We start from the raw sequence: 72,089 nt of genomic DNA, 5'->3' as shown, positions 1-72,089 counted from the left end.
TACCCTAGGGTTCACCATCACACAGAAAGATGGTGAGTCCACCAGCGGATATTTCAACCGTGATTTACAGGCGTTGCCAAAACACTCTGGTATCCCCAGCCCCAGGGACGGCATACATCTTAAGGGAGGGATTGTCTCTGTGCTGATACAAGGTCTTAGGGAAAATCTGAGAACCAACACAGAAACCATTCACCCCAACTGCAGACAGATGTCAATACACACTTTAAAGAAATCTGCTGTTGGTCTGGACAAACGATTTATGACAGAAAGACAAAACCAAACGGTATGTTTCAAATGTGGAAACAAAGGACACATAGCCAGACATTGCAGGGTAAGTAACCATAGGAAACATAACACATATGTAAGTAACTGGGAGACACAATGGGAGAAGACAGGTAGGTCTCATTACATAGCCATAGCCCCACCTAGTAGCCAACGCCGCCCTAAGCATGACACATATATGCAAACAGGGAGTAGGACACACATACACCCCACATCCAAGTAACATAAGACAATATCTGAGGGAGGAGCCTCAGATATGGGTAAGTGGAATAGTTTAAAAATAAAGTTTTTTTTTTGTATCAAACCCGTTAACAACATTCCCTCCTGGTCTAGGTTGTGCCAAGCAATTAGTAGCAGCATTTGGGGTAACAGGAAAAGTACAGCATTACCCACTGACGAAACCAGCAGATGTTACAAGCGGGCCTCTGCATACCAAACACTCTTTTCTGTTGGCTGCAGCGGCCCCGACTAACCTCCTGGGTAGAGATTTACCATGTAAAATGGGATGTGTCATCTATTGCACCCCTGATGGGGTATTTCTGGACACTCCTAGAAATCTTACACAAGAGGTGCAAGATATGCTGGACAGTCCTCAGAGGCTAATGTTGTATTCCACTGTTATAGAGTCAAATCCATCTAAGGTAGCTAAAAACTACAGCACAAATACCGAGTTCCCTTTGAACTAAAGATGGGAAGGACACAGGATCAATGGCAACCATAGCTTCAATAGAAACCCTGTTAAAAACAGAAAGCATAGCGCCCCAAAGTACAGCTTCACCATTTGAAATCTGAGGTTGAGCTGGAAAAATACCCAGTGAAATAACAAGGTTCCCATAAGAGAACTTTTAGCTAAATACCCCTAGACACAGCCCATAGTCACAACCACACTGGGAAACAGAAAGAAAGGGAGGGCTTACAAATCAGAACAGGAGTTGAAAAGGGTAAGAACCAAATAGTTGAGAGCCAATTCCCCCATAGTGCTAAATCCTGGTGTCATCAAAATAAAAGAAAAAATTTCGGTTGAAAATAAATGTACACATTATTGTCATTAATATTTTCTACCCTTTTTGAGTTTTTCTCTCTCTCTTTTTCCAATTTTTTCTCCTTCCCCTACTTTTCTGTTCCAGAAACCTCAGAGAGCCACCAAGCCCCTCCCCCGGGTCTTGCAAGATCGCACACTGTCCTTACGGCCCACAAATGGGTAAATACCAATACAATGGGTTAATGATCTATTGTTATGTCCTTTCCTCATCCACAGCACCAGCAGTTGGCGATAGACAACTTCTGGTGTATCCTCCTGAGGCAGGACATAAGGTATCTCAGGACGGATTGCGGTTGCGCCTGAACAAGAGGGGGAGGGGGAGGGAAATCTGGGACACATTAGTAACCATAAACCCACAAATCATAGAAAAATAGTTTGAAAGATCTGTCGCACTCCCAGCAGAGAAATACCCATTGTGAATATGCGGTACCCCATAAAGCGAGTAGTCAAAAAAAAATATCTTTTTGCCATGGGTAATAAAACTGACACAAGGGACCATGTGATTTAGAATATTAGACCTGCTGAGGGGGCGACAGATATAGTGACGTAAGAAACCTGGTGATGCCAGCCTGACCAATGTCGTACTACAGTGTACAATTAAACCCTATTATTTGAGCACTTCCTACTTGTCTACACAGTGTAGTTGCCATAGCACTACCGGTAAACAAAACTGAGAATGTGGTGTTGGGGTGTGTTTTAACTGTTTATGCTCCTCATATAGTCTGGACATTCCTAAAATTCTGCCTAAACATGTGAAAAATATTCATCAGCCAAGTCCACTAAATGGGAACTTGCATTGATGTTACCAGTAAAACGGGTAATATTGTAATCCCAGCAACACTCCTACCAGGTGTGCCCTCCAAGGCACAGGGGGTGGAGTGGTGCTGAGGTTGCTGGAATGGTGGAGTTTAGGGGGGAGCCGAGACGAATATGATTGCATGACACATTTGAATCAGACCTTTGCAGCATGCCCCCAAAGGGTGGTAACAACCCATTGGAAGAGGGAAATCATTTTTCTTTCCACAACACAGAGAGGGGAAAATTGTACACTGGCTATACCGTAATAGATGGAAAAGGCATAGTAGAGGCTGAACCCATTGGACGTCTCACTCAGCAACAGCAGTCTCATTAGTAGTACTACGGGCTGAGAGAAAAAAAAACAGCCAATATTCATGCCGACTCCAAGTACGTTTGTTGGGGTAATACAGAAGATCTTAGGCCCTATGGCGCCTCAGATGTTTTGTTTCAGTAACTGGCACTCCAGTGGCGCAAGCGTTGTAAGTTTAAAAGATTTCTGACAGTCACACAGCTGCCGGACAGAGTGGCTGTTATCAAGTGTAAAGCCCACATCTTCGATGAGGATTCAGTGTCACTTGATAATGAACATGCTGGCAAGGCAGCTGGGTGAGCCATGCGCTCTGCGGATAATGTTTGTGTTCCCCCTGTAAATGTCAGTATATTCACATAGAAATACAAGATTTGTGTCCCCTGCAGGAGAAGCAGTCTGGAAGCCGAAGGGATGTGGACAGGAATAGAAAGATGGACAAGGAAAACCAGTGGCTCTGAGAACATGCCAAACTGTCAGGACAGAGATAGCCCATGGCCTGACTTGTCTTGACAGGGAAGGTATGTGGAAAAATTAGTCCGAAATTACTAGTGTGCCCACAGACAGGTAAGACGACAGGATCATGCCTTACTTGTCTGGGGGAAAGAAACTGCAACGGCTGTTCCCACAGAGCCATCTCCACATCCCTCCTCCAGCAGGATCCTCTGCAGGTAATACAAAATTGGCTTTGTACAGTCCACTCTAGAAGCATTTAAGTTATTTTTATATATATATATATATATATATATATATATGTTGACGTTTGTGTGTATAGATATGGCAGCCCAGAAGCACCCTTGAGTATGCAAATATATATATGAAAGGTTTAAGTCATGTGTGAACCTTTAGGGACTGATGGTACACCCCATAATCTCTTTTTGTAGTAGTAGAAGAATCACTCTCAGAACTCCACCTCATTTGTCCCCATCGAAACATTGCTTGGCGGGCAGCCACAGGTTATGGTAATCCCACAAGGAGATCCTAGACCACAAATGCAAGTGATGTATCCACACCTGGAAAACTGCAGCAAAAGGACTTTGTTGACACCTGTTGTGAAGGTCATAACCATGAACCAGGAGATGTTGTTGTTTCCCCTGCTTTGCCATATACAGGTTGCTTGATAGACCTTTGGAAAGAACCACCCCAAATCTTGTTGACCAGCACTACCTCAATAACAAAGTCGCAGAGAGAGATTCGGGTACGTTCGTCCTACTGCCAAAGGAACAGAAAGCCAGAAGGTCCTTACACTCGAGGGCGAAAGAAAGAAATCGCTAAGAGGCACCATTTCGGGATGACTGGAGAGCAGCTAAGGTCAAGCAACCTGTACAAGCTACAAAAGGGACTGTGACACACCCCACTGGTAACAGGTTGGAAGGATCACTAACAAAATGTTTTCCTTTCTCAGTTTTCTCTATTGTTGTGGGTCCTATTCTTGTCTCCCCCCCCCCCCACTATCCGTCCTTATCTTCAAAATCAAGGATACCGCCACCGCACTGCTGCCAGGCATTGGACGGACGATACAGAGTTCTGAGAGTGTGTTACCCATCCCAGTTTAGGTCAAGGTAGAATCTATAAACTTGACACATTACCCAGGACCGGATGTTTGATAGTGATAATACCATCATACTTAAAAGCATACCAAAAAGAGAGACAACAAAGAGTTCAAGGGTCTGTTGTCACAAACAATACCTACCAAAGGAGGCCATATCTGAAAAACGTGTATATGTTGTAACCACCCCTGTTTTTATTTTTATCCCAAAACTGTACATTATCCTTCGTGACCCTGAGTAGATTGTTCGATAAATGCGGCCCATCGTTTATCCGTGATCCTGGATCGGCCAAGAGCAGATGGTTTACTCCCCTTATATGTTTATTTCATGGATCCCAATTTCTTTGTTAGGATTATGAATTTCTGTATTGTCGTGTAAAATGTTTTGTATTGTAACAGTTTTATATTTACTGTTAAAGGGTGGACTGTGGAAGTCTAGTTACACACACGCCATTTTAGGATAGTATGGCCGCCATTTTGGTTCGCAGAGTTGCGCAAATAAAGTTTCCATACCCGAGTATGTGTGACAAAGTGGACCAGAAGAGTAGCCATACTATCACACATAAATTCATAATAACATACTTACACTAAATGAAATATAGTTAAAGGTTTAGAACGCCACACATAGCTTAGTTAGCCCTGCACGCATCTGTCTGTATCATGTTTAGTACCGTTCCGTTCCGTTCATTATGCGCAGTATTCCGGTCATTGCGAATATTTCGCAATATACACGGCCCGATAGTTATGGACATAATCCATATTCCAGAGACAGTTTCTGTTGAAAGTATGTAACAAAGGAACCTAGATGAAACTGGTTCTTATCACTGCTGACGCCGAAACCATCAAACAAAGGACTCTTAAAATTCACTCCCCTGCACCTAGTCAAACCAGGTGTATCATCTTACCCCCCAATCACAATGGACCTGACATACGATCTCTGACCAATAGGAATGGCCTTTGACCTCCCCCTTCTGACCCTATAAGAAAGGTGACCCAGGGCTGCCTTGGTCACTTCGGCACATCTACCTTTCCCTGACTTTCTACCGGGCTATAGTTCATCCTTGAACGATAGCGAGCTCTGACCGGACTGCGCTTCACATATTTGATGAGACGGGTAACGGTTGCATTCACGGTATTTATTCTTATTGTATTGTTGGCTGATTGTGTCTTGTATCTGTATTCTTTCCCCCTAGCAGAGCCTGTTTAGTATTCATTGTTAGTATATTGTATCACTTGTTATACCTGTTTATTTTTATTTCTGTAAACCCCCTTTTGTCCATTAGGGTCTTAAATACAACCTTTTTACGGAGTTCTTACCTCCTTATTTCTATACAGTGGTCGTGTCTGTTTATTCGCATAATAGTGATAAGGTATAGTACTGACACTGTCCTTTAAGGTATATTCGCAGATTAGAGACAAAGTACTGCGAAGGAATCTGTTATTAAGGTATTGGTTCTTGGTGTACAAAATACAATAAAAGGTACGCTACGACTGCGCTACGTTTTGTTCGCACGTAGTTAGGTATAAAGGGTACGCAGGTTGCGGACTTATTACGTAACCTGCGCTTTTCACTTATTGTCTCTCTGGTCATATTTAATCACCATTAACACCCATATGGATCCAGCCTGGTATCAGATTGAAGGCCCAGCGATTTGGGTTTGACTGAGATCAACCTCGAGCTTCAGTGATGCCGAAGGGGGAACTGGCAGCCGTTGAACTGGGTGGGGGTCGGAATTAGCGGGTCCCATGTTATCCTATAGGGAAAACGTTCCAGCTTTGCCTGGCAGTATCTCCGGTTCCCAGGGGGGTAGAGACACGGGGCTGGGCTCATTGGAAAGCCCAATGCCTCAACTACAAAACGGTGCACCCCTGGACCACCCCCTAGATTCGCCTATGATCCTAACAGCACATGGCTTAGGGGGTGATTCTGGTTGGCTCACTAAACAGCATACATTTGCTGCTTAGTAAACTATCTAATGCTGCCTGCTGAGCAAGCAAATGCCTGCCCCCCGCCACTGCGCATACATTTCTGGTGTATTGCAAATGGATGCTTTGCTTGTGTTCCCATGCAAACACCCCCTGCCCCCTTCATCCCACGGTGACCCTGTGCGGTGGTCATCGGGCTGATTTCAGTGTAAAAAAAAAATAGAATAAAAACGATTGTCTTTTACTGTGGAACTATGAGCCCCAGAAGGCCTCCTCTGCAAGCTGGGACTTGGAGAACCACAAGTCCCAGCATGCGGGGCATTAACGGGCCCGCTGGCACTTGTAGTTCCACAGTAATAAAAATAGTCAAATAAACACACACTGACACACAATAAAAATAAAACTTTAATACATCCAAAGCCCATACATACTGATACTTACCTATCTTGAGCCCGTAGGTAGGTCCCTGGGTCTTGGTCCGGTGTCCTGCTCCATGTCGGCTTCCGGCTCCATGTCCAGGTCCATGTTGGCGGCGTCTGTGTCGGCGTCCAGTCCGGGCCCGAAGAAATCCATGGGGGACCTGTGGAAGGAAATCCAACTCACCCAGTGTCAGGCCTCGGGTCACTGGTGTACCCGGCTGCGGCAGCAGTGAGCCAGTGGAGGATGCTGGGTACTGGAATGCAGGTGGTTTGAGGTATGGAGGGTTCTTATGGCATGGGAACTGCGGACGCAGCCAGGTGGGGAATTGACGTGACTCTGATCAGAGGCGCGGAGTCTAACACCACCGACGGTCTTCACCCGGGACCCCCGCAAGGAGGTTTGGACTCCGCTGCGTTCAGTGGTGAGGTTGCGACCCTCTGCCCGGAGTTCCCACACCTGACTAGCCTAGCACAGGAGATGGACTGTGAGTGTCTCTGGTCCTGGAGAATCGTAACCGATGAATGGCCTGGAAACTGCTGGAAGGTCGGCAGTCAGGGAACTGCTGGAATTGTATGAAGTGTTGACACCTGTGTCGACTTGGGAGTTGAAAGTGGTGATGGCCCTTTAAGGGCAATGTAAATTTGCTGGCAGTTGCTGGAGAGCTCTGGAGAACTGCAGATGGTATAAGCAGCTGGAAGATGACTTGGCAGGTGAAGGGTGTCCAGGGAGCTTTCAGGAATCAACAGCAGCTGTAGCAGATTACTCAGGAACAAGGGAATATGGAGCCTAGACCGCTGACTCCTGGTAGCACACAGGATTAAGACTAGTTGTTCAAGGCAGGGGTAATGGGCCAGAGGCCTTGGTAGTGTCTAGATCCCATGCAGTTTAGGTAATTTTCCCATCATGCCCTGGGTCCACCTATACCTGGAGGGGGAATATAAATCTGTGGCGAGCGAAGCGAGCCACCGTGCCCGAAGCGTGCGAGCGTAGCGAGCCCGCGAGGGTACAATGCTGCAAAAATAAAACAAAATAAACGACACCTACATGAATTACACATAAATTTAAAAACGTTGTGAGGGCATCTAACAACTTCCGCCCTCACTGAACGTCACTTCCTGTAACCTATACTGCATGGGAACTAGTCTCTACCCAGAGGCCTTACCTATATCCCCCCAGCTGGTCTGTGATTGGCTGCAAGCTGCAGCAGCAATTAAGTCCAGGAAGTACCTGTGCACACCTTTGGTCACATGAGTCAGTGCACAGGTCAGAGCAACAAGGTCACAGGCAATCCACTGGAGGACAAAGTCATGTGACTGCAAGTGTCATGGCGGCGCCCATGCAGACTCCAGAGTAATGTCACACAGATCCTGCCATGGAGAATACCCAGGGACAGCGCAGGACAAGGACCTGCGTCGCAGGATGCACCAGCGTGCGGTTAAGGAATGCGGTCGCAGATGCGAACGCACACCGCGGTTTCTGACACCCAGGTCCTCCTGCGAAGATCTTGATCCGCCGTAGTCCTGGTCTTCTGTCACATGCCGGTGATTCCGGCAGCTCCCGCATCGGACTGTGGAGAGGCGCAGAGATCTTTCATCTTCCGCGCCTCTCCACTGAATGATTCTATTGGCCGCTTAGCTAAGTCGGCTCCTGATTGGCCGCTAGGCGGCAAATAGAATCATATACGCCAAAAAACATACGAAAATACGATTTTTTTCACAAATTTTTGTTAGTAAATTTCCCCCTTTATCTGCCTGCAGCAGCAGCTCCTGCCCTGCTGTGGTTGGGAAGGGTAGGTGAATAGTTGGAGACTTGCTCTGGCTGCTGCAGCAGCTTCTACCCTGCTGTGGTTGGGTATTGTGAGTGGAACAAGAATTGCGTAAGCATAAATGGCCTTATTTTGGTTCACTCTTTCTGACAAAATCCTTCTTAGATGGACAAAACCATGTGCACTGCAGGGGGGCAGATGTAAAATGTGCAGAGATAATTAGATTTGGGTGAGTTATTTTGTTTCTGTGAAGGGAAAATACTGGCTGCTTTATTTTTGCACTGCAATATAGATCTCACTTTGAAGTAAAACCCCACCCAAATCTAATTATATCTGCACAAGTTACATCTGCCCCACCTGCAGTGCACATGGTTTTTGTCAGAAAGAGTGAACTAAAATAAGGCCCAAACTTTCACCCGTCCTTCGGATGGGCTTTAAGACTAGTATGTAATATAATCCCTATTTTGTATTTGTTAATGTCTTTGTATATGTCGAATTTCAGGTTACTATGCATTTTTAAATGATTCTCCTGCCTATTTACTATATTGGCTATGATGCTACAATTCTGATCATAATCAAATAGTTGCCTTGCTACACCACAGAATATGATGTTCTTATTCTAATAAGCCATATTGTTGCTTGGTTACCAAAGTGATGTGACATTTAGAGGTCGCATTTGGCTTACTTAACTCCAGTCACAAAAGTGGGAGTTATGTGTTGCCCATAGCATACGGTCTTTAGTGTAATTTCTAAGCAATCTGTCTAGAGCTAAGGCCCATACACACTAGAAGATCAGTGGCATAACTACTGTAAGGCAGCCCCAGCAGCCGCTTGGGGGAGCAAGCAGCAGCAGGGTCTGTGTGGGCGCCGGCACCCGCTCGACGCACTGACATGCTGCGGCCTGTCACTGCCCACTGACTGAGCACTGGCGGCAAGTCATCCACAGCGCGTGTGCGGCCATGGCAGAGACAACAAATCCCCCCACTGATTCAATTGACTGTACATATAGCCGGTTATTTGCTACTGTGTACAGGATGGTCGTGCTGGGGTGGCCTGGGATACATCAGAGCCAAGGGAAGCAGCAGTGTCTGCTGGTCTCTCTTCCTCTCTCCTGCTTCAGCTTCTCCGTTATGCGTGTGACTTCATTACGTCACACGCTGGGGAAACACGCTGGAGAGGAGCCTGGGGGGGTGGGGGCGCCACAAACTTTTGGGCAGGGGGGAGCAAAATTTATAGTTACGCCACTGTAGAAGATGATCTTTCCAATCTGGCTGGTTGGAATGAAAATCTGGAAAATTTCTAGGAACAAAAGCAGTCATCTCCATAAAATAGTATAGCACAACCAATACTGGAAAAAACTTTTGAGCGCTGATTGGTATTTTATTCTACACTGCAGCTGTTTCCCAAAAGGGGAATTACCAAACCCCTTGTATATAGAAACAAGCAACACCAAACAAATTGGAACAGCGCTGTGCAAAATAATGTATTTATTAAAATTATTTAAATATATAGCCAACAACACAGACAAGACAAACCTACATAAAAATTGAGTGAATACTCAAGAAAGTTCAACAGTTCCTATTAGGGAGGCTAGTATGCATGCTTTCTTTGATAAAACATCAGCTTCAACTGGTTAGTATATTATTTGTAAGTCCCCCACTATGCGCACATATTAGTGGTATTTTTAGGCTTGATTAGAGCTCATAAAAACATTGTGGGGTCCGGCTTCCAGTACCTGGTGGGTGCCCCGACTGCTGGTGCAGTCCGTATTTATGCAGTCTTTTCAGAGTGTCGTCACCAATATCTGTCCTGTATGTTAGCCAGCCATGATCCCCATGGCCCTCTACACATTTCTCCGCCTTCAGTATCCTTGGCGGCTTCCTCAGGAGGTAGGAAGGTATAGCAGATACACACCTCCTGAGGAAGCCACCTGAAGACATGTCTGAAGCAAAGCAGTGAGTAGCAGGGAAGACTCCCATCTGCGGACCCCACTACCTGAAAATCAAGACAGTTGTGAGGTTTGCGGTCATTCAGCCAGCCGGGCAAAGGTTCAAAATATTCTAGGCATTTAAACATTGGTGCCATTGCATTTCCCCCTATGTAACTAACTGCTTTTTTGGGGAGAAGTGATTTACATACATTCTAAAGGAGTTCTTTGGTCTCTCCAACATGGGACAAAAACACATTGAAGGGTTTGTCCTGACACTAGAAGAGTTGCAATTCATATACTGGGAGAGTTGACATGTACACCTTTGCTGGATGGAAAGCGGTCATCTATTAGAATGAACTTAGGTCTACAGTCATTAGGTCGACCCCACTAGGTCGACTGGCAGGAAGGTCGACCTGACTTAAGGTCGACATGGGCCAAGGTCGACATGACTTAAGGTCGAATTTGCATAAAGGTCGACATGAGGAAGGTCGACTGGTCATAAGGTCGACATGGGTTTTTCACTGTTTTTTGAGCCGACATGTGCCGACAGGCGGTATTTCATGCCCTACCATCCACTAGGGCGTAGTGGGAGAATAAAATAGTGTGCCCGAAGCATTGCGAGCGTCCGATTCCCATTGCCAACTGTGTCCATGTCGACTGTGTCGACATTCGGATAAAAAAACAGTGAAAAACACATGTCGACCTTATGACCAGTCGACCTTCCTCATGTCGACCTTTATGCAAATTCGACCTTAAGTCATGTCGACCTTGGCCCATGTCGACCTTAAGTCAGGTTCTGCTGGATCCACAGATTTCAGGTTTAGGGGTTAGCCCGTATTCAGGCACTTGAAGACAGGTGCTGTATTTTAGAATGTCCATTTAACAACACTGATGCAAGTTCTCAGTTTATCAGTGAATGACCACTGGCACAGTTCTTCAGGATAAACACTGGTGTAGGTAGTCAGGATCTGGTGTGTAGAATGCAGAGCAAAAAACCCTGAAGTCATGGTACTAGCCTCTGGAAGAGTTGTTGTACTCTCAAAGTACTGCCAGCAATTCCTGATTTGAATAGGGCACTTTGACTGGTAATGGGTCCATCTGATCACATGATTGGGATCTGCTGTACCCTTATTGGTAAGTGTTTGGCATTGTGTTTCAGGTTTGTTGGGACATTGAAGGATAAAAACCCAGGGGGTCGGGGGCTCGACAACCCCCCTTCCCCTCACAGAGTGACTCACCCGGCCGCATATACAGGCAGGGGGCACACTCAGCAGCACACCGTCGCAGACGCAGAGCAGACTGACAGTCTCAGAGAGTCGCAGAGTCGACTCGCAGGCTCCAGCCTCCAGCAGCCGTCGGGTCATCGCCTTGACCTTCCTCCTTCAGTCACGCCAGGGGCTCACCAGCACAGGCAGCAGCAGGTCATTAACGCGGCGCCGGCGCCGCGCTCCCAGTAATGCTGCCTGACCACACCCGCCCTGGCTGGCTGCACAGCTAAATCAGGACAGTCCCGGGCAAACCGGGACGGTTGGTCTCTCTAGGCGATGACTACATTTATACTGCATGTAGTATAAATCTAACCCAGATTGCTCCGTGTGTAGGCCTCACAGCGATAGTGATGTGCAATCCCTCAAGTCGCCAACACCGGGCCTACACATGGATTGATCCATGCTTCATTTCTAAACGATCTAGTCAGATTGCTTAGAAATAGGGCTAAAATCGCCCTGTGTGTACGCTTCCTAAGTTTACAGACTAAACGAGAGCAACCAATGGTTTGATGCTACGTCTTAGGCAGATGCATAAATGAGGAGTCTAGTTCCTACAGACACCTCCTGCTGCAAAAAAAGAGCAAGTAACACTGCAGGTGAGGCAAATATAAAATGTGCAGAGAGAGAGAGAGATTTAAGGGGTTATTAAAAGACCGGATCGCTTTAGAATCCTGCGATCAGAAAGCCGCAGCTCAGCCAGAGTGAGATCTGCCTTGTGTAAGTCTGCGAAAGGCCCGCGAACATATTGCAAATTGTCAAATAGCTGCAAATCCATTTGAAACTCACTCACTGTCGAATGATTTTTCCAGTGTGTGCAGTCTGTGCATAACCCAGAAGCTACTTGGCAGCTGTGATAGAAGCAGGCTGATGGAGGCCAGCGCTGCTGTCACATGCCCTCCCTGAAAATGCCTGGGCACACCTGCACCTAGTGAGTTACAGATGGAGCCACCATGGGGACAAAGGAAGCCACCATGGCGACCGGCGGCAGATAAGGGGGAGGGTTGCAAGGGGGGACACAAGCCAGCGTAGGGACGGGGCTGTGAAGCTAAGCCCCGTCCCCGTTTTGTCACCTCTGAAGGTCTGCTTTCCAGTAGGGCAGCCGGAACTTTTCAGAAGGGGAGGGGGAGGTAAGGAGAGTTAAGAGAGAGCAGGGGGGTGGAGGGAGCACACACTCACCTGGAGAAGTTAGCAGCAGCATCACGGCACCAGCTCTGACCGATCAACCAGCACAAAGCCAGGAGAAGTTAGCATCAGCATTGCAGCAACATCTCCCAGCTGTCACCACCACGGACACTCGGCAGCGGGAGGCCAGTGTCACGGACGGCCGTGGCGGGGCACGGCAGGTCCGGTACTCACCCCTCCGTGCCCGCCGCCGCCTGTCCGTTCTGGGGCTCTGGTGCGGGGGTGCTGCTGTGTCCTGGCCAGCCGGGAGGTACTGTGTGTTGGGGGTGGGTCCCTGAGAGTCTCAGGGGAGTTGTGACTGAGGAGGTGCCGGGAGGCTGGTGCCGCCATCTTGGATGTGGGCAAAATGCAGATTGGACGCCAGGTTCAGGTTTTCTGCCCTCCTGCACCGTCTAAACTAAGCCACCCACTATGTATTTAGGGGATCTGTCCTGGTGAACTGGTGTCAGTGCAAAGGTTTCCTAGCCTTGTGCAGTTGGAGACTCCTGGCTACTCCTGTCCACTGCAGCCTTCACCTTAGTCCACCTTGTTACTGACTCTGGGAATCCTGACCTCTCCGTGCCTTCCTGCTTGTGTGCCGGTGATACCAATGCTACTTGTCCGTGGCCTCCTGCCGGTACCCCGAAGTCCGTCTGCACCCCACAAAGTGACATCGCCTCCTGGGGTATCCTGCAGCCTGGAAAACCACCCACCTACAGTCTTCTCCGTACCTCCTGGATCATCACCCACTTCTTTCCCGTGACCTTGCCTGGACTGTTATTCATTTCCATCATTGCCTGTCTTTGCCATAAACCCTCCATTCCATCATCAAAGCTCTCTTTCCCGTGTATTGGATCTCTCTCAGTCTCACCGGCCACTTCGTGAGTTTTGTAAGCCGTATTGCCTTTTATTATTATTTCCATTGTTTCTAAAGACTTTTGCTCAAAGACGTTATTTGGGACTTTCCTTGTTTGCATTATGTCAAAGCCGTTATTTGAATAAGTGATTTATTTTCATTTATGAAACCATCTATAATAAAACCAGCCCGCTTTAACCCTACTCCATCTGGTCCTAAAGTGATTCCTGAGCACCACACGATCCAACCCAGCCCTCCACCCGTGACAGCCGGTGTCTGGAGGGCGCACACGCCCAGCGCCGGCGAATGTCATCGTGTCACTTGTTACAATGCGGCTTCCGCCCGTCGGGGTGACATGGCTTCCGCCCAGCGGGGGGACGCATCCTGAAGTTCTCGGTGTTCCCCTGCAGCCGCTCCGTGGTTGCTTGGCAACAGGGCCAAGGGACGCGCGCTCGGCCACCTGAAAGTAATTTAGATCAGGGGGCTGGGTCCAGCGGCGGCGGCCGCTGATTCGCCTGTCCATCCTTCTTAAGGGAAGGATGGACGCGAGGCTGGGGAGTGTATGCCTTTTATTCATCAACACAGCAACCCACACCAGCAGCACACCTGGTCTCCAAACCAACCAGAGGGGGTGGGCATGCAAGTGGTGGAGCGAATTGCAGAACTTTTAAAAAGCTGTCTTGGGGGTTACCCACATTACACATCACCACCAAGAAGAGGATATCAGATGGAGCCAACTCCAGGGACCAGCTGCAGGCAATATGTAACACCAACAGCAGCAGGCCAGCAAGCATTTGACAGCCATGAGCAGCAAGGACATCGCCAGCTTTTCTATGCAACACCCAAGAGAGACTCGCGATTTGCAAGGGCTGCAAGCACAGACCATGGTGGGGCGATGCGGGGATCGCCAACAGCGACGCAAAGAGCGCTCACACAACATGAATTTGCATCACCAAATGCAACCAGAGCCGGACTAGCAGCCACTGTCGGCACGCACAGAACAGCAGCACCAACCAAGGAGACACCTGTCGCCATGTCCAGCGCAAGCAGATCTGCAGCACCTGCACTGACAGCCACGTCCAGCGCAGAGTGGGATCTTGGGACTGGTGAGAGCAATAATGTTAATGATGTTAATGAGATGAGTATGCAATTGATTTCTGTTGGTAGTGTGCAGGCGAGGATGATGCAGAGTGCAGAGAGCACCTCAAAGCAGCAAGGGCTAGGCAAAGAGGGAAAAAGGCAAAGGGCCTAGGGGTAAACACACCAAGTAGTCAGATGGGGGTGGTAGCGGAAGCAAGGATATGCGCATTCTTGGCACAAGGGGATGCCATAGATCACGAGTTTGGCGATTTGGCAGAACAGTTGCCGAAAGAAGTTAGAAAAGAGAGAGAAAAAGGGGCGTTAGTGGATATTTGCACGCTCACAGAGGCGGGCCTGAGGGACAAGGAGAAGTGTGCAACGAGAAGAGCGGGGCAGGCAGATGCATATAAGACATTTGACAACTGGCTCAGTGGCATGTTTGCATATGCAGGCTGCTACATAGATGCATATCCAAATATGGCGGTTAACATGTTAAAGTATATAAGGATTGCTGTAGAAGGAAAGGAAGCCAGGCTAGAAAGGATGCTTGGTTGGCTGGCCAAATATCCCAAGTGAAATGAGGCTCAACTGCTGTGCAAGGGGTTTAACAAGGGGTTTACAATCCCGGTAACAAGGGAAGTGCCTCCAGCATTGTGCGAAAGGAACCTGAAATCAATTAGGGCAATGCCAGGAGCAGCAAAGGAAAAAATTGAAAAATAATTGGAGTTGGGTAGAATGGCGGGGCCTTTCGTGGCCCCGCCATAGCCCGATCTGGTCATTTCACCATTGGGGCTGGTACCGAAGAAGGTCGAAGGAAAGTTCAGGCTCATCTAGCACCTGTCCTTTCCCGAAGGGGGATCAGTGAATGACGCCCTGAACAGGGAGCAGTGCACAGTGCAATATCAATCCTTTGACCAGGCATTGAGTATGGTCAGGAAACAGGGGCAAGGTGCTTTGATGGCAAAGCTGGACACGAGTCAGCATTCAGACTGTTGCCCCTGCATCCTGACAGTTTCAAGCTGATGGGTTTTTGTTTTGAGGGCCAATATTTCGTGGACAAATGTTAGCCCAAGGAATGCGCCATCTCTTGCGCGCTATTTTAAACATTCAGTTCTTTCTTGCAATGGTGTCTAGAAGTGCGCACGGGCTCGGGCCATAGCGCACTACTTGGATGATTTCCTGGTAGTGTGACCAGGGCAAGCAGAGCAATGCGTCCGGTTGTTGCGCGGGCTAGAGGGCATGCTGTACGAGTTCGGAGTACCCATAGCTAGAGAGAAAACAGAGGGCCCCAAGGAGATCATCACTTACCTCGGCATCGAGATCTCGAGACTCATGGAAAGGGGAGTGCAGGTTACCTGCTGATAAAGTGGAGAAGCTAAGCAGCGAGGTCAGAAAGTGTGCAAGGGCAAGGCGAGTCCCACTGATAGAGGTGCAGCTCCTGCTGGGCTCCCTTCATTTTGCGTGCAGAGTTTTTCCGATGGGGAGAATCTTCAAGTGGCGCTTGGAGAGGGCCACGGCAGGGGTGAAAAGGAGACACCACTTTATCAGGTTGAGGGCAGAGCTAAGGGAGGATTTGCGCATTTGGGAAAGGTTCTTGCAGGATTTTAATGGTGTCTGGCTGTGGAGAGCCCATGCCGAATCAAGAGCTTCAGCTCTACACGACGCCTCAGGGGCTCAAGGGTTCGGCACGTGCTTACAAGGCAAGTGGTGCGTGGAATTGTGGCCGGAGAGATGGAAAAGCACAGGGCTGACAAAAAACCTAGCCACATTGGAATTGTTCCAGATAGTGGTGGCGATTGATATTTCGGGGATCTGGCAAATAGGCATATACAGTGTTGGTGTGACAACCTAGGCATAGTGCAGGTTAAAAATAATCAGTGCGCAGCGTCAACACCTGTTGTAAGGTTACTGAGGTGGCTGGTTTTAGCATGCCTACGTGCGAATATTACGTTCAGGGCAAAGCACGTGCCGGGCACACTGAATGTCATAGCAGATGCGCTGTCCCGCCAAAAATGGGGAGCGTTTTTGGAGGCCGCACCACTAACCAAAAAAGTAGGCCTGACATGCCCATCTCATCTTTGGAAGATAGTGGAGCCGATCTGAGAGATATGGTGGTGAAGTCGTTGGTACCAAGAACTTGGGCAGTGTATATGGCAGCTTTGAATAAGTGGACACAATTTCAGGCAGGGGAAGCAACGGTGAGCAGAGATTCTATGAGGCAGCTATTGGCATTTTTGGGTAAGATGAGGAAGGAGGGGGCGTTCAGAGCCTCAGCGATGACAACACTGTCAGGCATTTCATTCTTCACGAAGGTGCAGGGCAGGAAAGACAACACCTAGGCTTTTATCGTGCGCACGATTCTCAGGGGCTGGGCTCCAGATCCACAGAAGCCAGTCACCACGGATAGGCTAAAGGAGTTGGTAAACATAGTGCAGCAAGATTGCAGCAGCGAGAGCGAGGTACGGCTGTTTAAGACAGCGTTTACCATGGCCTTTGGGGGAGCTTTTAGAATTGGCGAGCTGGTAGCAGCGTCAAATAGAAGTGCAAACTCAGGCCTGCTTTATAAGAATGTGGTGGTAGACAAGGACTATGCAGGATCCACAGGTCCAAAACAGACCAAATGGGTAAAGGAAGGTGGGTACAGCTGGAAAGGCATAGGGACCCAGCAGTCTGCCCGGTGGCAGCGGTCCAGAGTTTTGCCAGCTTTAGGCATCCAGGGGGCCCAGCGTTTTTGACTCACGACAACACCTCGTCACTAACAAGGTATCAGTTTACAGCTGTTTTACAAAAATGCATTCCAAAGCTGGGCTGGAGTGCGGGCAAATTCAGCACGCATTCATTTAGGATAGGTGCGGCCACATTGGCGGCAGAGGAAGGGGGAACAGTGGGGGACATCAAAAGGTTGGGAGGTTGGAAATCTGACTGCTACAAGAGGTACATCAGACCCAGGGCCTCCAGGGAGAAAGCAGCAAGGGTTGAAAAATACTAACAACCCCAATTCTCCCCCCCCCCCCCCCCTGGTTTACTCTTTTCGCAGGCAGCACAGATAGGGCAAGCATATGGATAATTGGACACTCCTTCATCCACTGGGCATAATTATAATTATGGGCGTAACTTGACCCTGGCACGGGATAGATGGGAGGCGAAATGGTTACTGGTCAGGGGCATGTGTTGGGCCCAATTCAGAAAGGCGGTATTGCGGCAGGAGACAGTGGAGGGCCAAGCACCGGAAGCCCTGATAGTGCATCTAGGAGGTAAAGACCTTGGTAAAGTAAAATCACTGGACATTATCAAGGGGATGAGGGAGGATTTGGAATGGTTGAACGGGCGGTGGAGCAGCACGCACATAATATGGTCCAGCATAATCCCAAGAGTGTTATGGCGAGGAGCAAGGGCAGATGCCAATAGATAGAGCCAGAAAAAGGGTGAACGCAGCGATAAGTAAGTTAGTTACGGCCATGGGGGGGAGAGTTGTGAGACATCGAGACATCACACCGAAGTATGGTGGGCTATACAGGAGTGATGGGGTGCACCTGTCAGAAGTTGGGCAGGATTTATTTAACAATGCTTTACAAGAGGTGCTAGAACAGGTGTGTCAGTAGGTGTCGCAGGGCGGGGGCTTCAGCCCCCGGTAGGCCGTGGGCTTCGTGTGGCTAGGGGAAAGGGGTGAGCAAGACATGGTATGCAATGGTACAGAAGGAGACGTCAGACAGCCAAGCATATTCACCAGGCTGCACGCCTGGCTCCAGCTTACGACAGTTGGGCCGCAAGGGTGGCGCGCCAAGTTAAGGTGTTATACGCAAGGTGCACGGTCCCCAGGTGGTAAGGGAGGGGGCTGGGGTTGCCAATACCCGTCAGGGCAACCCCCTCCACCCATGGGTACAGAGGAGGGGAGGCGGGACGCATTGTGCCCGCATAGTCGGGACGAGCGCGCCTCCACCCATAGGTTGCTCAGGAGGGGCGGGATATGGCGTGCTCGCTTGCTCGGGCCGGACACGCCCCATCCACTGAGATTGAACATTGCTCACCAATCCTTTCCTGGCCCTGCGACATATGGTGTAATGTTATGGTTGAAGTGTTGTTGATTTAATAAAAGCTATGACAGTTTTTGGCAATTGAAAGTGTTGGCTTGTTTATTTGGGTCAAAGCGTGGGTGGAGGGGACCACTGGGGAGTCAGCCTCTCCCCTTTATCTTAGCTCCCACCAGCATTCCATTCGCCACAGCCTGGGGCAAATGAAGAATGAGTCATCTCAGCGCTCTGGCAATACAGATGAGCGTGGCTTCATCTGTACATGCAGAAGCAGCCACTATATACCCTGCATAAAAAAATAGTTGTGAACTTGTCAGTAAAGGTCCTATTCATGATCTGTAATGGAGGCCTGATTCAGACCTGATCACTCATCTATAGAGTTGCAGATGCCTGCGAGTAGGTTGCCACTGCTCAGATAGAAAACCCGCCCCATGCAAATCTGCAAATGTTCTGCGAATGAATTCCACTCTGAAATCCATGTGCAATTCATGAACCATCGAATGACCTTCCCAGTATGTGCAAATACGAGTAAGCCTGACCCTAATGGTCATCTGCAAGAGGGACAGGCTGATCGAGGCGTGTGCTGATGTCACAGACCCTCCCTTAAAACGCTTGGGCATGCCTGGTCCCCGTCAGCAACAATATTGGCAGGAATCGTTTAGTGTGTATTGCTGTGTACACACGGGGGCGATAGGGGCTGAAATCGCTGGGAATATGGTCGCTGAGCGACCATATTCCCAGTGATTGGAGTGTGCACCAGCGATAAATCGCCGGGTGTGCGCTCCCGTTTTCAGCCCCTGAATGGTCGCTGGTCGGAGGAGCATGCTCCTCCAACCAGTGACATCCCCTGCCTCTTCACCCAGCAGTGTTTAAATTTTCATCTGCGACCATCTCTGGTCGCAGATGAAAACGTGACACGGGGCAATATGATTGCTGAGCAATATATTGCCAGCGATAATATTGCCCCGTGTGTACGCACCTTATGGGGCATATGGAAACAATATCAATTAATTGCATACACTTTCCAACTGATTCTTTTGTTTTGTTTTTTATTTCAAATAGCTTATCAGTACATTCCAGATGTCACATTCACAGGAACAGCATACATTCTATTGTACAATCCAAGTCATATGTAGGCAACAAAACAACAAGACGCGAATCAAACATTAAACAAAGATGCAGACAATGCAAATTGACATTGAAATTGCCAGTTCCCTTTTTATCTGTTTGCTTTATTTAATGTACCCTGGTGCTGCTGCCAATAGAGGGATTCAGGCTTAAGGTGAGTACACGGGTGCAATTTCATGTAAAATCGCTGGGAATATGCGCGCTCCCGTGTGCACTGCCTAATGGTCGCTGGTCGCAGGAGCATGCTCCTGCGACCAGCGGCTTTCCCAGGCGATCGCTGTGCCGGGAGGTCAGCACCGGGGAGATCAGCATTGATCTCCCCAGCCCCGTGCCGCTGCTCCCTCCCTCCTCTCATCAAAGTGACAGCAGCAGCGTCTGCTGCTGCTGCGCTCCCCCTCCGCCCCGTAGCAGTGTCTCCTTTTCATCGCTGATGAAAAGGAGACACTGAGCAATATGATTCCTGGCAATATATCGCTAGCAATCATATTGCACCGTGTGTACACAGCATTAGCCTTTTATTGTCCATTGTTATGATGTCACTGTGGCTTTATGGGCTAATGCTAAATTGGATGAAAATCATGCAAATACATACATGATAACTTTTTGTCTGCCTCCTCCAAGGCGAAGCAACCAGGTTGGCACAACTCACAAAGGGCCTTCTGAACTATATATCTTTTACTATATCTTCTAGTTTGTACACTCAATAATTTTATTAATGTGTGCTCCCGCACATCGTTAACGACCCCTGCCATCTTCTGAACATGCAGGTCAATTTGGCTACATAGCCAATGACCTGCATGATCAGCCAGGTTGTTTTCCAATATCGTTCAGTGTGAGCAAACAGAACCCAGAACCGATGATTGTTAACTATATCGGTTTCCAAAACGTTGCCTAGTGTGTATGGGGCTTTGGAGACCACCTCCACACTTTCAATTGAGGGTCTAGTTGGGGGGGGGGAAGGTGCGAGGGCAGTAGGTTGAAGTTTTGCCTAGGGTGCCACAATTCCTTACACTGGCACTGCCCTCTAACAACCCCTGCGCAGAGGGTGACTTAACTTCTTCTCCGGGTGGCCGCAAGTGCAACATGATTTTCAAGAACCGCCCAGTAGGAAAGTATGCGTATGTTGCTCAATTAAGGGGTACATTTACTAAAGATTCCAAAACTAAAAATTGGTGATGTTGCAACCAATCAGATTAAGTCTATCATTTCTTTATTGCATCCCAGAAAATGATAGATAGAATAGAATCTGATTGGTTGCATTGGCAACAATACCACTTTTCAATTTTAAACTTTAATAAATATAGCTCGATAGAGTCCACAGAGAAAATGCATTTATTCACCCACATGCAGAATTGTATGCATCTTGGAGTGTAACTGATAGGGCTGCCTTGTCTGCTAACTGTCATTATCATCAGTGCGCACTTGAACCTAGAGTAGAATTGTAGCTTGCATCAGTTTTGCCCTCACAGAATTGTGCCCAATGAAGATTGTGCTATACTTCTTAGATGATAAATATAGATGAGTTATTATAACTGCATAAAGTGTGCATAGCCTATACTTGTATGCACACGGTTCTGGATCATGCATGGACAAAAACACGCAAGACATGCTAAGCAAACAGGTGAATGTTCAGTTCTACATCAGCTACCCAATGTGACTCGAGTTTTTGGTATAATTTCAGCTGAGGTCCATTGTGAATGTCTTAAAATGATGTGATAAACAATATAGTAGTAAATGAGAAATGTAATAGTAATTACAATTAGTAGAACAAACCAACACCTCCACAAAGTGTTACAATAATGGGTGAAACTCGGTTCTGGCCATAGAGAAGGGTAAGCATAAGAAAAACACATGCACAAATGCCAGTGCACATCATAGACGCACGAATAATAACACACTGATGTTACAGCCACACACTCCGGTCAGCTCAAAGACACATAATCAGTAGACGTAAAAGAACCAAAGGCATCTGCAGTTTGCATTGAAAAGTGACACTGTTAGTAACATTGGGGCAGATGTATTAAGCCTGGCGAAGAGATAAACTGGAGATAAAGTGAAAAAAAAGTGAAAGGAGATAACGCACCAGCCAATCAACTTCCAACTGCCATATTTCAAACACTGCTGATTGGTTGGTGCATTATCTCCTTCCACATTTTCTCCACTTTATCTCCAGTTTATCTCTTAGCCAGGCTTAATACATCTGCCCCATTGACGGATGACACATTTCCATTTATTACATTGTTACATTATTTCAGATCGTGGAATATGAGAGTCCTGTCCTTATGTCCAAGTTGGCATGTTAATTTGAACATAAATTTAGAAATCTTGGTATTCCAGGTAGACAGGCTACCAAGACAGTATTGTATATCAGTCTCACTTCTTAGGAGATATATGCTTGTGTCTTTGTGCCACACCGTATGGAACATGTGCTGCTATTGTTCCCATCTCCTGAGCACCTTCCACATGGAACATCTGATCATCAAAGAATATATGAGGTCGGATTTTTTCCAATAGAGGTCCCTTTGGTGCTCCAGCCAAGAAAAGAGCCTCATCAGTTTCAAGGCCCCAGCTACGCAAGGTCTTTAATGCTCGTGCACCAGAACTGGCTGCACTACGAGCGGTAACCAAATATGTGCGTATTGGACAATTCATTCTCATTCCCTTATTGTAGAATTTCTTCTGCAATCTTCCTAGAGCTTCCAAGAAACATTTCAGAGGTCCCTGAAAGCGAAGCACAAAAATAGTTAAATGCTAGGATGACAATGTGTGTACACTGTATATAAGTGAATCAATTGTGAGCAATATCAGGGGAGGGGTGTGGTTCATACAGGTATATTTAAATTACAGCTTTTGTGATTGTACCATCTGTAAAATTGTATGATGCAAAAGGCATTAGGGGAGGAAAAGCAAGTGTGACTCTAGTCATAATCAGTGGTGCAGGGAGGGAAGGCAGCACCAGGCTTGTTAAGGGTGCCTGGGTCTACACGCCTCCCCTCTCCCCATTGAGTGCAGTAATTTCCTCTGCCTGCAGGGGGAAGGTGGGTTTTTGTGATTGAGAGGAATGGTTAGCTAAAAATGGAGCCTCTTTCTTCTTGGCCTTTAATAGAATTAACGGTACTTGTGTATTATAGCTGCGCCCCCGATGTTGGTCGTACGATGTTTTTATCGCATCGCATGCCATACACCAGATGGCATGCGATGCGATGCGACGCGATTTTTGCCCCCTACACGATGAAAAATTGTATAAGCACCCAAATGGGTGCTTACAATGTTAAATGCACCCCCACTCCACCCCTCCACTATAAACGTGAACCCGAAGCGTGGCGAGCGCAGCGAGCCCGCGCGGGTCGGCGGTACGCGTCCTACGACCTTTTCATCCCCCACTATACACGTCGGCGTGGAATTGAGAATATAAAGTGCAGCGAGCCTCCGAGCCCCGCGAGGGGACGGGGATACCTTCACAGGTATCCCCGTCCCCTTGCGGGCTTCACAGGTATCCGTGTCCCCTCGCGGGGCTCGCTGCGCTCGCAGCATCTCATCTCCAAATACTAAACTAGCTCAAAGGAGAGCCAGTTTACAGCTTCTCTAATGAGCAACCACATTTCCAGATTTGCACCCAGTTTTGCTAACCTCTATATGGGCCGCCTAGAGGAACAACTTATTTGGGGCGGTCCATATAGAGAGAATCTGGTCCTCTATGGTCGTTTCATAGACGACCTCTTCATCATCTGGAATGGGGGACCCACCAAAGCTTTAGAATTTGTTAACTTTTTGAACACCAACACTTTTAATTTAGTTTTTACTCACACTTTCAGTTCTGTCTCAGTTAATTTCTTAGATATCACATTCTCAGTACTTCAGAACAAACTTGTCTCCACTAACTACATGAAACCAGTAGGTACAGGAAATTATCTCCATTTTAATAGTGGCCATCACAAGCCATGGATTACAAATATCCCTAAAAATCAGATCCTTAGGTTGAGAAGAAATTGCGCAACTGATCATGAATTTGTGACCCAATCAGAGATTATGCTCAATCACTTCAGAAGTAGGGGTTATCCAGATGAACTGTTAGATAAAGCCCTTAATGATTCCAAACAAATTCCTAGAACTAACTTTCTAGTCACAAAAAACAAAAATAAAAAACTCCCTCGAACAGTACCTCTAGAACCAGTTAAAGAATCTCCACTTTTCACTTCAAAATACAATCTCAGATCCAATTCCATTAAAAAGGTTATACAAAAAAACTTTGAAATTCTGAAATATGATAAAGTACTATCTAAATGTTTAAAATAACCCAGAATAGTTTTCAAAAGAAACCAAAATCTTAGAGATCTCGTAGCACTCAGTATGCTACGACAAGAATCTACAAGCCTTACAACAACCTATCCTTCGTGGTTACCAGCTAAACCTAACGGGAATTACAAATGAGGCAAAACCATCTGCCTCACATGCAAATTTATGAAAAACAAAAATTATACGATCACCTCTACACAAAATACCAAAGAGTACCCCATTAAACAATTTATAGATTGTGATACAAATTATTGTATATACATGTTGCAATGCCCATGTAATCTTCAATATATTGGCAGAACGACCCGTAGCCTAAAGAACCGCTTCAGAGAACATAGAACCAATATTTTGAAAAAATTTCAATTCCACAGCGTATCACGCCATTTTGCAGAAGCTCATGATGGTAACCCTTCAAATATCATATTCACAGGCATTGAACATATTATATCTACTAAAAGGGGAGGTGATAGATTTAAACGCTTATGTCTGGCTGAATCCTCTTGGATCTTTAAAATGGATACCCTTAGTCCTTTAGGTCTCAACGAAGCTTTGGATTTCTCTTGTCTGGACTAATTCTTTCTGCAGGTAGTGACCGACAGGCCATGTTATAAGTTGGGATCCACCACTATTCATTGGTCCTGCCCTTCACTCCCTCATTTTCTATAAAACTGTTCTTATTATTCATGAATACAACTTGGGGTCCTTTATGTGTAATATAACCTTTAAAATATCCAATAATCTAATAAGATATACTGCCTAATCTTTCCTCTCTCTTTCCTCTATTCATCTTAAATAAAAGACCACTGTGACGACCAGAATGACGGGCGACTACCCTAATTTAGGGTTTGCAGTCCTCCTTCTGATTTTCACAGTGCATTTGCGACTTATGATTCGACTAATCATTATAGACTATCACATAATTAAATGGAGAAACGTATAAAACCATGTATGTGCATATTTATGTAGTATATGGGAGCGCCTTTGTGTTAAGTATATGTATATATACATATACTCTTAATGTAATTTTCAAAACGTCACTAATTGAAGACTATGATAATTATGGATTGTTGTTACGAAACTAAATAAACAATAAAAACAATAACAACTAAAGTAAACTTTAAAGATACTATACATAGGATTAGAATAATATGCGCAGTTTGATGCGCGTCACAATTTTATGTATATTTAAACCGTTTGTATGTTTTTCTATATATATGTATATTTTGTATATACATATATATATATATATATATATATATATATATATTTTTAAATATTTTTTATTATTTATTATTTTTTATTCCTTATCATGTAAATTGAATTAGTAAATTCTACTCTATTCACCGCCCGATATATAGATTAAATAATTGACATTATTACCAGTACTCTCTCTTTCTATTTCATCCCATATTACTTTAAATTATTATATTTAAATTCATTAACCCCTTCCCGACGAGGCCTTTTTTGTTAATTTTTTTTTTTTTTCCTCCTTGCGTTCAAATAAGCGTAACTTTTTTAATTTTCCGGCTATATAGACACATGAGGGCTTTTTTTTTGCGGGACAAGTTGTACTTTTTAATGGTACCATTTACTATACCGTATAATATTCTGGGGAATCAGGAAATAATTCAATGTGGGGTAAAAAAGAAAAAAAACGCAATTCCACAATTTTGCGCTGGTTACGTTTTTTTTGTAGTTCATAGTTCGTTTAAAATGATGGGTTATCTTTATTCTATGGGTCGGTACAATTCCGGTGATACCAAACTTATATAGTTTTCGTTATGTTTTACCACTAAAAAAAAAAATAGAAACTTTTACGGTTTTTCTAATTTGCGTCGCATCGCCATGTTCTGCGGCTTATAACTTTTTTATTTTTCCACCTACGGACCTGGGTGAGGGCTCATTTTTTGCAGGCTGAAGTGTACTTTTTAATTAATACCATTATGGGATATGGGCGACTTTCTGATCTCTTTTAGTTATTTTTTTTTGGGTAGGCGATGCGACCAAAAAACGTAGTTTTGGCGTTGGGAATTATTTTCCGTTTACGCCTTTAACCGTGCGGGATAACTAATGTTATATTTTAATAGATCGGACTTTTAGGAACGCGGCGATACCAAATATGTTTATTTTTTTTATTTTTTATTTTTTTTTATTTGTGAAATGGGGAAAGGGGAGTGATTTGAACTTTTAATATTTTTTTATTTTTTTTTATTTTTAAACTTATTTTTTTTTTTTTTTTTACTTTTACTACAAGGCCCCCTAGTGTACTTGACCACTAGGGGGCGCGATCGCCTGTACTAGGTTCAGCCATAGAGCTCTATGGCTGAACATAGTGATTTTCAGCACTTCCTATTACATCCTGCCTCAGGCAGGATGTAATAGGAATGCTGACACGGCCAGCACAGGGGTCTACATTAGACCCCTGGCTGCCATGGCAACCGATCGGCACCCTCCGATCTCGCCGCGGGGGGCCCCGATCGGCGCCGGAGGGGGGCGCCCCCCCTCCGATCAGCTATTTAAGCACTGCGGGCGCTTTGCCCGCGGTGCTTAAAGTGTTAAACGGCCACGATCGGCGAACTCGCCGCTCGTGGCCGTGAGAGCAGGTACCTGGCTGTAATATACAGCCATTACCTGCTCTCTTTCAAGCCAGCTCACTCCGTGAGCTGGCTTGATTCCCCCGCAACCGACATATGACGTAAATGTACGTCATATGTCGGGAAGGGGTTAAATTTACATCTAACTTAATATATGATAATTCTTATTTGTCTCCGTCAACTTTTTATATATATATTTTTGTAAATATATCCATTTGCTCTCGCCTTAATATATACCAGTAATTATATATACCAATTTTCGTTTGGTTCCTTTCTATATTTATTTACTAATTGTGTATATTATTATATATTTTTATTTCATCATTATTTTCTATTTCTGATATGTGTATATATATCTGCTTAGTTCAGAGGACACGCTGTATGCTATAGATGTATACTTGTATTAGTAATTATTTCCTACATGCTGCTGTTACTATTAAGTGAATAATTGACCACTTACTCAATTAAGGATGGACCTATAAATATGAAGCATTAGCAATGGCTTAATTACAGCTTGAAAAAGTCTCCAGTGGCTTGGGAGACGAAACGCGTTGCCCCACTTCCGCCCCACTTCCGCCAGCTCATTCAGCAGACTTGTGACGGACTTCCGCCCTCATCTCCAGTCCCAGGACCCTCTGCCGTGACGATACCCGGCTGGAGGCGTTTTTGCCGCATCTATTCAAACACGCAGCCCGGTGCACAGCCTTCTACAGGAACCGATCTCTGGCGTGTATCTACCCGACAGGCCACCCGCAAAGCAGCCCGCAGAGGTGCCTTATTCCTCAAGACGCAGTGAGTGTATCTGTACCCGCTATCCAAGCGCAACTTGCAAATCCCTGCTGCATGGGTTTACCACTAACTGTGCCTGCTACGCCTTACTAACCTACAAATACCTGCTTGCTTGTTGTGCCTACTAAGCACCTGCATGAACTTCCGTGCGTGTCAATTTACACGCTAATTCAGGTCTATTTGGCTCTAAACCTTGGCTGCTATAAGTACTTTCATATATCTATCTCAAAACGGCAATCCACTGAAGGGACATTTCTACCCTTATTTCTATACCACCCCCACATCCCCGCTGGGACGCCAGCCCACGGTGGTTTATGAAATTCACTAAGTCTGCTATTTTATTCTCATTATACTGGCCCTATACCAAGAATTTTACTGTGTATCAATATATGCAATTGTGTCTATTATACTCCAATTTCAGTTGAATACCCACCTCAATCTTAGCATATTATTTGTGGTCTATGTTAAGTGTCAGTTACATTCCAGTTTTAGTTTAATTACCCACCTCAATTTTAGTATTATTTGTGGTCCTATATGTATGTGTTTAGTGTTAATTATATTCCAATTTTAGTTTATTACCCTCCTAATCTTTATATTTAATTTTATGTCTACATAAAGAAATTTTACATTCAATTTCAGCGTGTCCTCTACTCATTTTGCTTGGTGTGCTTATACATATATATTTTTATTGTAATATTATTATCATCACAGTTCTGATTGACAGCGCAGTGTGTTCTTTTTTTACATACAATTGTTGTGTGAGGAAAAAAACAGTTTTTTCTTCCACTTTTTGAAGTCTGGCAGACTTCTCACTTTTGCAGCAGCCAATCAGAACACCCCCCTTTTTTCTAAATTCACTCAATAAGAGGTGTTTTCATTAATTATATATTTCCATCAATTAGCGCCGGGGCCCCTAGGAGATTGGGTTGTTCCCTGTCTCTTAGGTACACAAACTTCTACATTTTCAACTGTGCTAACATAATTGCACAAGGGTTTTCTAATCATCCATTACTCTTCTAATGCGTTTAGCAAACACAATGTAACATTAGAACACTGGAGTGATAGTTGCTGGAAATGGGCCTCTATACACCTATGTAGATATTCCTTTAAACGTTTGCAGCTACCGTAGTATACTCATTTACCACATTAACAATGTATAGGGTGACATTCTATGCTTTGCGCTAAATGCGCATGTTTTTTTCGCGCACCACATCGCCGCAAATCGCCTTTTTTCAATTCGCACTTTTCAGTCAAAATGCACATATTTAATGTGATGCGCATTGGAGGCTGAAAAGTGCGAAGAGGGGCGATTTTCGGCGAAGTGGTGCGCTGTCTTTAGTCCTGAAAATGTGCGATTTTCATGTCTGAAAATCGCACATTTGCAGGACAGCGCAAAGTGAAAAAAAAAAAAAACGAGCGCGGGGTCCCCCGCCCGAGCATAACCAGCCCCGGGCTCACTGAGCCGGTGCTGGTGACATAAAATCAGGGTCCCCGACAAATAGGGGACCCCTTGATTTCATGAAACCAGCACCAGGCTCAAGGTCCGGCGCTGGTTCCCAAAATACGGGGGACAAAATGACTAGGGGTCCCCCGTATTTTAAGAACCAGCACCGGACACAACCAGCCAGCAGGGTAATGCCACAGCCGGGGGAAACTTATTATATAAGCTCCCGCGGCCAAAGCATTAACCCCCTGGCTGGTCAGCATGGGCAGGGGTCCTGGGGAAGTGGGGACTCCCCAAATGAAGGGGTCCCCCCCTCCAGGACTTACCAGCCCATGCTGATAGTCCGGGGCTGTCCCCGATGCCCCTGGGCGGTGGGCATCGGGCTGATGGCTTGTGTAAAAAAAAGAATTAAAACTATTGTTTTATACTGGCGAACTATGAGTCCCAGCAAGCCTACCCCGCATGCTGGGACTTGGAGAACCACAAGTCCCAGCATGCGGGGCATTAAAGGGCCCGCTGGCACTTGTAGTTCAGCAGTACAAAAAATAGTTAACAAAAACACACTGACACACTGTAAAATAAAAGTTTAATACACACAAAACACACACACACTGATACTTACCTACCTTGAGCCCGTAGGTCGGTCCCTGGATCCTGGGTCCGTCCTCCGGGGCTCCAGGGCAGAAGAGTCCGGTTCCGGGGCCTTGGTCCTGGTTCCGGGGCTGGTCCTCGGGTTCCGGGGCTCCTGGGCTGCAGAATCCGGGGTCCGGGATCCGAGGTAGTCCCCAGGGGTACCTAAGGAAGCAAATCCAACTCACCTGGTCCCCGGCGACGACCTCTGAATCCTCTCCGGTGACAGCGCTGCTCCCATCTGGTACCCGGCTCGCAGGACTTTGACAGGCGCAGAGATGTTTCCTCCTCGGCGTCTCTGCACAGAATGATTTCTTGGCCAATCAGGAGCCGAGAAAGTCGGCTCCTGATTGGCCAGAAATCATTCTGAATACAGACGCCGAGGAAGTAACATCTCTGCGCATCTAGAGCAGAGATGTTTCCTCCTCGGCGTCTCTAGTTAGAATGATTTCTGACCAATCAGGAGCCGACTTTCTCGGCTCCTGATTGGCCAAGAAATCATTCTGTGCAGAGACGCCGAGGAGGAAACATCTCTGCGCCTGTCAAAGTCCTGCGAGCCGGGTACCAGATGGGAGCAGCGCTGTCACCGGAGAGGATTCCGAGGTCGTCGCCGGGGACCAGGTGAGTTGGATTTGCTTCCTTAGGTACCCCTGGGGACTACCTCGGATCCCGGACCCCGGATTCTGCAGCCCAGGAGCCCCGGAACCCCAGGACCTGCCCCGGAACCAGGACCAAGGCCCCGGAACTGGACTCTTCTGCCCTGGAGCCCCGGAGGACGGACCCAGGATCCAGGGACCGACCTACGGGCTCAAGGTAGGTAAGTATCAGTGTGTGTGTGTTTTGTGTGTATTAAACTTTTATTTTACAGTGTGTCAGTGTGTTTTTGTTAACTATTTTTTGTACTGCTGAACTACAAGTGCCAGCGGGCCCTTTAATGCCCCGCATGCTGGGACTTGTGGTTCTCCAAGTCCCAGCATGCGGGGTAGGCTTGCTGGGACTCATAGTTCCCCAGTATAAAACAATAGTTTTAATTCTTTTTTTTTACACAAGCCATCAGCCCGATGCCCACCGCCCAGGGGCATCGGGGACAGCCCCGGACTATCAGCATGGGCTGGTAAGTCCTGGAGGGGGGGGACCCCTTCATTTGGGGGGTCCCCACTTCCCCAGGACCCCTGCCCATGCTGACCAGCCAGGGGGTTAATGCTTTGGCCGCGGGAGCTTATATTATAAGTTTCCCCCGGCTGTGGCATTACCCTGCTGGCTGGTTGTGTCCGGTGCTGGTTCTTAAAATACGGGGGACCCCTAGTCATTTTGTCCCCCGTATTTTGGGAACCAGCGCCGGACCTTGAGCCTGGTGCTGGTTTCATGAAATCAAGGGGACCCCTATTTGTCGGGGATGCTGATTTTATGTCACCAGCACCGGCTCAGTGAGCCCGGGGCTGGTTATGCTCTGGCGGGGGACCCCGCGCTCGTTGTTTTTTTTTTTTAACCCTTTGTTTTATTTTTTACAGCAGAACCCTGCACAGAACATTGCGATCTGTGCAGGGTTCTGGCTAATTCGCCAAACAGACCCTGGTCTGAAATAAGTGCGATAATTAGGCACCTAAAAAATGCGATGTGCAAATGCGCATTGCATTAAATAAGCGACTTCTATACTTTTGTATTGGAAAACATCTGGATGCGATAAAATTGCGAATTAATCTCGCACTTTTGGTCCGCATACCTTAACGCACATAATATGCGATTTCAGTCCCTTAACGCATCACATTAAATTGGCGATTTTAAGGAAAAATGCGATATCGCCATTTTGTGGTCTAATTAACGCCAAAAAACGGAAATCGCAGTCCATAGAATGTCACCCATAGAGTCTATTTCTGATTAATTAATTGAAAATAAAACAGTGCTTTTCTTTCAAAAACAAGCACGCAGCATCACATACCTGGGCCAATGGCTTGTTCTCATAAGCCTTCTCATGCTCAAAGAACATGTCCAAGCCGTGCTCCTTCACTATTTGCTCAGACTCATCAGAGAAGAGAACAGCATCTCCATCAAAAGCCACTCGCAGCATATCCTCATTAATGGACACGTTATGGCTTGAGTTGAAAATTGTGGCAGCAGCAATTCCTGTGTGAAAAATATATACCTAGCTTATTTTATATTACATTGTTCCAGAAAACATGCATGTTGTCAATTATTTAATAACGTGACCCATAATTACCTTTGTACCATTATTGTATAGGGGAAGGCATGGAAACACCAGTGACTCCTTTATATCAAGTTTTAGATACTGAGTTAGTCATTTGGTGGTGGTGACAGGTAAGCATGTGGGTAATAAATTAATAGTCTAGTATACAGTAATACTCAGATTCTGTTGATAGCCTGGATATAGATTATTTATAATTCTTATAATAGCTAACAAGTATGGAATACATTAGGCCTTCATTTTATTCCTCGCCTGTTACCTGCAAGGTACCCCCCTACCCCCCAATACTGGCATTCTAGGCTGTAGCCTAATCAATCTATTGGTTAATAAGGCACTGATTGTGACCTAACTGAATGGTGAGATCCTTATGTGACTAGAACCATTAAACAGAAATACTGGTTTATGGCATCTTTGATGTACTCATATGCACATAAACACAGGTACAGAGCAAAATACACACTTTTAATAACTTTAATATTAATTAAAATACACAAAATGATACTCTTAATACAGATCTACACACAAATATTATTAAAATAAAATAAACTTCCATGCAACTCCCTGTGGCAATGCATACCTTGCTTCAGCTGCATCACACTGAGTGACTCACTGAAGTCTGGGCATGCTTACTGCAGAGGATTTGCTTCTGGGCTGCACAGACAGCAGCCCATAGAAGCACTGTAGCTCTGGCGATTTGCACAGAATGGCTTCCTGTTGGAATCTATTGCTGTCATCGCTTCATGTACTGGCAGCCCAAGAGGGGGAGGAGTTTCCAGCTCTGTGTATGATGAGCCGTAGAAGCTTCCAATAGGAATCTACTACATGCTGAACTCCTCCCCACAGGGTTGGGCTGTTGCTGTGTCTGCCCTGCTGCGGCTGTCTGTTTGTGTCTCTGGTGTTGTGATATTAACTGGAGGGGCTGCAGTCCTGCAGCCCTATAGCAGGAGCCGCCACTGGCGGAGAGTAATAAACAAACAGCCAAACAGCTCCAAACTGTAATTTTTCTTACACAGCCTGTAACATGATAGTTAGGAGCTGGTTGGCTTCTGATCACTTTTTGAAGCTTGGTGCATCTGTCTCCACAGCAGAACTGTTAATCCACAAGAACTTAAAATGATGGGTCCGATTAAGACCTGATCGCTGGGCTGTGAATCTTCGGAGCCCAGCGATCAGTTAGCTGCCTTCCCGCCAGAGTGGAAACCTGCCCCAGTGCATGGCTGCAAATGTGATATCAGTCATCTAAACAGGGAAATCCATTCGCAATCGCTCACCATCAAATGGATCAACCCCCCCCCCACACACACACACACCCCCTTGTGTGCCACTTAGGTCAATACTTTCACAGCTGCTGCAATGATCCTGGATGCTTAGGGTCCAGCGCTGACATCAGGTCTTGCCCTGCAATGTCCAGGTTTGCCTGCGTTTGCCTGCGTTTTTCTCATTACTCCCAGAAAATGGACATGTGCCGCCCCAAAACCTGTTTGTCAATTATGCAGATCTTGTTGATTTTATTCCATCCATAAGTATGCATCTTCTACTACAATTACATGGTTGACCCTTAGGCAGGGCCTGGAGAGGTGGTGGAACTCCTTTCCCCTAACACCAACCCCCCCCCCCCCCCCTCCATTAGGCAGAGCCTAGACCAGTACCAGGGAATTTGTGCCCTCCCATAAAGGGATAATGGTCCCACAAGTAGGGTTGTGGTCACATAATAGTAACACCATTTAAAATGACAACACCAAGTAGCACAATCATATAGACATTACACCGCATGTAGTGCCCTTGATTCATACTAAGTGCCCCTTATGCACATAATGCCCACAGTTGTGCTGCTTATACACATCTACCTCTGTCACTCTGGCAGCTCACTGTATATGTCCCTCAGCATCCAGCAGCTTTCCCACCCCTGAGTTCCTCCAGCCCCCTCTCACCCTGTTTTTAGCAAACACAGAGCCTACTCCTCTTAGAGTAACTTCTTCACTTTAGTGACTGTGATGTCATGACATCACATACAATGTGCCAGCAGAAGAAGCTGATGGTATAGGCTTTTCTGTTGGAATTACTGTTCATGGTGGTGATAGAGGTGGAACTCGGTTCCCCCTACCATTAGAGGTAGTGGAATGCAGTTCCATTGCGTCCCCCCTCACTTTAAACCCGTGCCCTTAGGTTTACGTATGTCACCTTCAATATAACGCATGTCTGACAGTATATATATATATATATATATATATACGTATATATATATATATATATATATATATATTTAGTTAGGAAAAATGCAAATTTATTTTCTGCCTAAAAAGTAATGTTACTCAATGTCATCTAATAATAGCAGAGACCAGTACCATTAGCAAAGATTATAAGCAGGGCCCTTCTACCTCTATGACGGTTTGTTGCTACCAAGTATGTTTTATCACTGTTTAATATTGTAAAGCAAAACACTATATATGAAACTGTAAACAAATAAATAAATGTACATATGCGCCCTTGTGGCTTGCTGATTTTGGACTTCATTCTTGGCAAGATGTCAACGACAACTGCAAGAGGTCAAAATTCTACTAGATGTAACTCTATACTTAGCATTTACTTTCACGCTAGGATGCTCTTTCATTGTGTTGTAACAGGACCTGCTGTGGATTGAAAGATATGTTCTTATTAATTAATGTTTATGGGAGTAATTAAAGGTTTTTTACAAATGTTTTCATAAATGAACAGTCTAGGCTGTGTTAGTTAAGTGTTATATAAGAAGGCAGGTGGAGGGATTTTCTCAGGAATGATGAAATCCTACCCTTTCCTTCCCTCTTTATACCCTTGCAGCACCCTCACCTCATCTTTGCTTTTCCTTCCTCACCAGCAACACTGTATCTGTTTCATCTGTTTCATGCAAGTCATTGGCATGTATTTAATGCCGGTGCGAGCGGCCGGCGAGGGGGTTAAACTGCGAGGATCACAGAAAACCAGTGATCCTCGCAGTTTAACCCCCGCGCCGGCCGCTCGCACTATGCAACGTTCCGGGGGAATCCTCGCCGTCACAGAACTGCGAGGATTCCCCTAAACTGCGAGATCCGAGGCTATTGCAGCAAACTCGCTGTAATTAGCCTCGATTCTCGCAGCTTTTGGAGGCACATACGCCAATTCTCCCTCGCTCAAAAAACGGAGCGAGGGGGAATTTGCGTATGAGGGGGGTCAGTTGAATACTGACAGGGTGAGCGGTGACTGCGAGCAAAAAGTCCTGCTCGCAGTCACCGCTCGCCCACGGCATTGAATATATGCCATTCAGTGCTATCCCCACAGACAGTGACTGCATGAGAGAGAGAGCTTCCTTTTTTATTTATTTATTTATTAGCAGTTCCTTATATAGCGCATACATATTCTGCAGCGCTTTATAGAGAATATTTGAACATTCACTGCCCCAGTGGAGCTTACACTCTATATTCCCTACCACATGTACACGCACACACAGACATTCTAGGGTTAATTTTGTTAGGAGCCAAAAAACCTACCAGTATATTTTTGGATTGTGGGAGGAAACCGGAGTACCCAGAGGAAACCCACGCAAGCACAGGGAGAATATACAAACTCCCCACAGTTAGGGCCATGGTGGGAATCAAACCCATGACTTCAGCTCTGTGAGGCAGTAATGCTAACCATTACACCGTCCATGCTGCCCGGCCATATACTAGACCAAAGATTTTCGACCTTTTTTACCATGTGGCACACTAAATAAGATTTTAAAACTGCCAAGGCACACCATGAGATCCCCACAGGGAAAAACACATTGGCCCCCACAGGAAAAAAACAAACCTATTGAAAAAGAATCACACAAATACATGGTCCCTTTACATGAACAGATGATCAGGGGGCACACTTGAGAACAGCTCAAGGCACAGGAGTGTGTCACGGCACACTGGTTGAAAAACACTGTACTAGACCAACCTTCATCCAAACATCCAACTAGGAGCAAATGACAATCAGCAATTTGCTCACAAACCCAGGAAAATGGATAATAATATTTAAACAAAGGGGGACATTTACACAGATGGGAGTTCTATTTCACATGGGATGTTGCTATGGGCAACCTATCAGATGCTATCTTTTATCCTCAGTTTCTGTCCATTTTCGGATTTTGTGAGCAAATTAGTGAATTATAAATTACATTTGCTCCTATCCAGTACCAGATTTTTATTCCATCCAACATTCTAGTTGGTTGGTTGGATGAAAGCCTGTTTACTACTGCATATGGCCAGCATAAGTAGACTTATTTGTTTTCCATTGAAGTAGTTATAACTGTTTTAGTTTTTTAAATTGAAAATCAATATGGTTTATAAGCTGCCTGTTTAGAAAACCAAGAATACTAGCCACATACAGCTGTGACTGACAGCTCCTGGTTGCACTGTATGGACTGAGAACCAGTTCATCAGTTTTTCCACATTCAGGGGAAACTTCACAAATGCCTTGGCCACATTCCTCTGCCTGTTCACAGATTTCTCTGTTGATCTGTCAAGTTGTCCCATAGTAGTACTTCAAATGTAGGGGCATGTAAGCTAACTGTATCTGACATTTAATAAAACCCCATTGCCTGCAATATGGAGGTAGTTGCTGTGTCTGTCCATGGGGTTGTAGTGAAGACATTGTCAACCAAACTGGCTGACCACTGCACGGTGTGCATGCCCAAACACAATCTTTCTTGGGCTAGAAAAATACAAATGGATGAAACCTTGGAACTGGTGATTAATTGACACAGAAGTGGAGCGTACAAGTGTGTGTGCAGACCCTCAGATCCACAGACGCAGAGAAAGCGCCAATCAGGATGTTTTGGTTGGCAGTCATTGATGATCAGTAATTTGGCGGAGGATCTGGGAAATGAAGCTTGTTACACATATCTGATTACACGATCTCTGCTAGGATGTTTAATATCCCTGGTCCCCTAACATGACCATCAGGGGATTGTGGATTGCCCCAATACATGGGAACCTTAAGTCATTTTGGGCCAGAGGTATCAAGCTTCAAAAAGTGATAACGTGGAGAGTAATAAACAGCCACTCCTACCTGTCATTTTACAGGCTGGGTTTTAAAAATGACAGTCAGGAGCTGATTGGCTGGTTATTTATCACTCTCAATGTTATCACTTTTTAAAGCTTGATACCTCTGGCCCTTTGTTTGATATCCTTATGATTGGATCTGTGCAATTAGACTGCAAATTTCCCCATGGATCAGGTGAAAGGGCGGCGGTCAGCCATTCTGTCCATTTCCTTTCACCAAGCCAAATATAAAGCATTTTGTTATGTTAAGAATTACTCTCTTAAATGCCATTGTGCTTTATGTTATAAGGAAACATTTGGGGAGTTATACCTGTAAATCATGTATCATATATAAATAAAAGAGATGGGATGCTGACCCTTCTTGTGTTATAAGGGTAAGTCATACATGTATTACATTGTGTAGGTCATATTAATTGTATAAAACAGAGTTTCTTATACTGCATGCACTCACTCACTCACTCACTCACTCACTCACTCACTCACCCTCTTCTATGGCTTCCTGCACTTTCTGGCCATCAGATGAGAGGTAAAGGTTGGTATGATACGCCTTTAAGTAGCCAATGGGGCTGTTGCCTCCAGTCATACAGAAACGCTCAATAAATAGGTCTAAGACAAAAGAGAAAATAAGTTACTGTTATTTACATATTAAAATAGGTTATTAGTGATATTAGTCCCTAACACTAATTAAGACCTGAATGACAACAATTGATATTTAAAAAACAATTAGTATATAGGAAATAACATGTATTGAAAAGTGGTTTCCGGACTGGTACAGTGGACATTCAGTCATAGGTGTCCTGAGAGCAAATCGTAATGACACAGTTGCATACTAGTTGGGCACCATGTTGTTTCTCAGTGCAGAGTGTGAGCTGCAGAGCTGTTCAATTGTTAGATGAGGTAATACTTCTGAGACCAACACGAATTTCATAATTCCTAATAATAATTCCTGCTCACTCTGTTGGGTCCAAGCATAAAGGCTTCTGCAGTGGCTGCATTCATGAAGGCAAGTGCCAATGGAGGCATCTTTGTGAATGGTTATGCCTTCCTGGCTTTGTATCTGACCATATGCCTCTCAGCATCCCGAAGCACCAGTACTGCACATCTGTGGAATCCCTTAGAGTGTATGCTTAGCCATTTCTCTACTTCTAGTGAACTTCGGACTAACTTAAAGTAGGGGCTCTCCTATAGATAAAAGATGGACAGGAAGGAATATTGGGTCCCAATAAAGGATCCTGTTTTAAAGTTTTCCAATTATTCTGGAATATTTTCTCAATATCCCTGAAGCAGGAATTATATAATCTTCTGATTCCCGATGTCACTAAAGGGAAGATATCCCAGCAGGTCAATGTGTTTTTATTGATTTTACACCAGTAGTGATATTTGATGAAAAGAGTTGTAAAGGGAAAGCGCCACTATATTCACACTATCCATTGTTTCGGTATATAATATTGGGAATAGTTAAAATATGGTCTGCAAAATATGACAACAACCCCTAAATGGGTGGTCATAGTATCAGAGTAAATAAAGTAGGGACAAGCTATGTATGTAATCAACATCATCTTAAGAGGAGAATCAACCATATGGGGGTTTGGGGACACAATTTGTATTGTCTCGCAGACACTAGACTGTTCCTTGTATTGTATTGGGGGGGACGGGGGACGTAAGCAGGATGCTCTCTGTATGAAAGCCACAAGAATGAAGAAGCCCATCTGTGCTCTCCAGAATAAGTATAGTTGGCACTGTGAGGATGGAACCCCTTCTTTGAGTTATGCGCACAAGCTATCAGTAAAATACTGTGTGCATGGAGCTAAAGACATTGCTTTTTATTATTTTATATGACAAGGGAGATTGACAGTGGGTAAAAACCCCAGTTTGGATTACCTATCTAATTGGGGTGGATTCCATACAAAAGCAAGGGCTTCTCAGAGCCAACTATCACATTAATGGTAACCCTGGAACTTCCTGCTGCTGGATTAAGTTGAACCTCTTATGAATTGGGATGGGTGCTTCATCCACTGGTGTGCTGATTCTGCCTACCTTAGTTTGCTCCACACACTACAATGTTCTGTCTACTTGTGAGTTATCTCCAGCTAATGCGATATCTACACTGTGCCGTGTCACACTAGTGTGCCCCCAGAAATAAAGATGTCCGCACCAGTATACAGCCACCCCCACCAGTTCAACTGTAACTGGTCTATTGTTTTCATGTGAGGCCCAATAGGGTTTTTCCTGTGGGGATATGATGTTGTAGCTTGGCTATTTTTAAATCTTGGTGTGCTGTGAGTTAATAAAAAGGTTGAAAATCACTATTGCATGTTGCATATAGATTATTTGTCCCAGTGGCGTAAGTTTATAACAGAGGCCCGGAGGCGAAAATGTGATGTTGAGCCCCCCCCCCCCCCCAAGAAAAAAAAACAAAAAATAAACCCTGCCTACTTAAGGCTATTGGTTAGGCTATCCTAATATGCAGACACACCCCCATAGGCTCATACACACATATACACACACATTTATGTACAGCCACATACGCACATGAAGCCACATGTATACACACTGCCACATACATCACATGTATACACATACAGTAGCTACAGTACACATGCAGATACACCCACAATTATACACTGCCACATACACACACAAACACATGTATACACACACACACACAGTTACATATGCACATACATCCACATGTATACACACAGCAACATACACATATGTATACACATAACCACACACACACACACACACACACAGCCACACACACAGCAACATACACACATGTATACACACAGCCACACACACAGCAAAATACACATATGTATATACACAACCACACACACATATATATGTACACACACAGCAACATACACACATGTATACACACAGCCACACACAACTACATATGCACATACTTTAGCATCTACCATGCACATACATCCACATGAATACACACAGCAACATACACATATGTATTTTGTCCCTCCAATATAAAGCCTCTTTCAGAATCACTTTAGATTCCCAGTTTCCGAAAGCAGTGTAGAAATAAGGTTCCCTTTCCAGGCAGAATACTTTGATTCATTTAAGTCATTAATGAAGCTAAAGTGAGAAAAATGGAAAGGCTTATAATTTTGATGGACATTCTCTTACAAAATACTTAAGAATAAAACAAAGACTCCTTGTGGCTGTGCTATATCAACCAAATCAGGCCCAGATTTCTGTGTGTCTCATAAGTCACTTATGCAATTGAACTGTGCTATAGAGTATTGCAGCTGTGAATAGTAAAGAATTACCTCTGATACAGTATCTCTATGATGTCTCTTGTTACTACAGGTGGCGTAACCTACTGCTGACTACTTGAGAGGAGATACACTATGCAACAGTATAATAATATCATAGCAGTAAATGGGCCACTGTTTTTGCCAGTGGAAATAGCGGCACTCGCCTATTCAATGTAGCTGTTCCTGACAGAATTGAAGGCTTTCAGATTTGGCTTTTTTTTTTGGTCAAATCTGAATTGTCGGAAACGGCCTCTAATTGTCAACATTTTGGATGATTCCAACAATTTAGCGGCCGTTTCCGACACAAAACGCAGCCATTCCGACAATCGACAATTGGAACATTGAATACCGGCTGCCGAGTTACAGTCGGAACGGGTTGAAAACGTACGGGAACATCCTGATAGTCAGATTTGGGATTGATTACCCCCCAATGTACAGTACGTTAAGAGCATGAGAGGAATTATATGCATTTACTGAAAGTAAAAATACTTACTGTAATGGTTTATGGTATTTATCAGTCTCACTCCAACTTGTGCATGGTTATTGGTCATGAGGACTATATCAAACAGATCTTCGCTGTCTGGGTACAATTCACGGAGCTGACTGTTCACTGCTTCGAGGGCCTGAGATGGAATAATAACACACACACATATATATATATATATATATATATATATATATACAGTTAATGACTACAAATTAGAGAGGAATTACACAAACCAATTTCGGCATTTTGCCTGCTTGTGTATGTGAGGGACAATGAGTAATATTCATAGTGGGCCAAGTAAACTCCTGAGCCTGGGTGCAAGCCACAGAAGCTGTAGCCTTCAGCCACCATCATATCAGTGCTTGTGTGTCAGGAATCTTGAGTATACATTTCCTGTTATGGGCATGCTACAAAAGTAGATAACAGCCAAGTCCCATGTTCCCATGTTTTAAAATACACAGGCGTGCAAACAGGGCCGGTGCTGGGCACCGGAGCGCCCCAGGCAGGGAGGGGGGCGGGCGCCCCGGCTATCAACCACTTACCCGCTCCAGGGGGGCCACCTGCCGGGTCCAGTGATGCGGTGCCGTGACGTCCAGGGGGGGGGGGGAGGGGGTGGCGCTTGCCGTGCGTAGCGGCGCTGGCCGTCGCGATTCTCCCCAGGGAGGGGAGGGGGGTGTCCGGCGCCGTGATGTTCCAGGGGGGGAGCTGGCCGCCGCGACTCTCCCCAGGGAGGGGAGGGGGGTGTCCGTCACTGTGACGTTCCGGGGGAGGGGGAGCTTGGTGGGTGATGCGGGTCGCCGGGATGTGACGCGATGCTCCCCAGGAAGGGGGGAGTGGGCGACTTCCTAGGTGATGCGGCGCGGGGGGGACCAGCTCCAAACTGCCGCCCTCCAGCTGCCTAGTGGTGGCGCCGACCCTATGTGCAAAGCACTCGTGTCACATTTGTATTAGTCTGGTTTGGTTTTTGTCATTCTAAAGAATTTAGAGAATATTAAACTGTTTTCCTCAAGACAACCCTATGTCGATGCTACTGCTGCAGCTGATTTCTGTTACATGTACATCGATGCTACTGCTGCAGCTGATTTCTGTTATATCTTTGTCGATGCTACTGCTGCAGCTGATTTCTGTTACATCTACATCGATGCTGCAGCTGATTTCCTAGAAACTGAGATGCCCATTTGCAGTTTCCTTAGATGGTGCATTTCCATTTCCGAGCATCATTAGCTGCACCATAACTTGCAAATTCAAAACTTGCATCAGCTCCCATCTGAGTAAGGCTTCCTATGAGCGGCTGTGAATCTTCCAATGACAGGCCCACATCAGCTTTGCCACCCCACTGTTACTATTTGGCATTATCTGTGTGGTATTTGCATGCTACATTGTGTTTGCATTGTCTTCCCCTATTGGTTATTCCCATTATTCCCAGACTCCTAACCCTTGAGTCACGGGGGACCTATTGCATGGATGAAACCTATCTTTTTAGAAAATCTAATATCAAGGCCATTGAAAGAGAGTGTTAAGCTGGGTATACACCTATACAATTGTCTGTCTGGTCTATCGACCTCTGACAAACAGCTGTTGGATTGAATAAGTGTGTACGCTCTCCTGGGTCATGTGGTACGAACGATTATGTTCTGCTTTGTTTGGGCAAATCTTATGTGCAGTTTAATATTTATATGACCGAACGGGCCCATATTGGAACAAAAGTGCAGTGTGTACACACGTTCGATCGATATGATGGCCGTCCTTGAAATAATACTCCATAAGCAATACTTTTCTTGTGATAGTTTGGACTGGAGAAGATCAAACTTTGCAAGAGCTATTTAATCGATCGACCCTACGGAAGTAGGGCCAATCAAACGCTCTAAAAAAAACTAGATTGTATAGGTGTGTACCCTGTTTTAAAGGCTGAACACAAAAGGGCAGATTCGGATTTGTGCACACAGTGGCTGGCGACATGGCCGGACTAGGTCACAGATGCATTGGGGAAACCCCTGTTGGGCACAACTGACTGGGAACCCACCCCCTACTCTAGGGAGCATGTTCCAGACTGAGCACAGGAATTATGCATTACATATGTTGCATTATACTGCACAGGGCTCTAGTGCCTATCTATTGTGCATTACTGTTATTAATCAGGTACATTAGTATGCATGCGCTATCCAGGGCCGGTGCAAGGCACCGGAGCGCCCCAGGCGAGTCGGGGTGGGGGCGCCCCGGTGCCGGGGGGGTTGGGGGGGGGTGGGTGGTACCTGTGAAGAATCTTGCGTCCCCGGCGTTCCTGCTGAGTGCTGGTGCGTGCAGGGGTGTCCGTGCCGCCGGGGGAACCTGCGGCGCTGTTATTGTGTATATAAGCTTGTCGCGGCCGGCGGGGTCCCTACAGTGAATAGGAAATAACTAGCGCTTCCCGCGCCGCCGCGCGCATAGCGCTAGTTATTTTCTATTCACTGTAGGGACCCCGCCGGCCGCGTCAAGCTTATACACAATAACAGCGCCACAGGTTTCCCCGGCGGCACGGACACCCCTGCACGCACCAGCACTCAGCAGGGACGCCGGGGGCGCAAGATTCTTCACAGGTACCAAAGTGCTGGGGGTGAGGGGCGAACTGCCGCCCTCCAGGTGCCGGTGCCCTAGGCAAATGCCTAGAGCTGCCTAGTGGTGGCGCCGGCCCTGGCACTATCAGTATTTGCTATATATTTATCAAGGAGCCCATCCCATGCATTGGCCACACTTATAAGAATGGACCTTTGTGCCTTTGTGTTCCCCCAGTGGGCCCTTTAGTCTTATTTCGGCACTGGCTGTAGTTGTAGGCAGCTGCAAAAGTCTTATTTACTACCTAAGGGTGGTGGATGTGCGCACCGATATCATGCTGGCCGTCACACTGACATAATTAGTACCGCCATTATAACCAGCGCATGAAATACCTTGGGAAAAGGCTTCCCTACTCCCAAATATCTTAGTGGGCGCTCAACTAACATATAAGTACCATAAAATGTTTCATATAATCCCATGTCATTCCAACAAGTCTGGGTGGTTACATACGACCATACCAGTTTAGGCCCCAAAATTACTATTTTACAGAAATAAAGATCCAGCCAAGGACAGACATATGTAAAGATATGTAAGTTGCCGCTCCCCCCCCCCCCCCCCCCCACGGTGGCCCTGTTGCCTGTTTTTGACAATTGCCACTTGTTTGCATTATGTGACTTTCCTTCCCACTAAATACTTTCATCCAGTGTACTGTGAAATTGAACAATTGTTTGTGAGCTGTGGAAACATAACCTGCAGACTGAATGATACATTGTATAAGTGTGATTACATTTGTATCTTTAATGACTCTTCTCAGAGAGATTTCTTACCAGCCCAATATATAACAGTATTGTCACTGCGATACATGAATTGGTTGTTAGCCCTCTGAATTTAACTATCAATATTATTGTCTGTTTATGTGTCGTCTTTTTATGCATAGTATAGGAAAAAGAAGAAAGATTGGAGAATTGTGGGGTGCACTCCAAAAATATACCTGGAAGATGTCCAACTGATAAATCACAATCCTAAAATTTAACTTTTATTTCTGTTTATTCTAAAAAAAAAGGGGTGTGATATTCATGCCCTATTTAGTAAAATGATAGTAGGAATATGTGAAGAAAGAAAAAGAAATGTGATTAAAAACTTGGATGTGGAAACTTGGGAGAAATTCTTAATTTTTCTCTATGATTATTTGTCCCCTGCTTGATAGTTTATTCTTTTTTTTAGTATTTATTTTTATGGTAGCAGGACTCAATAAGAAGTATATATTTAATTGTTTGTAACAGCAGTTGAAATTGAGTTGGATTCAGTTGCAGCACTTTCACCTCTTGGTCTTTTTATACATGTATGAATGTGCGGAAAATTAAACGCTAAGTTTTAGTATTACCACCAACGAAAGGGATTATCCCCTCCACCTCACAAATAACCTGCTATATATTCAAGGACTTGCCTCTTTTGCTGTATGTCCTAGAGACAGCCACACATACTGTACCATACATTTGTGTCTATTGTGAATACAGGACATATTTTCAAACAAGAGTGCCGCAACAAAAAAAGAGAGTGTTTTTCTTTCTTCTACCAACCATACTTCCCATCCTAGCCTACAAGCAATACCTTAATTATACAGGTAATATGCTTCATGGTTAATAATACTGTTCTCTGATATTAACCCCTTTCCGACATTTGACGCATATATACGTCATGGCCGGGATGTACTTCCCGACACATGACGTATATATACGTCATGACTTTAAACTGTCCCCGCGTCTGCTGTCCCTGACAGCAGACATGTCCCTGCATGCCCAGGGGGGGTGGCGATGCCTCCCCCCCGTCGGCGATCGCTGTGATTGGCTGTTCAATGTGAACAGCCAGTCGCAGCGTTTTCCTGTGTTACCGGCGAATCAGACGCTCGGTAACACAGGTGTCAATCACCGCCGGGTGTGAGGGGGCATGAGGGGGTCACCGGTGATGACCACACCTCACCCCACCTCACCCCACCTGCCCCCAAGGCTGTGATTGGTCCGTCGGACCGACGGACCAATCACAGCCAAGGCGCGTCATTTAAACTAACGGTGACTGCGCTGCAGACGCCATTCCGGTCTGGAATTGCGTGCAGAGCGGTCACCGGCCACTCTGTCGTGCTATACATACCTGAACCTTGCCTGATACTTACCTGATCACCGCTGATCACCGCTGGTAGCGTGCTGCCAGCAGCTGGATGCTTCCTGGATCTTGTGACTTCCTGTGTCCTGCTGCTGCAGTGTCATAGAGTCACAGATCGTCAGAGATAGTGACAGATAGTGACAGAGAGTGACAGAGAGTGATAGAGAGTGATAGAGAGTGCTATATTTTGTGTCTGCTGCACCCCTTTTGTGCTGATCAGTATATCTGTGCTGATCAGCAACTTTTTTTTTTTTTTTTTTATATATATACCTGTCAGTTGCACCAAAGGTTGTGCTGCCTGTGCAACTGACTGCTGCCCCCCCTTTTGTGCTGATCAGTTTAAATTAATTAACTGATCAGCAACTTTTTGGGGGTCCAGTTTTTTTTTTATATATACCCTGTCAGGTTGCACCCACAGTTGTCTGCCTGCTGCCCCTCACTAATAATCAGTGTCGCATCACTGCATCACTGATCTGCAGTTTTTTTTTGGGGGGGGGGGATTGCAGTGGGGTTTTGTTTTTACACCCACGTTGCTTTTGTGGGTGCTTTTGTGGGTGTCCTGTGGCCGCTGATCAGTGACGTACATCACTGAACAGCATTTTTGGCACAGGGTTGATATCATTTTTTTTCTGCAGTTTTTTTAAATTGTTTTTTTTTTTTGGAGAGTGCTGTGGTTTATTACACCCACGTTGCTTTTGTGGGTGTCCTGTGGCCGCTGATCAGTGACGTACATCACTGAACAGCATTTTTGGCACAGGGTTGATATAATTTTTTTTCTGCAGTTTTTTTAAATTGTTTTTTTTTTGGAGAGTGCTGTGGTATTTATTTTTTTTAAAATTATTTTTACACCCACGTTGCTTTTGTGGGTGTCCTGTTGCCTTTTAGCGCTGTTCAGTGACGGACGTTACTGACCAACATCTGTGCTCAATTTTTGGCGCAGGACCTTTTTTTTTTTTTTTTAACCCCTTCATTTTTTTTTTTTTTATTGGGATCAAATTCCTGTATAAAGTATTTTTTTTTTCTGCACTACATACACACTACACACTACATACCCCCCCGTGTTGAAATAAAGTTTGTACCCCCCTACACTATACACGTGTTGAAACATTACACTTACAGAAACACAAAAATAAAAATGGCATCCCAAATGTCATCCCAAATGTCATCCCAGTCATCCAGAAGAATGTATTCAGCGGAGGAGGCATATGCCATGCTTGCCTCTGACTCTGACACAGCCAGTGATGCAAGCGGGGAATTTGAAGGATTCGTCTTAAGCTCCTCTTCCTCCTCTAGTGATGAGGGACCCCCTCAAAGACGCCCCCGTAGAGCAGCTGAGACCCCCCCCCCCAAATGATTGATCCCGTATGGACCCCACCACCAGACAATTTTGAGCCCCAGGTTCCTGAGTTTTTGGCCATCCCAGGAATCCAATTTGATTCAACAGGTCTCAAAGAAATTGACTTTTTCAAATTATTTTTCTCTGATGATTTTATAAATTTAATGGTGGACCAAAGTAATTTATATGCCCAGCAGTTTATTGCTCAAAACCCCACGTCATCATTTGCTAGGTGGACCCCTGTAGATGCAGTAGAGATGATGACGTTTTGGGGTCTGGTGTTACATATGGGCATAGTAAAAAAGCCAGAAATTAGGCAATATTGGAGTACAGATGTTCTGTACAGCACCCCACTTTACCGTATGGCCATGACTCGGACTCGTTTTGAGATAATCCTTAAATTTTTACATTACACCGATAATGCACAGTGCCCACCCAGAGATGATCCCACCTTTGACCGGCTATTCAAAGTCAGGCCGGTCATTGATCATTTCAGTGCCAAATTTGCAGAGATGTACATCCCTGAAAAATTTATTTGTATCGACGAGTCCCTTATACATTTTAAAGGAAGGGTTAAATTCCGCCAGTACCTTCCCAGTAAGAGGGCAAGGTATGGCATAAAAATGTATAAACTGTGTGAAAGCACCTCAGGGTACACCCACATGTTTAGGGTATATGAAGGGAAGGATTCAAGAATTGAACCGCCAGAATGCCCCCCCTCCCTCGTAGGTGTTAGTGGAAAAATTGTCTGGGATTTAGTGCACCCCTTCCTGGATAAAGGTTATCACCTCTATGTGGATAACTTTTACACTAGCATCCCCCTGTTTAAGGCCCTTGGTTCAAGAGGTACAGCAGCTTGCGGTACTGTGCGCAAGAACCAAAGAGGCCTCCCAAAAACGCACGTTGCCCAATTACTGAGAAGGGGTGAAAGCAGGGGAATATGCACCGAAAATATGTTGTTGGTCAAATATAAGGACAAGAGGGATGTCCTTATACTGACAACAATTCATGGAGACAGTACCACCTCCATCCCTGTACGAGGTACCAGTACCCACACCTCAAAACCTAATTGTATCCTAGATTACAATAAGTACATGGGCGGAGTGGATCTTTCAGATCAGGTACTGAAGCCGTACAGTCCCCTGCGGAAAACAAAAATCTGGTACAAGAAGCTGGCCGTGTATATCATCCAGATGGCACTGTATAACGCTTACGTGCTATTCCGTTCTACCAGCCAGAGGGGGACATTTATGCACTTTCAAGAGGAAGTCATAAAGGGCCTAATATTTGGGAACCAGCAGGCAGAGGGCCCCAGTACTTCTAGTACTGGCCCCCGTATTGTACCAGGGCAGCATTTTCCTAACGAAATCCCCTCCACTGCAAGAAAGGGCAGGACACAAAAAAGGTGCAAAGTTTGCTATAAAAAGGGAATAAGAAAGGATACTATTTTCCACTGTGAAACTTGCCCCGACAAACCCGGCCTATGTATAAAGGAGTGTTTTAAAATATACCACACATCTATGGATTATTAGGTTCATCATTTCACCGTGCTTCGGGGGTCTTGCTAATGCCACATAGCACCCACCATTCATTCCACCAGAATCTGAGCTGCAAAATCCAAAAATCACTCCTTCCCTTCTGAGTCCTGCCATGCACCCAACTGGTATTTTTTGGTCAGATATGAGGCATTGCCATACTCGGGAGAAATTGGGGCACAGATTTTGGGGTGCTTTGTCTCCTTCATTCCTTGTGAAAATGAAAAATTTGGAGCCAGAACTGCATTTTTGTGTAAAAAATGTAATTTTTCATTTGCACAGCCCAGTTGTATCAAAATTGGTGAAACCCCTGGGGGTTTGAAATGTACATTATACCCCTAGATGAATTCCCTGAGGGTGTAGTTTGCAAAATGGGGTCACTTGTGGGGGGGTTCCACTGTATTGGTGCTTCGGGGGTCTTGCTAATGCGACATAGCACCCACCAACATTCCACCAGAATCTGTGCTGCAAAATCCAAATTTCACTCCTTCCCTTCTGAGTCCTGCCATTTTTTGGTCACACATGAGGCATTGTCGTACTCGGGAGAAATTGGGGCACAGATTTTGGGGTGCTTTGTCTCCTTCATTCCTTGTGAAAATGAAAAATGTTGAGCCAGAACTGCATTTTTGTGTAAAAAATTTAATTTTTCATTTGCACAGCCCAGTTGTATCAAAATTGGTGAAACCCCTGGGGGTTTGAAATGTACACTATACCCCTAGATGAATTCCCTGAGGGGTGTAGTTTGCAAAATGGGGTCACCTGTGGGGGGTTCCACTGTATTGGTGCTTCGGGGGTCTTGCTAATGCGACATAGCACCCACCAACATTCCACCAGAATCTGAGCTGCAAAATCCAAAAATCACTCCTTCCCTTCTGAGTCCTGCCATGCACCCAAATGGTATTTTTTGGTCACATGTGAGGCATTGCCGTACTCGGGAGAAATTGGGGCACAGATTTTGAGGTGCTTTGTCTCCTTCATTCCTTGTGAAAATGAAAAATTTGGAGCCAGAACTGCATTTTTGTGTAAAAAATGTAATTTTTCATTTGCACAGCCCAGTTGTATCAAAATTGGTGAAACCCCTGGGGGTTTGAAATGTACACTATACCCCTAGATGAATTCCCTGAGGGGTGTAGTTTGCAAAATGGGGTCACTTGTGGGGGGGTTCCACTGTATTGGTGCTTCGGGGGTCTTGCTAATGCGACATAGAACCCACCAACATTCCACCAGAATCTGAGCTGCAAAATCCAAAAATCACTCCTTCCCTTCTGAGTCCTGCCATGCACCCAAATGGTATTTTTTGGTCACATGTGAGGCATTGCCGTACTCGGGAGAAATTGGGGCACAGATTTTGGGGTGCTTTGTCTCCTTCATTCCTTGTGAAAATGACAAATTTGGAGCCAGAACTGCATTTTTGGGTAAAAAATGTAATTTTTCATTTGCACAGCCCAGTTGTATCAAAATTGGTGAAACCCCTGGGGGTTTGAAATGTACACTATACCCCTAGATGAATTCCCTGAGGGGTGTAGTTTGCAAAATGGGGTCACTTGTGGGGGGGTTCCACTGTATTGGTGCTTCGGGGGTCTTGCTAATGCGACATAGCACCCACCAACATTCCACCAGAATCTGAGCTGCAAAATCCAAAAATCACTCCTTCCCTTCTGAGTCCTGCCATGCACCCAAATGGTATTTTTTGGTCACATGTGAGGCATTGCCGTACTCGGGAGAAATTGGGGCACAGATTTTGGGGTGCTTTGTCTCCTTCATTCCTTGTGAAAATGACAAATTTGGAGCCAGAACTGCATTTTTGGGTAAAAAATGTAATTTTTCATTTGCACAGCCCAGTTGTATCAAAATTGGTGAAACCCCTGGGGGTTTGAAATGTACACTATACCCCTAGATGAATTCCCTGAGGGGTGTAGTTTGCAAAATGGGGTCACTTGTGGGGGGGTTCCACTGTATTGGTGCTTCGGGGGTCTTGCTAATGCGACATAGCACCCACCAACATTCCACCAGAATCTGAGCTGCAAAATCCAAAAATCACTCCTTCCCTTCTGAGTCCTGCCATGCACCCAAATGGTATTTTTTGGTCACATGTGAGGCATTGCCGTACTCGGGAGAAATTGGGGCACAGATTTTGGGGTGCTTTGTCTCCTTCATTCCTTGTGAAAATGACAAATTTGGAGCCAGAACTGCATTTTTGGGTAAAAAATTTAATTTTTCATTTGCACAGCCCAGTTGTATCAAAATTGGTGAAACCCCTGGGGGTTTGAAATGTACACTATACCCCTAGATGAATTCCCTGAGGGGTGTAGTTTGCAAAATGGGGTCACTTGTGGGGGGGTTCCACTGTATTGGTGCTTCGGGGGTCTTGCTAATGCGACATAGCACCCACCAACATTCCACCAGAATCTGAGCTGCAAAATCCAAAAATCACTCCTTCCCTTCTGAGTCCTGCCATGCACCCAAATGGTATTTTTTGGTCACATGTGAGGCATTGCCGTACTCGGGAGAAATTGGGGCACAGATTTTGGGGTGCTTTGTCTCCTTCATTCCTTGTGAAAATGACAAATTTGGAGCCAGAACTGCATTTTTGGGTAAAAAATTTAATTTTTCATTTGCACAGCCCAGTTGTATCAAAATTGGTGAAACCCCTGGGGGTTTGAAATGTACACTATACCCCTAGATGAATTCCCTGAGGGGTGTAGTTTGCAAAATGGGGTCACTTGTGGGGGGGTTCCACTGTATTGGTGCTTCGGGGGTCTTGCTAATGCGACATAGCACCCACCAACATTCCACCAGAATCTGAGCTGCAAAATCCAAAAATCACTCCTTCCCTTCTGAGTCCTGCCATGCACCCAAATGGTATTTTTTGGTCACATGTGAGGCATTGCCGTACTCGGGAGAAATTGGGGCACAGATTTTGGGGTGCTTTGTCTCCTTCATTCCTTGTGAAAATGAAAAATTTGGAGCCAGAACTGCATTTTTGTGTAGAAAAATTAATTTTTCATTTTCACTGCCCAGTTGTACCACAATTGGTGAAACCCCTGGGGGTTTGAAATGTACACTATACCCCTAGATGAATTCCCTGAGGGGTGTAGTTTGCAAAATGGGGTCACTTGTGGGGTGGTTCCTAACTTTTAGCATCTTATGGTGCCTAGAAACCTACATGGTGCCTAAAAAATAATCTCATAAAAAGGAGGCTCCAAAATCAAGTAGGTGCTCCTTCTATTATGAAGCCTGTGGTTTGGTCAACGTGCACACTAGGGCCACATATAGGATATTTATGAAAACAAAAGAATTGGGGGAATCAATTTTTAGTCACATTTCTCTAGTAAAATCTACTGTGTTCCTTAGAAAAATGTATTAAAATTGCAAATCTGCAAAAAAATGAAATTTTGAAATTTCACCTACACTTTGTTTTAATTCCTGTGAAACACCTAAAGGGTTAACAAACTTCCAAAATGCTGTTTTGAATACTGTGAGGGGTGCAGTTTTTGAAATGGCATCATTTATGGGGGTGTCTCACATACAAGTCCCTCAAAGTCACATCAGAACTGAACTGGTCCCTAAAAAAATCAGTGTTTGAAATTTTCTTGAAAATTTGAGAATTTGCTATTCATATTTTAAGCCTCCTTGTGTCCAAAAAAATTAAAAGGATGTTGAAATAATGATGGAAACATAAAGTAGACATATGGTCTATGTTAGTTATTAACTATTTTGAGTGGTATGATTATTTGTCTCACAAGCAGAAAATTTAACATTTTGAAAATTGCTAAATTTTCCATTTTTTACGACATTTTGGTATTTTTCACAAAAAAACACAGACTGTATCGACCCAAATTTACCACTAACTTGAAGTACAATGTGTCACGAGAAAACAATCTCAAAATCACTGGGATAAGTAAAAGCAAAAAAAAGTTATCCCCACTTAAGTGATACATGTCAGATTTGAAAAAAAGGGCTCTGTCAGGAAGGCAAAAACATGCTGCGTCAGGAAGGGGTTAATATATTCATCACCATTATGCCTCCCGAGTTCCAATAACAACTCTGGGACAAGCTGTGTCTTATTCTGTGTTTTTCTCCCTTACAATGCCAGTATGAACAATGCTGCACAGAGCTCATAAAGAAAAGCTGGAAGTGCTAGCATGGGAGTGCTAACATGAAAGGGCAAAGCTGTATGCCTCAGGGTTTCTCTGCTATGATATTTTAAATATACACATAGGAGATTATTCTGGTTGCTCCGCTCGCATGCAAATTTGCACGCAAGGCAGAATTTAGCTTATTACGCATGCGCAACTGCTGCTGTGTACATGTGCAGGTTTTATAGTGTGTGCACGCTCGCACCCTTGCGCTTGCGAACGAGTCCTAAAATGAACATGACTACTAAATCACTATAATGACTGACAATCATTGTGCAAAACATCTTAAACCTATACATTCTGACAACCCACATATATGTTTCATTTGAAATGCGTCAAATCAGGTCATTAACCAATGGATTGAGAATGGGTTGACTGTGTGCGTATTGTTAGAGTTGCGAATGAAATCACCCACAGAGGATGTTCGCAGGCACGCACAGTGCATGATCTTGCGGACACAGCAATGTGAGTAGGAGCACGCAAGTGTGCAGATACATTGAGTATACTCCCCTTTGGGTACCGTTGTGAATTCTGACGTTCACTAGTGTGATGGGCCTAAATGCGCATGTCTGCGTGCTTGCAACTGCCGTTCGCACGAGTGCATGCGACCGTGCATGCGAACGAATCGACCAGAATAAGGTCCATAGAACAGTTCTTTATCTATAGCACGTACACAGAAAAAGACCTGTGATTTGGTATCTCCAGTAGGCCTTTCAAGCATAGCAATGCACATAGATTGAACAGTGATTATTTGTAACAGAAGTGCCTACGTAACAATATTCCAGCTGCCCTATATGGGAGGGGGCAGTCAAGTTGCTTAAAAAAAGAGGGACATGGCCTCATCATGGATCAGTGGTTTCTCTAGTGAACACGCTATTGCGTCATTATGCCAGATTACTGGCAATAAACAGCGGGTTCGGGACTATGATAACGTGTCTTATGACTCCCTGGACCGCCCACTTTCAAGGACAGGGTGGGTGTACATGTGGCTCTGGAAGCCCTAATCAGAGTGGCCATAGGATTCATACTGGATGACTGGTGGCAGGGATGCTGGCTGTCCGAATACCAACGCCTTCCTCTGCCCCCTCTAACCCTAACCTACCCTTGCAGCCTAACTCTCCGCAAGTGCCTTGCCCTAACCTTTGTACTGCCAAAGCCTAACCCTCCCGTCCACTGCCTAAAACTAAACCTCCTGGCTTAGCTTGCACCTCTAGTTTTATAGAATACACTTGAGTGTAGAAGCTAATTAGCTGCTATGGCAACTTCTTCACTTTTTAAGATGCATCAGAAATCCCTCACTGCTGCAACCCCCCCCCCCAACAAAAAAAGTAAGGTATCAGTGAACATTTCCATAGACATGGTTGGGACTGGTTGAGGTGTTGTAGTTATTATACAGTATACCCTTTAGTATTGTTATGTAATTGCTGCATTAAGAAAAGTTTTAGCCGTTATCTATCTGATAGACCTTATTACCAAGAGTGATATTTAAGTATCTTCCTTTATCATGAGATTAACAAATGAGCTTACAGCTGTGATGGTGCTGTAGACAATTATTTGCATGTTTTATATGCATATAGATTTTTTTAACTCATTCAAATTGTGACCAGATCAATGTATAGTGAAGCCATTATTAATTGAACAGTAGAGAAAATACATAGAACGTGTTGGAAACAATGTATATAAAAATAAAAAACTATTAAGCTTAAGTATATAGCATAATTTTGTAATAAAAATTCACACTCCAGTGGTACACAAAATACAGAATACAAAATGAATAAGATGAAAAAGATAAAATATATAATTACATTACAACAGACAATCCTATAATATTGAAAAAGATACTTTTGGTAAGGGAAATGGCACTACAACAGGTTAATCATAGATTTTATTCAGATACTTATCTTTTAGTTTGATGGTAGTGCTCCTCTTTCTTTACTCTATTGTTTCTGTATTGGTTTCAATCATTCTCTCATTGAATATGTGGAGACAAGGAAGAGGGGGAGAGGACATTTGACGGATATCATCAAACTTCCATCAATTACAGATACCCAGATATGCTTAGCCTCAGTGGCGTAGCTACAGGGGTCGCAGCGGTCGCACCTGCGACCGGGCCCCTGAGCCAGGGGGGCCCAGCCCCCGCCACTGTCCGGCCGTCCTGGATGAGGGTAGTGAACAGTAGCACCCGTTCCCAGTGGTGCTTTGCGGGCCCGGCCAGCGTGCGTCGCGCTGACGTCACGCGGCTCTGGCACATACCCTCCCGTACTCCTCTGTTGGTGTATGGTCTGCTGAGGCGCCATGGATTAGGAGGACCTCCCACACTCCTCCGCGGGCGCATACTCTGCAGAGTATACAAAGCGCCGTGGAGCAGAAGGACTGTGGAGCACCTGCGGCGGCTGGCGGGAGTCTGGACACAGTGAGAGGGGAGCAATGAGCAGAACACAGAGTGAGTGGGCAATTGCATACATATAAATGTTGGAGGCTTCACCTTAAACTATCATTTTATCTTGCCTGCACCTTTGTGAAGGATAACACATTAGTTACAGACAGTGTTATGGGGATCTCACATGGAACTTGGAAGCGACTAGTTAGTGGTAACAATGCATGCACTGGACATTCTAATGGGAGTAATTGCTTGTTGCCACTATCATTGCATGCAGTGCTGCGATGTCACGGCAGACTGTCCTTCCCCACTAGGATTGCATTTTGAAAAGATTGAAAGCCAGGAAACTGCTAACCTGGGCCTCTCCAGTTTTATCATCTTTGTTCTTTTAATATTTTATTTAAATAAACTACTATCCTATGTTTAAATGTTAGTTCTATTATTAACATAATATACTTGATGTATTAAAATATAAACAGACCGAGATTTTAATTTTGTTGTATGTAGGGGGGCCCCATGCTGACCTTTCGCACCAGGGCCCATGAACCCTTAGCTACGCCCCTGCTTAGCCTCATTACATTGGGCCTTATTTTGGTTCATTCTTTCTGACAAAATCCTTCTTAGATGGACAAAACCATGTGCAATGCAGGGGGGCAGATGTTACTTGTGCAGAGAGAATTAGATTTGGGTCAGTAATTTTGTTTCTGTGCAGGGAAAATACTGACTGCTTTATTTTTACACTGCAATATAGATCTCACTTTGAAATAAAACCCCACCCAAATCTAACTCTCTCTGCACATGTTACATCTGCCCCACCTGCAGTGCACATGGTTTTGCCCATCTAAGAAGGATTTTGTCAGAAAGAATGAACCAAAATAAGGCCCATTGTTATGTAAGTGAGGTAGGAATATTGAAATTCTGGTACAAGTGTTTCTTTTTCGGTGATCTCAGCAGATTTCCCCCTCCCTAAATGTCCTCTCCCCCTCTTCCTTGTCTCCACATATTCAACGAGAGAATGATTGAAACCAATACAGAAACAATAGAGTAAAGAAAGAGGAGCACTACCATCAAACTAAAACATAAGTATCCTAATAAAATCTATGATTAACCTGTCGTAGTGCCATTTCCCTTACCAAAAGTATCTTTTTCAATTTAACTGTATAATAATAGTCTGGTAAAGGTAGGCAGCACAACATTAGGGAAAGCGCCCGAGACTCTGCCCAATTATTCATTTTCACTTTGCATCAATCCTATAATGTTAAGCTGGGTACACATATGTACAATTTCCTTTTTCTTGCGACCGTTCGATCGACCGAATACACGTTCGGCCGTCCAAAACATACGACCGTTCTGCGCGTACACATATGTACAATTTTACTTGCGACGTCCGATGTACTCCCGTCCAAACAATCGCAAGAAGAAGTATATGAGAGACCCTGTAACCCTTTGCCTGCTGTTTTAACTAATGTGTCTTTAATGCCTCACTGCTCAACACTTTAGACGCATCACTTTAAGACATTAATCAATGTTGAAGTTTTAATAGTGTGTTATGGTGCCCAGAAAAGAGCTTCCAGCCCACTCTATTAAAACTTCAACATTGATTAATGTCTTAAAGTGATGCCTCTAAAGTGTTGAGCAGTGAGGCATTAAAACACATTAGTTAAAACAGCAGGCAAAGGGTTACAGGGTCTCTCATAATGCAGCATACCACCGTGCTTTGTCAAACTGTCAAGCATATCGATCGAACATGCGTACACACTTCACTTTTGTTCCGATATGGAGCCGTCCTGTCGGATGAAATATTAAGCAGCAAAGAACCTTCGACCGACCGACCGTGGACGGCCAAGAGCGTTTTTGGCCGTTTATCGGTCGCACAGCAGCAATTGGGACAGCGTACACACCTATACAATCGAACGGCCGTTTGCCCCCAGATTGGAAGAACGGCCCGACGATTGTATATATGTGTACCCAGCTTTAGTTGTATAAAATTAGTAGGATTATTTTTAATTGTAGAGGTTGTTAATCTGACTCAGTGAGTTGTTAATTGTTGCCCCAACAGGATTAGTTGTTAGGAGTGAGAACTATATAGTAAATTGTTAATGTCCCAAGAACTCTGCACTCCTGTTGGAGAGTGGCTAATGGATGGTTATGTCCACTTTATGGGTAATAGAGGTATGCCCTCTCTCTTCCCTTGTCTGTCCAGACACAATTAAATAAGAAGTTAAAAAGGGAGAGACCTCCCAATACCTGCTTGTTGTAAATCACATGTATTTTCTTCCTTGTGGCTGTGTTAGCAGCAATCCAATGCTGCGGGCTCCCAGAGCGCAGGTTTCTGATATGAAGTTGAATAAGCAGCAATCTGGCGTAGCAGGGTTTTTAGAGAATGCTTGTAGGTATAAAGGGGATGCCCACATATCCCAGAAGAGGATGGGTTTAGCAACAATATTACTTTTTCCTGTGTTTTACATTAATTGAACAATTTGAAATATTTGCACCACCCATTTTTAAACTCAAATAAACTTAGTGTTAAAACTCGCAGTTTTACCATCAATACCAACAATCAGTAATTGGTTGATGTGATACTCACCCTAACAAAAGGAAATGCAGCTCCTGGTTTGAAAGGCTCATTCTCGTGCTCCAACTGGTAGCAGACATATGCCTCGAGACCCTGCTCTTTGTAAACTTTCTGTTCTTCTTCCATAAGGAACAGTGCCCGAGAAGAGACTGCAATGGTGATAGCATTTTGTGGTTTAGGCTGCACACAAGAAAATAAATACAGCTTTATAAATTTGTTGTAATCTGGAAAGCATTAATGGTTGTCAAGGTGGTTAGATAGCATTTAGCAGCTACTGTAAGTCCACTTTTAACTTCTTCACTCAATGTGGCAGTCTATAAGTAGTCCAATTGATTTAATTTATAAATTTTCAGCATGTTATGGTCTAACATGGCAATCCCTGGCACATGATTTGATTTGTTGAGTAGAGAGGCCTTGGAATACACCTCTGAGCACCATCTGGACTAAAACATCTTGGAGTATAATAAATCAATATTCTGGTGCATGTGTAAAATGTATGTACAAAAATACAAGTTGCACCAAAACATGCACCAGTCCCACACTAGGTGCAGAGTGTATGTCAGAGTACTACTTCTAAGGAATATATTCAATGTGGCTGGCAAGGGGGAGTTTATGGCAAGGATGGCTTGTTTTCCTCATACCTTCCTTGCCATTTAACCCCCTCGTCAGCCACTTGCACTATTCTATGATCCAGGGATCAAATGGCGAGGTTCGCCACTAATGCCGCGAGCCTTGCTGTTTTGATGGCTGCACTCACCGCTTCCACCTTGCTTTGGAAACGGCGAGTGCGGGGGGGTGGGTTGAATACTGAGGGCGGGCTATGACGGCGAGCAATAGGCACTGCTCACCATCATAGCTCACCTGTTTGGCATAGAATATACCCCTAAGTGTTCAAGTGTCCGAGTTTGCAACCAATCAGAATTTACTGCTTATTTATTTAGCACCTTCTAATAATAGATAGAATCCGATTGGTTGCCCATAGCGACATCCCATCTGAAATAGAACTCCCATCTTAGTAAATAAACCCCTACATCCATGTGCACCTGAATTGCTACTGTCCAGGACAGGGCCGCCGAGAGGGGGGGTACTAATTACCTTCCCCCTCTATCCCTCCTGAGTAGCAGCAGCGCACACCTACAGCATGTGCCGTGCTGACAGCATGCTCAGCATGAGCGTCTCACTGACAGCATGACAGCTCATGCTGAGCCGGCTGTCAGCACAGCACATGCTGTAGGTGTGTGCTGCTGCTGCTGAGGTGGGGGGGTGGAGAACTTTAGAGTGTTTTTTCACCCACCTTAAACATTTTAGGGGCGTGGACTAATCACGGGAGGTGGCCACGCCCACTCCATCAACACTTGCACCTGACCTATGGCAAATGTTGTTTCTCGGTAAAAGTATGACCTCTGCGGCAGTAGACATGCGTCTGTGACCCCAGCCACTTTCATTGATATACAACACTCCCAGGAGACAAACTTTTCTGAATTCACTTCAGACCACCTCCCATTCACCACCCAGGAACGCTCATCACTTTGCTGCTTCATTTCAGACATTGTCCTGTCTGTCCCAATATCGACAGCACCTTTGTACATATAATCTGTGTAACGCTTGTGCAGCACTTTTCACAATTGTTTACGCATGCACAGTTGCAAATAACCTCTGAAAAATGGGAACATCAGCATTGCATGTGTCCCCCTTTGAACCCAACGAGACTGACACTACACCTTGAACCCAGCACCATTTACACTGAACCCGGGTCTGCCCTGCATGTCACTCACAGACACTTCTATGACCTCAGCATACAGTACATAACCAATCAGCATTTTTTAAGCATAACGCTAGTAACATAATCTGGTAGCTAATCTGGTAGGTACCAGTGTTGGATTCCCAGGTCAACCAAACCAAATAAACCACTTATGCTAGCATTTTTAAAATATATATATATATAATTGTACCAAATCTTCTACAATAAGGAACAATGCTATGCTTACTAATAATATGTAATGTTGTCACTGTTGCCATCATATAGTCCATAGTGGCCATAGAGTCTACTGGTTCCTTTGTAGTAATATGGTTTTACTTATAGCTAAAGTAATTGTTTTTACACAAATAATAGATGAACCACCTACACAGCTCATTCTCTAAGCTTCAGTGCCAATAGGAGTGAAACACACAACATTGCTTGTGACTTCCCACACATTCTGTCTTTCTGTAGCATATTCAACAATAACAGAAAATGTCTAATTGATTACTAAGAGGTTATGGTCGTTTGTCAGTAAATCGCATGATCATTTATTCCTGAATTCGATCAATGTTGTGTACATTCATCTGCATAATGACAATTAAATGAGTCACTAAGGGGCTGGTGCTGAGCTGAACCTAAGCCGTGTTTTGCACTGCATGTGCTGCTGGGCCTTACACATTAGACAGCATTTACACATTTCCAGTGAGGAAGATCTGAGTTGCAATGCTCGGTATCCTTCTCACCGAGGCAATATTCATTGATTGTGTACATTTAGTATTGTGCACATTTATTGTTGTACTGTAAACAATTTAAGAATCAGCTAGCTCTCATTTTATACAATTATTCTGTATAGAAACCCATCTATCAATAGCTGCTACTGTGCTTGTAGCCAGAATGAGTAACAAGCTGTTGGTAAGCAGATTCCCCAGCAGGTGCCACAGTAAACACATTGAGGGAGCTCACTGACCACTACTGTAACAGGCACTAGGAAACAAATACATGCAAATGATTACATTTGACGGGATACGCTCATTGGGTCACCAGCATGTTGGTCGACATGAATCTAGGTCAACATGCAGGAAGGTCGACATGAATCTAGGTTGACATGGTTTAGGACGACAGTCAAAAGGTCGACATGGGTTTTTTACAATTTTTGGAGCCGACATGTGTGCCCGAAGCATGGCGAGCGCAGCAAGCCTTGCGAGGGGACTCTGTGCTATGTTTAAGTTTCCATGTTGTCTGTGTCAACATTTGGGTAAAAAATGTGAAAACCCCCATGTCGACCTAATGACCCTGTCAACCTAACGACCATGTCAACCTAGACTCATGTCGACCTTCCTGCATGTCGACCTAGAGTCATGTCAACCTAAATGCATGTCGACCTAATGGTGTCAACCTAATGACTGTTGAACAACATGCTGGTGACCTAATGATCCATATCCCATTTGACATAGGGTTAAAAATGCATTTTTACTTGTGATTTTTTAATCCAAATACAATTCCAGCGCATACCTTCAATATATGACACTGATATACTAATATGCCTTTTCCACTAGCAAAAATAACCTGGGGTTATTCACAGGGATGCGCATCGACCCGTGTTTTTTGCTAGTGAAAGCACAAATCAAATCCAACCCAGGTAATTTCATGCTGTAAAAGGTTCCCGGGAACAATTTTCTGGGATTTCAACCCGAGCTAGCAGGGTTGCTTCTGGGCTCTTTCCGGACTACAGGCTTTTGTGAAAGGAACTTACCCGGCATCCCGGCTTTCTGCCGTTGGCCACAGTGATGGAACTGAGCGACATACGCTCTGCTGACGAAGCCACCGGGAGAGTGCTGAGGACTGAGTGTCCCCCCCCCCCCCCCTCCCTTCCGGCAGGAAGCAGAGACAGTGGCGGCAGCAGAGGCTGGAGGCAGTGTCCACACAGCAGGAGGGACGGTCCCGTCACCTGGAGGCAGTCCCCGGTGTCCACACGGATCCTGTCCGTGTGGGGGTGGGAAGAGTCCTGGTCCGAGAGGTTAGGCCTGTGGGGGGCGGGTGCCGGTTCAGTCAATCCCAGGCGCTCGCATACCCCCCCCCCCCTCAACCCACTCACAGCTCCGAGCCAATCCCAGGCCGGCCCCGCCAGCATCATCCAACTCACCCTGCATCCCACCGCTGTCACTGCATTTTCTGGTGTGAAAGGGATATAACTGACTTGGATTTGCATAACAAAATATATAAATCATAGAAACATAGAAAAAAACATAGAATTTGATGGCAGATAAGAACCACTTGGCCCATCTAGTCTGCCCCTTTTGTAAACATGTTATCTCAAACCATATTTGATCCTTATTTTTTTGTATGGATATCAATAAGCCTATCCCAAGCATGTTTAAATTGTACTACTGTATTTGCCTCTACCACCTCTGATGGTAGGCTATTCCACTTATCTACTACTCTTTCTGTGAAGTAATTCTTCCTCAGATTTCCCCTGAATCTTCCACCCTCTAGTTTCAGTGCATGTCCTCGTGTTCTGTTGCTCCTCTTCCTGTGAAGAATGACTCCCACCTGTACCTTGTTAAAGCCCTTGATATATTTGAAAGTTTCTATCATGTCCCCCCTTTCCCTTCTCTGCTCTAAAGTATACATATTAAGATCTTTTAGTCTTTCCTGGTACGTTTTGTGATGTAGGCCATGCACCATTTTAGTTGCTCTTCTTTGTACAGTCTCTAATGTATTTATATCCTTCTGGAGATATGGCCTCCAGAACTGAACACAATACTCTAGGTGAGGTCGTACCAATGACCTATACAGTGGCATTATTACTTCTTTCTTTCTTTCTTTCTTTCTACTGCTGATACCTCTCCCTATGCAACCAAGCATCTGACTTGCCTTCTTCATTGCTTTGTTACATTGCCTACCTGCCTTTAAGTCCCCTGAAATAGTGACACCTAGATCCCTCTCTTCCTCAGTAGTTTCCATTATAGTGCCATTTATACTATATTTAGTCTTTGGATTTTTGAGACCCAAGTGCATAATTTTGCATTTTTTTTAGCATTAAACTGTAGTTGCCATGCTCTTGACCATTCCTCTAATCTACCTAGATCATCAATCATTTGTTTTACCCCTCCTGGTGCGTACCTTTGTGTCATCTGCAAAAAGGCACATTTTACCCTCAATTCCATTTGCAAAATCACCAATAAAGATATTAAAAAGCACCGGTCCAAGTACAGATCCCTGGGGTACCCCACTTGTAACCTTTCCCTCCTTTGACTGTACTCTGTGTACTACAACTCTCTGTTTTCTGTCCTGCAACCACGCTCTTATCCATTCAACTATCTTAAAAGCCAATCCCAAACGTTCAAGATTAAATAGATGAAGAGGGTATATTTACTGGTGCATTTCTTGGTTTGTGGGCAGCTGCAGTACATTTTGCCCCCCACTAAATTACTTATTTTTTTACAGTTATTTGGAGGTGGTAGAAATCAGACCTTATCCTGTATGTTTTTTTTTTTTTTTATAAAAATCTATGATTTAATACTACACATTAGGGGGGCAGAGACAGGGGGAGTCGGAGGAAATGAAAGTTATTGGGGAAGAGAGAAAGAGGAAGCAGAAATGAGAGAGACATAAGAGGGGGGCTACAGATGAGAAAAGCAGGGGATCAGTTAGTGTTAGACCATTAATGGTCATCCCTAGTAATATCTTCTAAAGCCAGATTATGTTTGGGATTGTCCTAGTGCAGAAGTTATATTATGATCAGCTTAGTCTGATATATATCATGTTTGCTATTTAATGTCTGACAGGTTTCTGATCAACTGTGTTGGGGGTGTGTAGGTTCACTACCAATATTGGGTTATTAAACATATGTATTGGGGTTTGTCCTCTTCTTGCATATACGAAAAGATTTAGAAAGCTATTAACAAACAGGTAGAACAAGATGCAATAAGAATGATCAACAGTTGACTAGTGATGGCAGGCATAGTGTACTACTGTCCTCTAAATGGCTATCACTGGCACTAATATAGACATGTTTATATACAGGAGCCATCGTGTACACAGGCTGTAGTCTATGTATATATGACTACATGCCTTCTATTGTTGTGGAAGTGTCAAAGGTCAATGACCTTGGCTATTGGCCCATTCCACATAAGCTGCTGATCCTACAAGTGAAGGTCACACAGCTTATACCCATACAAACATGTTCATTAGCAGTAGACATAGCAGCTTCAGTCATTGTCCTGTGTCTCATGTAGAGACATACCAAGCCTTACATTACATATACACAGACCGTGCCTAGTAGAATTGAACCCCCTCCTTACTGCGTGATGAACATCAATATACAACATGAAGAGAAAGCGCCAAAGTCAGATTGTTGGTCCATGGTTTGCAGTAAGATGGGAGTGACAGCACTTTGCACAGCAGCTTTCACACTGTTTAGGGCTGGAATGAAAACAGCTAGTAATTATTCTGACAATTCTAATCTTAATACATACCGGCTTTGGCTTCTTGGTAGGTGTAAGATTATCATAGAATGCTTTGGCCTCTTCACATTTCTGTTTCTCTGCAGAGCTTTTTTCAGGGACATGGCTGCTCTTGGATCCTCTCTCATCTGTGCCCTCGGAGCCAGGAAGCATATTTGCTGATGAGCTGAGGCTTGGGTACTGCTAAATCCTCCTGTAGTTATGGAGATGTCAGCCTCTGACTTCCCTTTCTAAATCTCACCCTCTGATATCTGTATCTGTCCCTCTCATCTCTCTTCTGACTGCTCACTGCTTTCCAATTCTCTGGATGAAATCACAGCTTCCTCTTGTTTTGCCTCTCTCTGTCTCTCTGTCTCTCTCTGTCTCTCTGTCTCTCTCTGTCTCTCTGTCTCTCTCTCTCTCTCCACAATCCCCCTGTGCTTCACCTCACTCACACCAGTGACAGGTCTTTAAAAGGCATCCCATAAGCCCCTGTGTTCGCAGCTCCTGATTCCATGAAATGGAGAAGGGAGGGATAAATATATACTGACATTGGAACTCCCTAAATCAGCTGAACATTTCCTCCTCTCCCTAGGCTTCAGCTGCAGAGTCTCTCTCATGCACTAGTCAGGAAGACTGTGGGAAACCAAGATGAAAGGAACGAAGTGTGTGTGCGTGTGTGTGTGTGTTTGTTTGTTTCAGAGTTGCATGCATGTCCGCTTTGCAGATGGATCTCGTGCCATTTAGTAGCTGTGTGTGCATTGGAAGACTGTATAGACAAGGTATATTTACTAAAGTGGAGGTTTTATAGAAGTGGAGATATTGCCTATAGTATTTGCTAAAAGGTGCTATATAAATGCTAAGCAAAATTTGACTGGTGGCTATTGGCAACACCTTCACTTCTATAAAACCCACACCTTAGTAAATATACCCCAAAGACTTACTTATCCTGTTTCGTTCACATCACCACTTGTGGCTGAGTACAGGTACATACACACTGAGCACTTTATACGGCAGTGAACCACTTTCCAAAGTAGGAGACTGGAAAGTGGTTCTCTCGGCCTGAGGCAGCCAGCCATTATGCAGGAGTGCGCATAAGTGCTCACCGCTCATCTCCCACCCATACACACTGGAGATTTTGAGCTCAAAGTAGCTCAAAGCACCATAACTGAGCATTTTTTTAACTCAAAATGGCCTAGTGTGTATGAACCTTAATGGCGTGTACACACGGTAAGATATGGCTTCCGATGTTGCCGATATAGTGAACATCGGAAGCCATATCGCATGCAGATCGCATACTTTTTTAGGGCTTGCGAGCCGATGCGCGCTCCGTGTGAGCGCAAATCGGCAGCCAAATAGAGAGGGCAGGCAAGACCATATAGTGCAGATCTGCACTATATAGTCTAAATTGTGCCCCTCCATGCATGCCGTGCGATGCGAGTCCCGATGCGATCTGATCGCCCATGTTGCCCATTAGTTGCTATGGGCAACATCCCATTTTTATTAGAACTCCTATCTTAGTATATATACCCCAGAGTGAGCCTTAGTTTTGTGATGATCTGGAGTCCCTAGGCATCTATATAAAGCTTGCTGTTGGTAGAACCGGCTCCGCTGCTACTTTATAATAAAACGACAGTAGTTGGTGACAGACAGGGGCGGATTGGCCCACCGGGGAACCGGGCCGTTTCCTGGTGGGCCGGCACATTTTAGAGGAGGCTGGGCAGCGGCCCACCGAACCGCCATCTCTACGGTTACCGGCCACGGCTGCAGCAAAATGCTCTAATTAAAGATGGCCGCGGCCGGCCTTGGCTATGCCCAAAGTTAAAATGGCCGTGGGAGGGCTGGTGCGCATGCGTGGGTGCACACAGCTCCTCCCGCGGTTCTTTGCTGCCCTGAGTTGGAATAAGGTGTGGGCCAGGGCCGGTGCTAGGGTGTCTGGCGCCCTCCTGCAAACCATACATTTTGCACCCTTTCACATTGCCATTGCAACAAGCTGAAGCCCGATTGTTGGAGTGTATGCAACATGCGATCCTATGGAGGATCTCGGGTGCATGTACATGTATGCATGCACCATCTCAGTGCTGTGTCCGCAAAATGTTGCAGGCACTAAAGGTGGCCATACGCGCTGCAAGAATCGTATAGGTTATGGTTTAGATCGCATTGCACAGCATGCATGCAATGTGTGTGCGATGCGATCCGAATGCAGTACAAAAAGTATGTGCAGCACTCGTGACTGAGAGGGAAAGGAGGAGAGAGAAGGAGGAGATGGAAGAAGAGGGGAGGAGATAGAGGGGGCGGAGTGTTGAGGACTGGCAACAGCACTGGCACAGCACACTGAGAAGAGGGAAGGAAGGGGAGGCGGCGCTGCTGCCTGTTCGTCATTCGATTGACAGGCGCAGGGAGCAATGGGTAGGGGGAGGATCCGGACATGACGGGGGAAATTTACCAATATGAAAAACCTAGTTTTTCGTATTGGTATTTCCCCTACGGCTGCATACGACTGTTTTAGTCGTATGCAAAGTCGTGTTCCGGAGGGGAAATTACAAAGCAGTCAGATACGACTGCTTTGTAACCCTCCGATGGTGTAACCATTCGTATTAGCGGCACATATATACGGCCGCTAATACAAATTCATACAGGCAGTCTGCACGGATCAGTCAGATCCGTGCATGCTGCAAGGTGTAAAAAAATAGAAAAATTAAATAAATAAAAAAAAAATCGGCGTGGGGTCCCGAATGCCGCTATTGGCCGCCTTGCGGCCTAGCGTCTCCTGATTGGCCGCTAGGCCGCAAGGCGGCCAATAGCGGCATTCGGGAGGCGGAGCCGCATGATGTACACAAACACCGTGCGGCTCATCTGTCCGGGCTGGTTTCGCGTGTCGGTTTGTTTTTTTGCCAAGACCCTTACCTGGACTACGTCGCGCTGGGACAGGTGAGTATGGTTTCCTTCCACAGCTTCCACATGGATTTCGTCGGACTCCGGACGCCATCGCCAACAGCGACGTCGACTTGAAGAAGGACGTCGACATGGATCCAGAAGACCGCCGACACAGGACCAGAAGACGACACAGGACCAGGGCTACCTACGGAAAGAAGATAGGTAAGTATTAGTATGTGTGGGCTTTGTATGTATTAAAGTTTTATTTTAAGTGTGTGTCAGTGTGTTTTATTTTACTATTTTTAATACTGTGGCACTACAAGACCCAGCGGGCCCTTTAATGCCCCGCAGGCTGGGACTTGTGGTTCTCCAAGTCCCAGCTTGCGGGGGAGGCTTGCTGGGACTCATAGTGCCCCAGTATTAGACAATAGTTTAATCTTTTTTTTACACCGCTATCAGCTCGATGCCCACCGCCCAGGGGCATCGAGGACAGCACCAGGCTTCAGCCTGGTCAGGTAAGTCCTGGAGGGGGGGGACCCCTTCATTGGGGGGGTCCCCACTCCCCCAGGACCCCTGGCCAGGCTGATTGGTCGGTAGGGTTAATGTTTTGGCCGCGGGACCTTATATAATAAGTGTCCCCCCGGCTGTGACATTACCCTGCTGGCTGGTTTGGCCTGGGGCTGGTTCTTGAAATACGGGGGACCCCTAGTCATTTTGTCCCCCGTATTTTGGGAACCAGCCCCGGACCTGGAGCCTGGGGCTGGTTGTTAAAAATCGGGGAACCCCTATTTGTCAGGTTCCCTGATTTTTAATTACCGGCCCCGGCTCTGTCAGCCTGGTGCTGGTTCCAGCTGTGGGGGGGACCCCACGCCGATTTTTTTTTTATATTTATTTTTTTTTATATTTTTTTACACTAAAGCTTGCACGGATCTGACTGATCCATGCAGGCTTAAAGCAAATACGACAGGGAAAGCAAGGTGTATTTTCCTGTCGTATTTGCGTGGGTGTTTTACACCACTTAGCAGCCGTATTATCAGTACGGCTGCTTAGTACATCAGGAACCACCATTCTTTTGAATGGTGATTTCTGTCGTATCCTATCGATGGTGTAGACATTCGTATTTGTAAATACAAATACGAATGTTCCATCTTTAGGAATACAAATTGTTGTATTTTCGGGATTGTAAATCCCGAAAATACAAATTTGTAAAAAAAAAGGTGTATTTCTGCCTACGAATACACCTTTTTTCTACGAATCCATTTTGGTAAATGTCCCCCGACATGTCATCCAGGCATTCACAGACAGCGCTACATGCCTCAGCGCAAGTGTCCATGAGGAAGAGGGGGCAGGTACCAGGAGGAGGACAGTGTGCGCGGTGCAGGGAGCAGCTCTTTATACTGCCGCCACCTGCTGTCAGACAGGCACTGCGGGTGGCGTGCAGGAGGCAGTGACAGTGAGGGCTGAGGCAGCTTTAGCAGAGCAGGGAAAGAGACAGCGCCTTTTCAACATGGCGCCTCCCTGCTTTGCAGGAGCTGCTGAGTGGGTAGCGCCGGCCCTGGTGGGGGCTTCAGGGGTCAGTATGCCAGGCCCCCCTCTCTGAAAGCTCCCCCCAGTTCAGCGGCGTCTGGTCACCAGCGTTAGTCACAGCTGCTGCTGAGCTGCACGATGGCTGTGATGAGTGCTGTCTGCGGCCCTGTGACTGGAGTGTTGAGCAGGCTGCACAGAAGAGGAGGCAGGGTCCCTGCTGAAATGTACTGTTAGGAGGAGAGCACTGCAGTGCTCAGAATATGATAGCTCTGTCTCCGCCAGCAGCAAATATATACAGTTTGTGTATATATATATATATATATATATATATATATATATATACAGTATACAGGGGCGGATTGGCCCACCATGAAACCGGGTAGTCCGGGAAACCGGGTAGTCCCCCATTCACCCCTTGTCTTTATCTCCCCAACCCCACAGGCTGCAGAATAGATGCTAGGCGCATGCACATATCTGCAGCCTGAGGGGCTGGGGACATAGCCAGCAGCTCAGAAAGCCACTAGCCATGCCCCCACAGCTGCGAGTATGGGGCGTGACTTCGTTAAAATGGGCCACACCCCTATCGCTAGGTCACGTCCCCGGGAAAAAATGGGCGCGTCTCCGGGGCGCAACAGGTCCCTCCCCCTCCTCCCCCATTAGGGTTGCTTGAAGATTTTAATTCCCAATCCGCCCCTGGTCACAGGTTGCTGTGTGTGTCATGTGTGGATCCATCATATATCTGTTGACCCCATAAGTAGCGCTTGCAGCACAGGTGCAATTACATTTTACAGGGTCGATCCTATTAGGTGCGGATGAATCGAACTCCCGAATCATCATGGCACCAGGAGCACTTTATGGCGGACTGAATTCACTTAAAAGTGCTCACACCTCCAAAGGGGTGTGAGCACTTTTAAGTGAATTTGGCCCAGCGAAGGGTGCGAGATCGGCTTAATTCGGGTGCCGTTTTCAGCATTTAAACGGCACCTGAAAGGCACCTCTCACCCTTCAGTGCTAATAGGATCGACCTCTAAGAAACAAAAGAAAATGTGAATCATTAATTACATGTCTGACAATTCTCTATGCAGTTTACAACCAAAACAACAAAAATAACTATTAAAGCTGCATGTTTGTGTATGTATACTTTGTTTGCATAATAAATTAAACAACTGGCCAGAGACAAACCTTTTTTATTTTTTTGTCTGTCAAATGTATTTCTTATCCTGCATTCTACAAACATTGAAAATGTGTTTACTAAACATAAAGAATATTCTGGGTGACATGTAATAGGATGAGATTTGGTAAGGTTCCAAAATCGCATTTTTGTGAATTTTTGGCCAAATCGCAAATGGGTAGAATGGGTAGAATTCGCAAGCTATTTATGGCTATCTTTGGTCATGGTAATGTGCACATTTTTAGGCATGTGTGAATTTTTACACATGGTAATGTGAGGTTTTTGGTCATAATTACATAAAAAACAGAGTTGGGGTCCTTTCCAAGACCTGGCACATTGAACCGGTCCTGGTATTAGAAATTCAGAGAACAAATCTCTAAAATCAGCACCAGGCTCAAGAGTCGTTCTTGGTTCACAAAATACAGTGGACAAAATGAGTAGGGGTCCCTCTTGTTTTGAGAACCAGCCCCGGTCTCAAACAGCGAAGCAGGGAAATACAACAGCTGGGGTACACTATTTATATTAGTTCCTCCGGCCAAAACATTAATTCCTGTGGCTGGTCAGCCCGGGAAGGGACCCTGGGCAATGGGCACAATACTCACCTATTGGGTCCAAAGTTGGCCTGCCCCCTTGTCCAGTAGACTCCATGCAGTGGCGTAGATATCATAAGGCAGCCCCCACTGCTGCTTGGGGGAGCGGGGGCTGCGTGGGCGCCGGGTGCGTGTGAGTGTGACAGACCATCATGTATCAGTCTATCACAAAAGATAAGATGCTGGTTGTGCCGCTGCCCGCGCGCTCGCTGAGCTCAGGCGAGTCGGCGCGGGCGCGGCCATGACAGTCAGTGTCACACACTGTCAGTCACAAAAAAAAACCTTACTTGGATGGGGGGTGGGATGTCCAATGGGCGGGCGGACGGACGGACAGGCTGTCCAATGGGAGGGCGAGTGGAGGCGCGGCCTGGGATGGAGTATGAGAGAGGGGAAGCAGCAGTGTCTGCTGATCTTTCTCCCTCAGCTTCAGCTTCTCCTATGCGTGTGACGTTCACACGCTGGAAAGGGCAGAGAGGAGCCGGGAAGCCAGCAGGGAGGCAGCGCTGAGTGCAGCAGCAGAAACAGTGTCCCACCCAGTATAAGTCAGTATCAGAAACATATTTAAAATAAGCATATGTATATATACAGTATACTGTATATGTGTGTGTATATATATATAGATATATATATAGTTAGATATATATAGATATGTATGTATGTGTATATATATATATATATATATATATATATATATACACACAGATGGAGCGCCGTCATTCTTGCAGGGGCTGGCGGTAGATTCGCTGTCCATGTACATCATAGACGCCAGTCACTGCTTGGTTTTAAAATGCTGATTTTACTTCATGTGCAAAATACACTTACGGTCATCCTTCACCAGTGTCTAAATGGGTTATTGTAAGTCCCCTGACTCCTTCTGTCGGGATGGGTGGCTGGGTGGCGTGTGGAAAGAGAGGTGCCTCCCACGCCACCCAGCCACCCATCCCGACAGAAGGAGTCGGGGGACTCCGACCCGGCATAGCCGCAGGAACAACATGGCGGGCTTACAATAACCCAGTTTTCCCACACATTAGTTTGCTTTATTTAGACACTGGTGAAGGATGACCGTAAGTGTACTTTGCACATGAAGTAAAATCAGCATTTTAAAACCAAGCAGTGACTGGCGTCTATGATGTACATGAACAGTGATCTATATTCTAATTAAACCAGAGCACGCTACCTCAGAACAACAGGAAATACTGAGTGCCGGATGTTGGACAGTGTGTATATATATATATATATATATTTATATATATCTGTGTGTGTGGGGTTTGGGATCCCTTGGTCTACAACAAGTTGGTCGACAGTCATTATGTTGACACTATTAGGTCAACATGGGGAAAGGTCGACATGGGTTTAGGTTGACACAAGCATTAGGTCGTCAGGGTCTAGGTCGACAGTCAAAAGTTCGACATGGGTTTTTCACTGTTTTTCATGTTTTTGTCTTACAATGCCATTGGAGGGGGGGGGGGCGCAACAATTTTTTTGGCAGGGGGGAGCAAAATTTATAGTTACGCCACTGACTCCATGGGTACCTGTGGTAGGAAACTATACTTACCAAGGCCTCCGCCAAAGATCGGTCCACTTCATAGGCTGTAGTCATCCCCGATATGTGTGTTTACATTCTCTGCTCCTCCTCTGGACCGAGGGTTAGTCCTGCCCACCAGGCAATCAGAAGCAGAGATTACCCGGAGGCTGTTCCTGATTGGCTGGAGGACAGCCAATCCCCAAGTTCAGGGAAGGAGACAAAAATGTAAACAAACATTTGCGGTTCATCCTGTTCGTGGGATCAGTGTTCGTTTTCTTATTTCATGCCCCATGGATGCTTCTTCGGACCGAAGAGGACTTGCATTACGCTGGAGGCCTCGGTAAGTATAATTTCCTTCCGCAGGTACCTGATTGGATTTCTACTGGACAAAGGGACGAGACAAAGGGCTGCACGCACCCAGCACATGCACATGCGCAACAATGAGCATGTGCAAATTGAAAAAATTAGCCCCGTGCGAATGAACCTGAATAAGGTCCAATATGATGGTGATCAAGACTGAAAGACTGTTTTTGAACAATGTCTTCATCCTTCGGTGTCTCTGTACAAACCAGTGTTGGGTCATCTAATAATTTCACATTAATAATAAGTAATAAGCTCACTGCAGCTTTTGGCCAATATTGGTGTAAATACTGTAGGAACTAAAACAGGCCCAAATTATGTAAATCAGGGCTGGCCAAACCTGTCCTCAAGATCTACCAACAGTGCATGTATTTCAGGCAACCTGTTGATCTATAGTAGGAATGAATGCTGAATGTTTGAAAATGTGACAGGTAGTAATGACACCAGCGGTGTACCAGCTTGGAAGTTTGTAGATCTTGAGGACCGGTTTGGCCACAACAGAATTCTTGGGGCCCTATACAATGATATTTCTGGGGCCCCCCACCTAATCCCAAATTTGACTATATGGTCAAAGACTGCATGTACGGAACGCATACCCGATGATGTCACTGAAATTTGGGCCTAGTTCAGACCTGGTAGCCAGGGCCGCCAAGAGAAATCCTGGGCCCCGGTACAACAACTTCCTGGGGCCCCCACGGACGGAGGTCTCTGCACACTCTGTGGACCCGTTGTTACGCCACTGCTTCCAAGGTGGAAACAGGGACAAAAATGTGCACCGTAATGCCTATTACACATGTCGCACATCCATTACATATTATACCACATGACGGTCTGCCCAAGCTCCGATGCAACCAGGTCTTATGCAGGGACAAGGTACTAGCAATCTT

The 72,089-nt window shown here is 45.3% G+C and overlaps 1 protein-coding gene across 2 annotated transcripts; it reads right to left on the bottom strand.

Moving 5' to 3' along the window:
- Positions 1-19,451: 19,451 nt before the first annotated feature.
- NT5C1A (5'-nucleotidase, cytosolic IA) lies at positions 19,452-63,774 on the bottom strand. 2 transcript variants are annotated; one of them, XM_083173797.1, is made up of 6 exons: positions 63,186-63,774; positions 56,979-57,146; positions 40,316-40,445; positions 37,025-37,147; positions 31,236-31,420; positions 19,452-22,264 (listed from the first exon to the last, which is right to left on the bottom strand). In XM_083173797.1, the coding sequence occupies exons 1-6, from the start codon at positions 63,324-63,326 to the stop codon at positions 21,917-21,919; spliced, it is 1,095 nt and encodes a 364-aa protein (XP_083029923.1). In that variant the 5' UTR covers positions 63,327-63,774; the 3' UTR covers positions 19,452-21,916. The 2 variants fall into 2 exon arrangements, with proteins under 2 accessions (XP_083029923.1, XP_083029926.1); XM_083173800.1 differs by having other exon boundaries at positions 56,979-57,115; positions 63,186-63,325.
- Positions 63,775-72,089: the final 8,315 nt, after the last annotated feature.

Source organism: Crinia signifera, chromosome 2 (assembly GCF_055691185.1).
Source record: "Crinia signifera chromosome 2, ASM5569118v1, whole genome shotgun sequence".
NCBI lineage: Eukaryota > Metazoa > Chordata > Amphibia > Anura > Myobatrachidae > Crinia > Crinia signifera.
The sequence above is the reverse complement of the archived record's forward strand: the minus strand, read 5'-3'. Positions and strand labels throughout refer to the sequence as shown.

Coding starts and splice junctions, on each gene's coding strand:
- NT5C1A (XM_083173797.1), bottom strand. CDS start 63,326: ATGCTTCCTGGCTCCGAGGGCACAGATGAGAGAGGATCCAAGAGCAGC. Junction 57,147..63,185: donor CTACCAAGAAGCCAAAGCCG/GTATGTATTAAG, acceptor TCTTGTGTGCAG/CCTAAACCACAAAATGCTAT. Junction 22,265..31,235: donor AGAACAAGCCATTGGCCCAG/GTATGTGATGCT, acceptor CTTCGCTTTCAG/GGACCTCTGAAATGTTTCTT.